Source organism: Acomys russatus, chromosome 6 (genome assembly GCF_903995435.1).
Source record: "Acomys russatus chromosome 6, mAcoRus1.1, whole genome shotgun sequence".
Classification (NCBI taxonomy): Eukaryota; Metazoa; Chordata; class Mammalia; order Rodentia; family Muridae; genus Acomys; species Acomys russatus.
The window spans coordinates 88704186-88765133 of NC_067142.1; the positions used below are offsets into that span (position 1 = coordinate 88704186).

Here is a 60948-nt window from a genome sequence, read left to right on the forward strand (position 1 = left end):
GAAGCTCTGCGTTAGTACCCTAAAGTAACTCCGGCCTGCCTCTGAAGCCTAAGTGGAACACTCTCTTCATAAGAGTTTCCAGGTATGTGGGCGTGCTAAACTATTGCTCAAGAATTGAGAGTTGGCCTGGTGGGTATTTGTCTTCCCTACCTGAGGGAAGAACCAGGCATTGACTACCTCAGGCCCAGGCGTGGCCTTCAGTCTTTGTCTTTTATGTTGTCAGAAGGTTCTTCTTGGGAACAAATGACTCAGCAACAAATCTCAGACTCTGTGGCCTACATGCCTTTTGAGAAATAACTTAGCATATGTATCTAGATCCTAAAAATTTGAACACTGAGTGAATAGAGTTATATTACTCTGGATTTCTTTGGGCTGCTGTGTGGTTTATTTTTTAAATACCTGACCTGATAGAAGGATTTCATTTGTGGTGAAAGCAGACGGTGTTTTAATTATGCTTTTATTTGTTTGTTTGCTTTTTGCTTTTTAAGACAGTGTTTCTCTGTGCAGCCCTGGCTGTCCTGGACTTGCTTTATAGACCAGGCTGGCCTCAAACGCACAGGGATCTGCCTGCCTCTGCCTCCCGAGTGCTGGGATTAAAAGCGTGCACCACCATGCTTGCTTTAATTATGCTTTTTATCCTTAGGAAATTCAAGATATAAAAAAGTCCTGATTCCATGCCCTCCCCCCCCCCCAAAAAAAAAGGAAGAAAGAAAAAGTAAAACACAAAAATAATGCCAGAAAACAGCCATGCTGTAATTTTGGACTTGTGTGTGGTAGAAAGAGTTAATGGGATGGTGGTCCCATGCTAAGGACTATTTTAGCCTATGGCTAGGAGAAACCCATATGGCTCAAGAAAAGATGATGCAACATTCAGTACAAGACAGCCCTGGCTGAGCCCTGGGGCTGCCACTCAAAGAGTTAAAGCTAGTCCTGTTGCTGTGAAACCCAAAGTGAGGAAGAGAAGCGACAGAGATAGGAACCTGTGTGTTCCAGAGCTGTTAGGTATGAAAAGGGGTGGGAGAGGCTGAAAAGTGTGGCCAAGAAAACAGAATGTAGGTCCAACTTTTTTTTTTTCCTTGTTTGACCAGCCTTGGCACTGCCCTCTGCCTCTCCAGGGGAAAAGCTGCAGTTCTGCCCCTGCAACACAAGGAGCAGACTGGAGAATTTAGATCTGCGTCACAGAGCTCAGAGAAGAGGAGAGAGAGAGAGAGGGAGAGAGAGAGAGGGAGAGAGAGAGGAGGAGGACAGAGGAGCGAGGGAGAGGGAGAGAGAGAGAGAGAGAGAGCCGGCCAGCATGAGCACACAGGCTGTCGATAGGTCTGCTAGCGGCAGCCGTGCTGCAGCAGAGAGAGAAATCAAGAAACAAGTCATAGCAACACCGGGCACCAGGTTCTGCCAAGCGTTCAGAATCTGTTGGGAGCCAGAGGCCTCTGGGTAGCCTAGGCTAAGATGTCACGCAAGGTGGCACAGGCAGTTCCCATGGGGAAGAGGTGAGAATGAGGGGGTGGGGGGGAACAGGAGTGGGTACAAGAGTTGGTGGGGTGACAATGGAAGGCTTGATCAGAGTGGATTCTGGAACGTTCAGGACTGCGGCACCTTGTATCTGGACAGGGATTTGGGTCTGCACAGGAGACGACTGGTGGTCCAGTGGGGCTTAAGGACTGGACGGCATAACCCACTTCTTCCCCACGTATGTATTTCCTATAATAAGGGCAATGTCTAGGGCATGTGGGTGTTCTGTTTTTTTTTTTTTTTTTTTTTTTTTCCTCACCTTCTTTTCTGCTTTTTGTTATTTTTTTCCTTTCAGGGCTTTTTTTTTTTCCTTCCCTACTTTAATTTTTTTCTCCCTTAGTGTCTGCCTAAGCCTGACCAGGGTAGAGGAGTAGTGAGCCATCCCCAGCTTTCCACTTAACCTCCCACCCTTTACCCTGTTTTCTTTGGGTGGACAGAAAGACTGGTTTTCCAGGTTGTTTGGTTGTCAGTGTCCATCTGTACAGGACTCGTAGGAAAGGAAGACAGTGAGAAGTGACGAAGCAGGCACGAAGGTCTGCTTTTCCGGGCACTCCCTTATTAACATGTCTAGTTTGGGCATCTGAGGTGGTGGGGAGCTTAAGCATAGGTAGGGTGTGGGCTGGGAGATGTGGGGTGAAACTGGTAGGCTGTCACTGCGTAGTTGAAAAAAGTGGGGAATGGTGACGCAGTCACTGTTGCGTCTTGTTAAGAGCTCTGTGGGGACAGGTAGTGAGGCTCCTGGGATCTGCGAGGCCAGAAGAAGGGTTAAGGATGAGCCTAGGTGGGAAGCTAACATTTAAAGATGAAATGTCATCCTTTTGGCGTTGGAAAGTTGTTTACCTTGTGTTCTCTGTGTCTCCATGTTGGCTCCCTTCCAGTTCACATGTGATGGCCTTCTCTGTATTGCTGCATCATTAACTAAGTGACTGAGCTGGCCTTCCATTGGCCAGGGGAGGGCTCTTACTTCAGACACTTCCTCTCATTGGTGGGAGGGCCAGTGGCAGGTGAAAAGCTCTTTTTGATTGGCTGAGGACAGGGTATCAAATCTGAATTTGCATTTCACTTGCTTAAAGGGGAGGGGGAGAAGCCCAGCAGCTTCTAAAATCTCGTAGGGGTATGCGTAGGTAGGTGCGTGTGTCTGTCTGCTTCAGACTGCCCAGTGGAAGCTTCTTCCCTTACCTTTTTTAAAATTTCGGGGACTATAAGGAAGAGCTTAATATACCCCAAACTTTTTTATTTTTTGAGGGAGGATACTGGGGAGACAGGTTTTAAGAAGATTGACCAAATTGGAAGAAAATACTTGTCCTCTGCTTTGGTGTCAGAAAAGAGAATTTTCCAATCTGCCACACCTCAGTCTTGCGGCAAAAAATAATTCTTGGCTCCCCTGGAAACCATCGGGCAAGGTAGGGCAGAGCTGCTGCTGCTTCTGTCGCCATCACCCTGGGCTTCCTACTGAGTGGGCTGCTCCCCGTGAGGGATCGGAACTGATGCTCGGGTTATCCAAAAGTCCTCAGATCAGCTCTGAGCTGAGCCCACTGTTGGAAGAACCTGACTTTTGGAAGTTGTGCTTGGAAAGGTGAGGAGTGGGGACTAACCTCCGGGTATTGCTTGGAGACTGGCTGTTGTCAGGTTCCTGAAAAAGTGGGTAGAGATTTGAAGGACTCCCATCAGAATGACTTGTCAGTCTAGGGAACCAAGTGATGGAGAATGAAACTGGGGCAGCGGCAGCTATCATGTATTGGGGGAGGGAAGCTGGAAAATTAGAGTTCTAGCACCCCATCTTGTCCTTCTGATAGGTCTCATATTTGTGGGAGGGGGTTTGCTAGGCCCTGCACCGTGCACAGTAGCCCCACCCATGACTGCGCATCCAAACCAAGAACGCAGTGCGCCCTGGGCCTCTGGCCTAGGACAAACACCTCCCTCCTTGTTATATAACTCAGGGGTAGCCTGTGCCTTCGCAAGCCTTCTTTGCAACTCTACCTCCCCAGGCCTCCGGGCTCACAGTAGAGGGTCTGCTAGGGAACATTGGGAGGTTCCCTCCCTGTACGAACTAGCCTTTATCCACTTAGTGACCAAATTTGAATACAGAAATGGTTTGCTGTCTCATCTGGGGACGTGGGCTCCAGGCTGTCCTTCTGAGTGCCCTGTGTCACCAAGATCCCTGGGGCTCGGAGGTGGCGACAGGGCCCTCCTTTCCCTTTTACTCTTCCTGCTCTGTGGGGAGGGGCTTCCTGAAGACTTGTTAGTATTGGTCTGAGGAAGGTGAGAAAGCCTGTTGAGAGGGGGTTGGCAGTTTCCCTCCCGTGTCTCTCTACCTTTCCTTTACCTGGCTAGGTTCACAGTCTTTCTGGATTTCTTTGAGGCTGCCATTTTGAAGGTGTCTCTGCTGACGTTCCACATGGTGGCTGGTAGTGTTGCTTTGGCTGGCCCTGCTGTGCTAATTCCAGGGAGTGGATTGGGGTCAGAAAGGGGTCTTTGATAGAGGGATGCAGACACTGTAGAGATAGATGTAGTTGTGATCGCTGCAGTGAAGGTGGTCTGGAGGCCGAACTACCTGGTTCCACCCTGGTTACAGCACTGGGCGGGGGTCTAAGTGGAAGCCTTCTGGCTCAGGGTTCCCCGGCTTGGGGCCCCATCTTTACCAGAGGGCACTTAGCTTCCCTGCCTTGTCAGCCTGAACCTCAGAGATGATCCATGCAGTGCCTACTGTTGGAAGAGAGTGAAGGCAGACACAGCAGCTCATCTCAAATGTGGCTGACCTATGGTTTGTGTTTTTCAAATAGGCTCTACCCTTCCCTGGCAGCCCCCCCATGGGGATAAGGAGTGAGGTCCACAGCAGGCAGCAGCATTTGGTCAGCCAACCCTGCCTTTCCTCCATGCCCCCTGCCAGGGCCACAGCTATCTGCTCTCTTTTAGTGAGGCTCCCTGATGGCCAACCCTTTCTAGGCCCCGTCTGCGCATAGCGGCCATCTTGTCTTCCTGCTCAAAGATTTAAAATGGTTTCCCATCACTGTCAGGGTGAAATTCCTCCCACTTAGTAGGGTACTCCGGGCTCTCTGCGAGTGCCCTTAGCTTTCCCAAGAAGCCTTCCTTGGGTAAAAACCACTCACATTTCTCTGCCTTTCTTTTCTCCCTGTTTTCAGTACTGGTGTTTTCTATGCCTGCTCTTTACTTGTTGCAGCCCACTGTCTCCATGGAGCTCTCCCTGAGCACTCTAAGGAGAAACCCCTGTAGCCACTATTTATATTACAGGTTTCTTTCTTTCGTGGTATTTTGTTATGTGTGGTTCCATGTGTTCTCTATCAGAGTTTGTGCTCCAACAAGAAGCCGAGGAAAGAGGGAAGGAGACATCCCTATTCAGAGCCTCTGTTGCCTGATGCCACGTCAGACACCTCATGAAATGCTTTTTTTTAAAAAAAATCATAATCCTTTAAGGAGAATCCCATGGCTGACTAGAACTCTAGCCTTCCAATATTTTTCCTCCATGTTTGCAATATGTTAGAAGACGAAACCCTCAAATGTCTCTAATGTGGTGTTAGGTCATTTAGCTGGTTACATACCTACTTTATGATAGTCTCCTTTTCCTTCATGGCCAGGCTCACTCAAGATGATATTTTTTGTAGCTGAAATGAACAAACCTCAGTTGTTTTGTCTGCCTTCCTCCTGGAAGAGCAGGCAGAGGAGGGTAGGTAGGGACCCCTGCAGAGGAGGGTAGGGTAAGCCTAGGCATTGAGGTAGGTATAGACATGGGATTAGCCATACCAGGTCTGTACCCCAATGTCAGTGGGATGATTTTAGACTGACTTTTGTGAAGTGAGCCCTACCAGCCTGTTCCATAGGATTGTCTACTGTGCTGTCCGCTCTGTAGATTGGGCTGAAGCTCTCTTTCCCTGCATGGAGACTTGTTAGGGATGTAAAATGAGAGAGTAGTAGGTGACTGGCAAATCAGGGAGAACCATATACTTCTATGCTATCACAGCAAGAACAAGGAGGGATAGCTCAGCTTTTGACCTTAAGCCTGCCAGGTAGTGTGTTCCCCCAGGGGTGACACCCCTTTGGTTCTGAGGAGCTGATGTGGTTGGTGAGGGCTGGTGGTGGCAGAATGGGGGTTAAGCAGGGAGTGTCCCTGAGAGTCTTCTGATGCTAGCTTTGTTTCTTTTCTATTCTTGCTGAATCTCAACAGTGGCTGCGTGCTTCCTGATGTTGTTTAAGTCCTGTGTGAGGGGAATCTGAGCATCGTGATGCCCCTCATCACCAATTCCGGGATATGGAGTTGAGAGTGACGAAAGCCAGTGAGTCCTTTGTCGACAGCGATCTGGGTCCTGGTGACTGCTGCTTTCTCTCTATCTCTCTCTCTCTCTCTCTCTCTCTCTCTCTCTCTCTCTCTCTCTCTCTCTCTCTCTCTCTCTCTCTCTCTCTCCCTCTAAGATGACTCAGTGCATCGGGAGCCAGGAGATGGAGCTCTCAGTCGAACAGCCAGAATGTTCTGACATGAAAACAGCAAAAACATCTCAGTGAGTCTCTTCCTGGATGCCATGTCAGACACCTCATGGTCTCAGCCTTCGTTGTTAGGGAAGGACAGTGAGGAGGCCATGCTGAGCTTCAGGGGTGAGGAGACACAGATACCTTACAAGGGCCCTGAGACCTTTGGATTTTAGATTCAGAGGAGAGAGAGCTGGTTGTGTTATTCAGTGAGCTTAGAAAACAGTGCCTTTTCCCTCTCTTTTTATCTCCCTCCCTCCCTCTCCTTCCTTCCTTTCTGCTCCCCTCCCTTCTGTTTTCTTCTTTAAACACAAAAATTCTCCCTGTCCCTGTCCCTATCGGCATATTTACAGAGCCTTTGAGATTTCTCAATGGGTCTGTCTGTGATGAGCTTGGTGGTCTTGTTGAGGATAGAAGGTGCCTCCTTCCCAATAGTGGGCAAGGAGACCCTCCATGATAGTGGCACTATAGTTCCCTGGAGTAGGTGCTCCTGTGGATGCATGATGCTTGGATACCCTTCATCTTCTAAGCTTTGTATGGATGGTGATCTGCCTCACTTGCCCTAACTTGATGGCAGCTCCTCTGTAGCATGTCAGCTTTCTCTTTCCTTGTGGTGGCATGTCAGAGTTTGCTTTTTTTCCTTTCATCTTCATTTCCTCTGAAATGAATCCCCACCCCCACCCCGTTTAGCACATCATCATGGAAGTCCAGGGTTCTGGGCTTTTCGTGCAGCATCATGCTAAAGACACATGATTCTACTGCTCTGCCCATCATATCTTCATTGCAATTATATCCTTGTCAAACTATTACCCTTTTCTTTCTGCTATCCTTGGCACAGTCTAGGGTGAAGAACAAATAATTTAAGTTTGGGCTTTGGGGACATCCTGCCCCTGAGCTCTGTCCAAACTTTTGCCATTTTTAATTCTTACATTTTCTAGCACTGATTTTTGTTTGCTTGTTTGTTTTGTTTTGTTTTTTGAGACAGGGTTTCTCTGTGTAGCTTTGGCTGTCCTGGATTCCCTTTATAGACCAGACTGGCCTTGAACTCATAGAGATACGCCTGTCTCAATCTTCCAAGTGCTAAGATTAAAGGCGTGTGCCACCACCCTGGCTCCTAGCACTGATTTTTATATAGACATTTGCCACCTGAGTACCTCCTCTCCCAAAAACCACCTAATATGACTCATTTGGGGTCTCTGGGGAGTGTGTCTCTTGGGCTGAGGGCCAAAGGGGGGCAGGGAAATATGACTGAGGTCACAACAGAGTGGAGAAGAGTAAGCTCAGGAAAGGTGTATGAAGCCCTGAGCCTATGTGTCTGCATCAAGAGCATCTGGGCTAGAAAGGCTGCATAAGTGTAGGGGCTGGGAACTTGGGGGGCATGCTTCCAGATTCTGAGGTACACGTATGATGAAAGCCTGACTGCCGTGCTTCAGAGAAGCTTGTTGTCTCGGGCCCACTTGTCAAAGGGGGGTAGATAGGTATTCCTGGGTCAGATGTGCCCACGGGTACTGCTGCTTCTCCACGTTGCTCTGCCCAGGGTTATCTTGCCTCTGTCACCTCAGAGGGCTATTGTCCCAGGTGCTACGTAGACCTCCAATTGCGGGCCCTCTGACCTACCTTCCTTTCTCATCCCAACAGAGAACTCAAGAGTACAGCTCCATCTGTAAGGAGGTGACAATCTCTTAGCGTCTCCGGTTCGGCTGAGGATGGTGTTTGTGTGTCTGAGCTGTCATACTAGAGCAGTTTGCGTGCGTTTTTGTGGAACAGAAAAGAGGAGCTGCTTGACCACTTGTTTTCTATGGGTAAGTGTTCATCTTCATTCTTACATGTTCTTTTCTGCTTTCAAATATGCCAAGTATTGAATAGGTATTTGTAATCGTGGGCTGCTGTACATTCTTTCTTTCTCTCCTATGTGCCCCACCCTTTGTCCTTCAGAAGGAAAGGCTGGAATTGAGTGTTCTGCCACCGTCTATCTTCTTTAGACTCACACTTGAGATTCCAATTCCAGTAGCCGTGTCTTTGGTGAGGAGTGCCGATAGCCTCATGACGGACCTTGGTGCAGTCACTGTGCCCAGTTTGTGCTGAGGCTCCCAGCTGGCCGGCTGCATGAGGATGGTCCTTGCCAGCATCTGGCATGGATCTGCCAAGTTCTAGCTCCAAATCTCTAGAGTGGTAGGAACCTCAACTATATATAGCCTTGAGCTAAGCAGTTCTTACCAGATGTGCCTACCCTTCCCTGTGAGAGAGGCACATCTCTGTCAGAACCACAGTGCGGAGAGTAACGTATCTCCAAGGGCTGGAGGCTGTATATATTCATATCATGCTTGGATCAGCCGTGCTTACTCTTCTTTTTTCCTGTTTCAGATGCTGATAGATGAAAAGCCATGCTGGATGAGGTTGCTGAGGTGGGATGAGGCCAGTAGGGTACTATGTTTAAAGAAGGAAAGACTTGGAGCACTCCATGTGGCCAAAGGTGGTTATGTTTTACATCAGAGACCAGCTTCCACTGTCTCCTGTTTCCCGCCTGACTTGCACTGCTCAAGAATATCTTTTGACTGTTCTACACTCTTCTTGACCTTTTTCTCTTTGTTCTTTCCTCTTCCTCTCCTTCCCTTTGATTTTTTTCTTTAGGATAAGTGAGAACATTCTCAGCTACTGGTCCATTTCTGTTCTTTCTCTTCTTTGTCTTCACCCCCATCGTCCTGGGAAGGTGGGTATGAATAAAGCCCTATGGTGTTGGGTTAGGACATGGTAGGTTAGAGAGTCTTTCCCTTCTCGCAGGCACTGTTGAGCCACCAATTGGTGTGGCTTGGCCTCAGGTGTAGTCTGATGTGACATGGACCCAGTCTTCTTAGTAGATAGATATCAGGCTGCTGATTAGAAACTAAAAGCAACAAAGGAAAGGTCTGATCTTGCCTCGAAGGTAGGTGAAGTGCACCTGCTCCCTCAAACTATACCATTCAGAGCCTCCAACAATTGTCCTTTTCTTTCCACTCTCCCATTCCTGGCTTTTCTGTGAATGGATGAGTAACCAGCAGAGTGGCAGCATAAGGGCAGCCTGCTCAACGAGCTGGGAGGTGAGGTATTGGGGAGATATCTAGGCAGCACCACAGACAAGGTGTGGCAGTAGCTGAGTACCCAGGCTTCCTTGGCTGCTGACATCTAACCTGAGATTATTCAGGGTGTAGTTCCCCATAACATCCCTGAAGTCCTGGGAGCTGCCCAGGGCACAGACATGCTCTTTCCTTTGCAGAATGGGTATCTGTCTTACTCTAGACACTGAGCCTTAAAGGGGCTTAGGCTAAGTCTAGGACCTAGAGTTTAGCCTGGGCTTAACAGTGACTGAATTCTGAATTTTTCCCTACTTGGGATTTTCTTTTGAATGAATAACTTTTTTCTTTAGGCCTTTAATTGTCTTCAAAGTATCTCTAGACACTTGACAGGGAAATGGTTTTCCTTTGCCTTACAATAACAGCAATGTTGAGTTAAAGTGATGATGTCCCTCAGAATTGGGGAGACAACCTGTTGTAGACACAAACCAGAAAGCAGACATCAGATGCTTGCTGTGACTTTCAGAAGTCTCTGTCCATCGTTACTGTCAGTGTTCTTAGCCACTAGGGCCAGTGGGAACTAACTAGCAGCCAAATGTCTAAGGTCTAAGGAGAAAAGGAATAGCCCTGGATAACTCTGCTAGGTACCTGTGGGATCTCAACCCCAGCCATCTCAGGCAGGTACTCTTCTGCCATTGTGTAGCTGTGTTTATCCTTTCCTGCTCCCTCCTACTACTGTCTAAGGAAGACTAATGAATTCCACCTCACATGCTTAATTGGCTGTCTCTCCCTTTGAGGCAAGCCTCTGAGACCCTTGCCAAGAAAGGTCAGTTTGGAGGAGTTGTCTGTTACTTCAAGGAACTGGACAAGTTTAGCCACTGATTCAGTGGTGTGGACAGCTGGGGTGGGAGGGGTCAGTGGTGTGTGCAGGACAGCTGGGGTGGGAGGGGTCAGTGGTGTGTGCAGGACAGCTGGGGTGGGAGGGGCTGAAGCTCGGACTAGGAGGTAAGTTCAGTCAGCTCTGCAGCTGGCAGGTGGATAGGAATAAATCTAGTTCTTCAAGATGAGCCCCACTGGAAGGCTGGAGCCAGATGTGCTTAAGGACCTTAGTTCCTGTGTGTAGCATATTCTTGGGCCTGGCTCTGGTGGCCTCTGCTACCATTCACAGGCCTGCCTTTCCCTGACCGGAAAAATGGGTAGAAAGCAAAGAAGAACTTAGTTTTGCCTCTTGTCACACAGCTGTCTCTGTGAATTGGGGCTCTACCACCCTGCCGTTCCCTCTTTCAGAGCTTCTCTAATACCTTGCCCCTAGTCACCAGCCTGGCTTCTGCTATGTGTGCTGACAGCCAAGCAGGCAGTTAGCGTGCCTTGAGTGGGATCTAGGCATGCCTGCTACTCTTTTCTTGGCCTCTGAGTTCTGGAAGACAGCTGTGGTACTAAAGCTGAGATATGGCTGTAGAGTGCGAGGTACCTCTGCCAGGCCCCTGATTGGTCCATACCATCTGGGTTCCACTGAGTCCTGTTCTTACCGAGGCTATGGATTGTTCGGTGCATATCTCAGCTCTATCCTCTGGCTGGGGTGTGTTCCCAACCCTGCAGCTTTAGAGGAGGATGTGAACTCTAAAAGGTCACGTGTTTATGCATATGCCCTGCCTCTGGGATAAGTAAGAGATACTGCCCTAAAAGTATCAGCCTGTTGTCTGTGAGAGGTCTGTGTTTTCCTTCATTTTTTTTTAGAGAAAAACACGCACTGGGTTTGGTTTCTTGCTGGCTCTTTCCAACTGAAAGATGGGTTGGTGAGCAAGAAAACACTCGAGGCCTCATAGTCTCTGTCAGTCTGATGCTGTGGAATTATGTCTGTTTGGGTAGAGTACAGGGATAGAAGGACGGCAACCACGTAGGGTCAGGGGTCTTTGCAGTTGGATAATAGGAACAAGTCAGGAGGGTGTGGGAAGACATATCCAAATGTCTAGACTCTAGGCAGGGTGGAGCCAAGAGGCAAGGAGATGCCATCAGATAATTGATGTCTGGGTGCCATGCATGGAAAAGGAAACTGCCCTGCCACCCGTGGTAACACAGACATTATTTCCCTTTTATTGTTAGCAAAAATATAATTATTAAATGACTTTAAGTGAAAGTCACACAATTGATGAGTGATTGTTGAGATTTGACTCTGCACTTCTGATTCCAAAACCCTTTATATATATTTCCCAGGGAGGAGAGACTTGCATAGCCTGACTCACCTCAGCCACCTCTTCCCAGGTAAACACGTTCTGAATCCTAAAGTTGAACATACGGAGCAGAGGCATTTGGGGCTTAGCACCACTGGCCTGCCTCGACCTCATAGAGCACACAGGGCACAAAGCATTCAACACCATGTGACTTCTCTCACCCTGGTCCTATCCATTCCCTGCAGAAACCATGGTCCCAGCAGAGACTACAGTTAGCTTCCCGCAGGCACATCCTCAGTGACTTAGCAAAGACCTGGCCTGGATGCTCCCCGTGATGCACAGATTAGAGCCCCCTATGGGGGCTGAAGGAAGATGGCAAAGGCTAAGGGCAGCCATGTGAAATGAAAACATTAAGCCAGTGGCTCATAGTTTGACCTCTCCTCCCACCTTGATTCCTAAACTTGCACTTGCTTCTGCGATCTCCAGAGAACTTGTAAGGATTTTTAATGCCTAGGGGAAAAAGGAGTTGGTATCTGTTCTAACTTTTTGGAAAATAGTCCAGCTACCATGGTTTCCCAGGGGACTGAGGCCCTTCAGGCCCTGACCTCAGAGGTAGGGCAGGGAAAAGGGGTTTCTGCTGTTCTGTGTTGGTGCCCATGTTCTCAGCTTGCTTGTCTAGGAAACAGGTTTTGAATAAGGATCCTATTGGAGGCTCTGATTCATCTTATCCCTGGGCCTGTCCTGGATGTTTGTGGGAGTTTTGTTTGCTAGAAACTCAGGGCCAAGAAAAAGATTCCAAGTTGCTGAGAGAGGAAGGAGGGATGTTGAAGGCCTAAGAGCTACCAAGTTTTGTTCCAAAGAGGCACTCTGGTGCTAGTGTGAATGATAGTTGGTGATGGGTTTCAAATAGGTAGTAGGAATGGGTGTTTGGATGGGTGGCAATGAAGAGAAAGGGTTAACTGAGTGAAAGTAGCTGGTAAGGACCTACTAGGTGACAGGATATGACATTGTTCCCTCTTACACTCAAGCTGGAGATGTGCATTACGGGATCTGGCTGTAGTGCAGTGCAGGGCTTGGATTGGAAGACCCTGTATGTTCAAGGAAGGTGTTCTGTTCTAGGCCTGCCCCTGTGCATTTATGTATCCTTCTTGTGTGGTTCTGACTCTAGCCTATCTGCAATATGACAAAAATTCTCCAAAGTTGCCTAGATGGGACCCCTGGGCCAAGCGGCATGTGGAGTAGTTTTAAGGATGTAAAGAAACTGAAAGTCACTGGACACTTAGATCTCTTCACGTTAGCTGGTTCACTGGGTCAGAGAGATAGCATTGGTCTTGTCATGAAGAGCCCTCCCAGGGCCGATTGCTTGTCCCTAGCTTTGGCTTTCTAACCCAGGTCCCTGCTCTGGCTGGACCAGGGGTGGAGTGGATTCCTGAGGTCCTTGGCAGTGCTTTGGGCCTGAGACCTTTATTTCCTACTCTGTACACCGGAGAGAAGGAAAGTTCAGAGTATTTCCTATTCTCCGACTTGCTGTTTCTCTGACGGCCTGGAGCGCTTGTGCTACCTGGTTTGTACGTCTTGGCCAGACCTTCCCCATGTTCCTGGAGACATTTCTTGGTAAGCCATTTTGACACCTTCACAGAGATTTGTCCTGCGAATTCAGGCATATTTCTGCTGATTCCTCACTGAGAGAAGTTTCAATGTGGCATCTTTGAGGTTTTTCCATCCTATTTGTAATGGATACCTGGAGCTCTCTCAGCATATGTGTTTACGTTACCTATTTGCTGGATCACATAAGTCACCCACTGGAAGCACTGGCTAACGTGCTCTGTGCTCCATGTACAGATCTGTTTCTGAATGGAAAGGTACATGGGAACAGTTTTGATGGACGATGGCTTTAACAGCCTTCTATGACTCTGTCCTATATTAAAGTTTTTTTCTATTCACCTGGATAATGGAAAAGAGGATGAATTCAACCTGAAGTAGTGAGGGAAATTCATGCAGATGTCATGAAAGGCCTGTTTGTAACTTTGTTGAGTTCCCAAAGGAGGCTAGAACCTCCAGAGGAGCTATTGGCTCCTCTTGTCAAGTCTGTCTAGTTCCGAGGCTCTGGGACTTTGAGATGATCTCTTAAGTGGTGTGTGGCCAAGGTACCAGGATATAAAGTAGCTCCTTGGTTCTACCTTATATCAATCCTGGCTGCCTTTGTGGTTAGTCCTTAAGGTGGGAGAGTGGAGGAGGCAGTGTAGGCACAGAACCTGGCACTGTAACCCATTTTCCTTTACAAAAAGAATTTCTGTCACTGAGCTTATGGGAATTGTTCTTAATTCTCATATAGAAGTAGAAAAGGTATATGCTGTCTCTGCTATCTTCCAGGGAAGATCTGTCCTATTCCTTTATTTGTATCAACACCACCCCTATCCTGGGACATTCCTCCCAGGGAAGGGGACTCTTGGCAAATATCGAGGATAGTAGAGGAAGCAAGATCAGATGTGACTTTCTAGGAAGAAGGTAGTTTCAGAGTAGACCCACAGCTCTGGGAATCATAGGCATCGTCTATGGTGCTAACGGTGGACATACCACTTAGAGGAGACCCAGAGTGTGGAATAATTAGTTAATGGCTCAATGAAAATTGTATTAAATATGAAAAATCATATGTCCTTTTGAGTTATCGCCAGCTGTAGATTTAGTATCAGAAGGCTAGTAATAGTTAAATGAGCTGTATTTTAAGTTCACATTTGTGTTGACTTTCTTTTCTGCTTCCTATTTTCTACATTCTGTAGCCATTTCTGAATACAGTCATTTCAGTCTGTGGAGGACTGGAGCCGTGGATGCTGAATTCCCCTCCACAGTGAGGCTGCTTCCATTTAATTTTCACGCCCTCTCACGGACACTTTAAACACCTTTTCTCCGAGACAGGACTTCTCTGTGTAGCCCTGGCTGTCCTGGACTCGCTTTGTAGACCAGGCTGGCTACTAACTCACAGCAATCCACCTCCCTCTGCCTCCCAAGTGCTGGGATTAAAGGCGTGCGCCACCACGCCCGGCTAAACATTTTAAACCATGCCCAGATTTCTTATAATATTTAATTCAAAGCAAATGCTGTCAAATAATTCTTCTAAGAATTCTTTAGAGGATAGTGACAAAAAAGTCTGTGTAAATAAGTAAACAGGTAGTTCATATTTATATGTGCATGTTCATGTACAGTGATTGGAGTGCAAGGATGCAGAACCTGGCGCTATGGAAAGTTGACTGTAGTTGTTTGTGCAATTATATTGCTGCACTCTTGAAGTGTAGTTCTTCTGGTATCAGTGAATGAGTGATTTTAATTTGGAGTGTACACAGACTGCCACTGCAGGGACCCTTCTGTCTCCAAGGGTTAGCTGCCTATAGACCCCAGCAGAGACCAGTTTGCCCTATATTATGTACCTAATTTTGGGTAGTGGTTGTTTAGGTATGTGAATCCTAAACCTAATTAGCTGTTATTTCTTTTCAGCTCAGATCCTAATGACTTTGCATGTCTAAGACCTTGGGCATTATTACTTTGCTTAGTGAGAAAGGCCAACATGAATCGCACGGAAAGGGAGGGGATACTGCCTCTGGCCAACTGGCTGCTCTCCAAAACAGGTGAACTTTGTGTTCAAAAGGAATGCATTTAATCTTTACTGTATTTTTTCTCCTTTTTTACCCATCTTTTCTCTTCTTTGCCCCACCCCCACCCTTGCTGCTTCCCCAGCCAGGAAAGAATTTAATATGCGAGACTACAAACAATACAGATAAAAAACTGTAAAAACAAGAGGGTGTGGTCTCCCTAACTAGGAAAAGGGCATGCTGGGTAATGGCCCCAGGGAGCATGCTGGGCTTATGATGGAGCCTGTGAGAGCCCAGTGGGCTGGGTACCTAGGTGCCTGTGCTGCCCAGCGCTAAGCTATCTGCAGTCTAGAGCAGAAGGGACGCAAATGAAAGAGGACAGAGTGGAGCTTGTAAAAGGGAAGTTGTGCACCCCTCTGATCGGATAGGAATGTCCTACACTGTGAAACTTCTTCCTCTCCTCTCCTCTCCCTAGGTTTCCATTTTCTCCCTCCTCCTCGTTGTCCCTGAGACTAGCAGACAGAAACTATGATAACAGAAAAGGGTTAGAATAGCAGGTTAGCTGCTGCTCCTTAGGCTGGGCCTGCCAAAGATGAAACAGGGTTTGGGGCTTGTGTTGCCTACAGGCTCAGACCTATCTCTGCTAAGCCCAGCCTCCTCCCCCGACGTGGAACAGTGGAACCACAAACACATCACAATGTGTGCCCCTGCCTATGTGTGTGCCCAGGTGTGTACCCCAGTACTGTGGGTCTACCCTGACTTCCTGGTGCCAGTCTAGGGCTGTGCTGAGGAAGATGGCGAACTGAAATGCTCTCTGATATGAGTGCTTTTGCCTTCCACAGGAGAAGCAAGGCTTGTGGCAGAGAACTTAGTTGTAGAGAGCTCCTGAGAACCCAGTGGTAGGCATGGTCCAATGAGTATGGCACCAGATGGGATGCTATGTCTGTTTCTTCCCTTGTTTCTTGGCAATACTAGGAGAACTGGCTAGTTCTGGCTGGATGACTTGACCTGATTAGGCTGGTATTCTCCTTACTAAATCTTCCTCTGAGCCATATAGACCATTTAGGAGCGTTAAGGGAATGGGATGTGTGGGTCTTAGTACAGGAACTCTGGCACCACAGACAGGCTTATCTTTCCTCTTGTGGCATGCTCCAGTTTCCTTGAAGGTGGTTCTTGACTGTTTCCCCTCCCTATGAAAGCAACGCCCTCTGCCACGGCCAGGCACACTGCACTCTAGCCTTCACTCTGAACAGCCCCTCTTTCTTTAACATGCCTACTCATCCCAGAAGGTAGCATGGTAACACCCTCTCTGGCCTGGATAGCGTGCCAGGACCTTAGTGCCCTGTATGGAATTGTTTTGAGTTTAGGAGCTTTTGAGACCCAAGACTTGTTCAGTAGCATTGAGGAAGGGCCAGAAAACCTAACATTTAGGAATGTGGTTGCCCAGTAACATAGGACACGGGACATAGGTGTCCATACCTCCGGTTCAGTGAAGCCAGGAGAGCCAGCTCTGGCCCCCATAGCCACCTGAAGCCTTTGCTTCTTCTTTGGTTACCCAGATACTTGAGGGGACGTGGTCACTGATGTTAGGCCAACAAGCTCCAAAGTCCCCTTTACTGATGGATCCTTAATATTTATCCCGCATTTTATCATTCTTCCTCTGATTCATTAACCACAGCTTGCTGGCAACATGCCCTACCTACTCTGAGAGCCTAAAGACAAAATGTCGTGGATGCTGGGCCTGGCCTACTGCTGAGAGTGACAAGAAGCCAGGCAGCCTCAGTGCATATATGCAGGTGATCTATTTTGGAGGTAAGATGTTCCCTTTTCTTTCAAAAAGACCTTCCCTAGCCTCTTTTCCCAAAGATGATTTCTTCTAACTGGTGAGAACTCCTAAGTCAGTCTTCAGAGGCAGGCGAGAAAATGGATGGCGAGCTGCTGGCACCTCCCCCACTCTGGCTGGAGCTCACAGCCTGCACATAGCTATGACTCAGCACCCAGTGCTGGGTCAAGAGGGAGAGACTGTTGCCGGGCTGGAACCTTCCCACATTCTGCACGTGAGCACACAGGACAGCACAGGCTGGGCCAGCAGGCCGAGGTTCCTGAGGCAAGTATTTTCCTCCAACCCATTTTCTTCCCACATTTTAGAGGTTTCTGTTGTGGCCCAGGATATTTAGTATTCTAAAAATCATAGCGTTGGTCATAGACTATAAGTAGTCTTTTTATTTTTATTTTTATTTTTTTTTACCAGTGGCCCATGAAGAGTGCTTAAACTTTAGTTGTGCTGTTAGCCTTCATGGGTTGGGTTTTCTGTGCGTTACTTTTGTTAGACAGAATATCACTTTTCCAGATTACTATGCCTCTCTTGTATGCTGTTTCTGCCTCATGCTGGGTGTGCGTGTGTTTTGACCAGTCTTCCCTAGCTTCCTCTTTACAGATGGAGACACTAAAGCCATTCAGGACTACGGCAGGGCCGTTTTCATCGTTAGGCACGCAGGAGTTCTAATTTACCAAGGAGTGACATTGCCTTCACCTCTCTGGCCCATGGCTTAGGAGTGTCCTGTCGTGGGGGGTGGGGTGGGGGTGGCGCAGAGTGGCCTCCAGAGAGAGACAGGGACAGGGACAGATGGAGGTTGTAGAGTGGCACCTCAGACTTCCTCCCTGTTCTGTGGCCTTTTCAGTACTGCTAAGTGAGGCAGGGCGGTTTCTTGTCTAGATCAAACCGTGCAGCTTGAACAGAACGTGAAGCCATTTAATTGAGGAGGGAGAGAGGTCCTATTATTCTCGCCGAGAACAGAGCCCGAGGTTTTCTTAGACATCTAGGTGGCTCTCACGTCTCCTAGACTTGACCAAGTCATCCAGCTATTCCAGACTAGTGAAGCACCAGCACCTTCTTTCAGAAAAGGGACATCGCTCAGCTGATTGTAAGAACCCTGTGTTTTCTGGGACACCGAAGCCTGCAGGGTCAGAGGTTTGAATGGTAGGACTACTTTTCTTTCCCTCTTCTGTAGTCTACTGCTTAAATCATCGTACATTGGTGATTGGTGATTCTTATCTGCCAGAAAACAAGGTTCGCACTTTACTTGCTGGGTAGGAAGAAAGGCATTAGCTTCCTGCCATGCTAAGGACCAAAAGAAACAGAGGTTTTCTAAACAACAGCAAACTGGGCTAGCCTTGGGGGAAGCTTTCCAGAGCTGAGATAGAAGTACCAGAGTGGCCGCTGAGGGGGTAGGTGGAGAGTTGCTAAAAGGAGGTAACAGTGCAGGCAAAGCCTTCTGGGAGGAAGGGAGTGGCCTGGGTCCCAGTTGTGTCTCCTTAGCATAGAGGAAGGGCACTGGAGATACGATCATAGGAAGTTGCTAAGAAAATTTGCCTGAAATTTTCTGGAAACCAGAAAAGCTGAGTATTCTATGCAAATCTCATCTGTCCCCTTCACTTACAGGATTTTGACCCTTTTTAATAACCACCATCTCATCTCTTTACAACCCAAAGCCCTCCCTATCACTGGGACGCCACTGTCACTCAGGAGCCTGCACTCCTCTGTCTGTAGCTGAGGCCCTGTAAGTCCCAGGGAATCTGCTGAGCCTCTCTGGCTCCTCGGGCTGGCCCAGTCTCTTAGAAGCTAAACCTACGCAGTGTCAGAATGGCTGGGCTTCGCTGCCATTACCTCCCCTGTTGCTGGAGAGAACAAAGAAGCGCAGACTCAGGTTCTCCTAAACTACCTGCTGGCCTCTTGCAGCACCAACACCAGGTGCTCTCATCTTCTCCCAGGTATGGCATGTTTACAGTGAGTCCTCCACCCCCATCCATATCGCCTGAACTAAGTCCCCCTCCCCAGTCTAGCTCAGAGTTCAGTTCAAGAGAAAGATCACAGTCAAGCTGTGGCCCAAGCAGCAGCAGTGGGCAGAGGGGCAGGAATGCAGACATTAGCCCACCTGACTCTGTGACTGCAGGTTCTTGTGCAGACATTGGAACAATACCTGTTTCCCTGGACCCTTGGAACAATTAAGTATTCTGACTCTGGGTGTTCACATTATATTTGCTGTTACCCTACAGCAGCCAGGAGCCATAAAAAGAGATCAGCTTGGATCTGGAGACTAGAAAGAGTTGCTGGGGAGCCTGCAACACACGGCTCTAACTTTCTGTCTCCTTTTTCTGGGTTGTGACATTGGAGGAAACACACAACAAGGGGATAGTCCAATTTGGAACATAGTTTGTGAGTCTTCAGATACATTTTAGATAAAGTTTTTAAAAATCTTGTTTTATGTTAGAGGCTCATCTATATAATACCAACTTCTAAAGTCATTCTGGGCTAAATCAGATTTCCAGGCCACGGGGTTATGGGATGGAGAGGAGGAACATTTGCTCCTTTTGAATAAGACTTGTAGAAGAGTCGTCTGGGCACAAGCGACACACCTGTGTTCAGTGGTTAACATCCCACAGGTCATTGTCCTGAAGGAGTGACATAACATACCTATAGACACTGTGCATCTTGGGAAATACTGCATAAATTCAAGACATTACAAATGTGCACATGTTGAGTGGATTTGGTTATTTTATTTCATTGTGTATAATAATTTATAATGACTAATGTGAAGGAAGTCATATGGGAAACAAACTTTGCATTGGTCTTGTCTGCTTCAAGTTTTGGCTGTGACTCTGGTGCTGCTCTGAGCACCACTGTGTGACTGGCGGACACGATGATTCTCAGGGCTGAGGCTGGATCTTCTGACTGCACGTCTCTGCTTTCTTCAGTGAGTTCCTCTTCTTCTGGAAGCTGGTTTCACATGGTGGCTTAGATTTTTCCATCTTTGTATCTAGCACCATTTGAAATCAGTGTTTTAGGAGTAAGAATTGCAGCACAGCAGAGAGTAGACTACAGAGGAGCAGCTGTACACAGGACTGGCTCTGTCCCTCAAGTCGTCAAGGAAAGACCTGAATAGTGGTATTGGGAAAGTAAATGTAAGGGTATGGTGAGGGCGGGGCCAGGAGTCACCCACTTCATCCATCACTCCATAGGTGGGGGAAGGTGGCTTGGGCCTGCACTGGTGATCGTCCAGCCAGGGAGGTTCTGGGTTTTCATTATAGCAGGGAAGGGGGTGAGGGCTCTGTAAGTGGAGGACTGCTTCATTCTCGTCAGCACTGCCTGCCTTGTACCTGGAAGATGCCTGGACCGCTCAGTCCTTGTTGCCTCACAGCTGAAATCAGACTTGCCATCTGCCTTGAGGTTGAGCCTGAAGAACACCACTGGCCCATCTCTTACACAGGCTGACCGATTTCTCCTGGTGTTCAGAGTCTGTTTCTGTCTAGCACCATTTGAAATCGGTTATGATGTAGGGGGAAAAGCACCAGCCTCAGAGCCTTGTGGTGTCTGGTCAGCAGCAGCCTGTCATTTCCTACATGGGCAAAGCAGAGAAGATCACAGTTCCCTGACTTCTTCATTGCATATGTACGTGGTTGCAGAAGTTAGAGATCATTAACGGCGTCTTTCAGTTAAATTGTTGTAATTTATCTGACATCCTCAGTTGCATTTTCTGACATGTAGTACTGTTGTGAATTATATAAGCTGGTTGCTGCTGAACCATCTTTCTGTTAAGAGTATGTTGATGCATCCTGGCTTTAATAAATAATTTGCTATATTCAATTTATCATGTCTGTGTTTGTATCTATTATTTTTCATTCATTATTCTATGGCAAATGAGAACTGGGCCCTAGAAAGTTAATTTGCTGTGCCAGTCATAAGGAATTGGAAGTAGGTTGCTGCAGACAGACATTAAAAATGAAGGTCATTAAGACAAGAACGAAATTCTAACGATGAAAGATTAGCAGAGAAAGAAGTTTGGAACTCTAGGCTGAGGGCTGTTGCTAAATGGGAGGACAGTTCTTGGTTCCAAGGGAACTGGGGACTCTGACCCTCCTGTCAGTGTTGCTGCAGGGAACTTACTTAACCATACTGTCATGTGGCCCTTAAAGGGGGGCAGGCTTATTTCACTTGCGTTTGTAGCAGATGGAGTTTCCACTTTCAGCTGATAGTTTGTTTCAACCCTTGAATAGGCGGTAAGATGGTTTCATAAAACTGCTCAGAGATTTTCCAGGTCTGACAGTTTTGAGGGCCCGGATTCATGCTTGGAGAACCTTCAGGAAGAAAGCACGTGGCCCCTTCCATAGGAGCTACATTGCTAACTATGAACTCTTGGCAGTACCACCATTTCAAGACAGTGGGTTTCAATAACTGATGCCCAGGAAGCTTTTTCTGAGCGTACATCCCAGCAGCCTTACCCCAGATGGCTGCCTTGCCCATTTTGCTAGAAGTGGGAGGCTACTGGAGCGTTTTCTGGAAAGACTGCCCAGTGACATGATACATCCTGCAGCTGCAGAGCTATTTCAAGCTTTTGATTGAAGAACCCATGTTCTAAGTCCCAGGATGCGGTGGTGGGAATGGCCAAGTCCCTCAGCTGAAACTATTAATTTGCTCTACTAAAGTAGGAGACTTCAGCTCCTCTAAGTATGATAGATTGGTTTTGTGGTATTAACTACAAATTAATCTTTTAAAAAAAACCACAAAAAATATAGCTACCCTGTCCAAAGCTCCCAATTAATTTGTATTTAAAACATAATTAATACACTCCCAGCTCATGACTAGTTCCTAAATGAGTTAAGTGCTAGGAGGTAGAATTTAGTATCAAAGCACAAAAACAGTGATCTAAGGTTTTTTCATAAAAAAATCTATATCATCATTACTGAATGCTTAAACTGTTCCATATCCTAAAGTTCTCAGAAGCAAAATCAAACCTGAACAAATACTGCTCAGTTATTTTTTAATCTGGATGTTTATAGCCCTGTACATATAATTGTCAGTCTGAGTAGTTTTTTATAATTGATATTTTTTTCCCAGCACCCTCCTGAGTCAGGCTTATAAAACCATGCTGTCAACCCAGGTAGAAAGTCTTTTGTTAAAACATTAACTTAGGCCTTACCAGACTTTCTAGAAGTGAATACAGTGTATTTTTGCTACCTGGGGGAAGAAAGATCTGCAGCCAGTTTAGTAGGTCAGATGAATTAAGTCTAGACCCTAGCATCTTTTAAGAAGTTGATCTAGGCCTTTAGTTTGAAAGCTGGCATATAGTCTCAGGAATAGCTTGCACACGTATGGACATACTTTTTAGGGCAGCCCTAGAAAGTTCTAATATGTTTTATCTCGGGCACAGTCTAACCCAGTAGCACATTGCTGTAGCTTTGGTCATCGAAAGAGTGATCCTCGGGTCCCATCCCTGCAAGCAAGTACCAGTTTAGGTGGTCTCAGAATGAGGTTCAGATGCATCTAGTGTAGAGCCAGGGTTGAGAGCCACTGCCATGTTTCTGAAAAGGCCTACTATAGTGGTTATTGTTCTATGCTGCCAGTTTTGGTGCATAAATTTCCTGTCAGTGCTGTAACAAACTAGCACAAATGTGACATCTTAACACACACAACATTTTTGTTTGTTTGTTTGTTTTTGAGATAGGGATTCTCTGGGTAGCCTTGGCTGTCCTGGACTCACTTTGTAGACCAGGCTGGCCTTGAACTCACAGCGATCCACCTGCCTCTGCCTCCCTGAGTGTTCGGATTAAAGGTGTGCATCACCATGCCCGGCCCACACTTAACATTCCTAACATTTCTGAATGGCAGAAACCTGACATCATTTTTACTGGACTGAAATCAAGGCACCATCAGACACAGACCCTTCAGGAAAATGAAGGAACATGTATTTTTCTTGCCTTTGTCTATAAACAGGCTGTGTTCTTTGTCTAGTCCTCTTCTCAAGCCTCAGGGGCCACCAGGGTCACCCTTGGCTCCTGTGATCAGTGTCCACCTTCTAACAAGACCACGATGTTGAGAGAAGCACAATGCTGTGAGAGCCTACAGAAGGAACTCTTCACGGCTGAAGCTCACCTCAAATACAGATTTACTATTATTTGATGAGCCATTGCAGGTGGAGGTAGGTAGCCAAATGACTTATTTTTTCCAAGACCATACTTGTTGTATTCACCTAAGCATTAGGTAGTCCCTGAATTCCCAGTGAAGCCACAAGCCCCAAATACCAGAGCTTCTGTCTCTCCTGGTCCAGCACAGGGTTTAGCATTGCAGTGTACAATAGTCTTCAGCGCTGTGCGTCACATCAGTCTTGCTACCTGTACTCAGGTTTTACTGAGTTTTGTGCAGTCATGTCAAGAATCAAAGTAGGTAGTTTTTCAACATTGTCTGTGTCCCCCGCCCCCCGTGTTATATTATACCTATATTCAAGAAATGAGGAACAAAGAAATTGTTACTTTCACAAAAGCAGAAGAGAGCTAAAATAAAATTAATGGCTCTGAAGTCCAAGCCATGATAACCTCACAGTGAATGGGTAGAGGACTGTCAAATACCCAAATCAGTCCACAAGAGGGCAGCAGAGCTATAGTCCCAACGGTTAACAGCTCAGCCGCCTAACCTGGATGAACATAGAGAACCAGTGAGCAATAGTTGTGCATCGAGTTCACTCAATTCTGAGTCACTTCTAGAAGTTAGTAGGCTAGTAAAGTCTTCTCTTAAGTAGGCAAATTGCTAAAATCCAGTCCTGTTATCACAAGCTTTAGAACACCATAAAATAATGAAAATTCAAATTCCTTTCACCCCCTAGGTCTTTCTAACATAATTTGGACAACTTATTGTTCGTTACTATAGAAGTTTCCCTGCATATTTTATGCCAATTTAAAAAAATATGTTAGAGTCTCAGGTTAATTGTCTAAAATGTTTTAGGTCAATGTAATTTTCATTCTGTGTTGATAGTATTCATAAATACTACTATCATATTTTAAGGTACAGTTTATCACTGTTTATTCTGACAGACAGTAAGGCAGTAAGGCTTCTAAGCAAGCAAGGCTATGTTAATCATACACACACACACACACTGCTAAGGATTGAATTCAGGGTCTTTTTTCCTGTGTAGCCTTGTCTGTCCTGCAGCTCACTCTGTAGTCCAGGCTGGCCTTGAACTCACAGAGATCCACCTGCCTCTGCCTCCCAAGTGCTGGGATTAAAGGTATGCACCACCACCGCTGCCTGGCAAATTCAGAGTCTTGTACATGCTGGGCAAGCATTCTGCTGAGCTACATCCCCAACCCATGAACAACAGGAAATTCAAGTTTTTGATATTTTGTTTTTTAATAGAGTTAAGCTATGATTTTCTTTAGGCTTTTACCCTCTTTCTAAGTTTATATGGAGAGTTGATTGTCAGGCCTGAAAGTTGCTAATGCAGGTTCTCGGCTTCAGCTGCAAATTAGAATCACCAGAGAAATTAAAACCTCCTGTGCTCAGGCCTATTGGGGTGGTACTCAGGTGTCAGCAAAGCTCCCTGGGGGAGGCTAGCAGACAGCCTCAAGTGAAAAACACTGGCCTGGCTTTACTTAGTCTGGCTTACTTCATATCTGCAAAGGCAGGAAGAATTATTTTCACATAAAGAAACCCATATCCTGTCCATTACACAGGTTACGTTGTTACTTTAATTGCCAGACTTCGTTTTCTTGAACCCTATGAATGCACTAAAGAGATATGAAAGTTACTTCCCCATCTAGACACATGCATATAGACTCTTACTTAAGGCAATAAAAGATCAAGACCCTGAGTGGGTACAGCTGCCCAGGACAGGCAGGGCGTGGATCTGGAGAGGGCAGTAAGCATCCGGTGACAGTAGCTTGAGAGTGTGCACAGCCATTATGTGCAGTGAAAGTGTGAGGCGTAAGGGTACGGTCTGGTGTTGTACTTGGAAATGTGGCCTCCTCCCTGCAGGTACCGTGTCGCTGCTCAGGGCACAGGCACTCAGGGTCGGGTGTTGAGCACTCCTGGGGAGCTGGAGGAGCTGAGATGTGAGGAGATGGTAGTTAGACAGACATTGCAGTTAGAAGCACAGATTTGGTTTTACACTTGAAACATATACACGTACATTACCACGAATGAACCTCCTGCAAATATAACTTTACTTTTGACAGACTTGAAAGGCCAGTCTTCACAGATGGAGCAGTGATGACTTCCACACATAGCCTTCTCACTTTGCTGCAGATACATTTCTGTAGGTAAAAGAACATTTCAAGTTCAAAATGCCTTTCTTGGTCATTTAGACTGTCTTAAAGAAAAAAAAAACCACTTTCACATATACTAATTTGAAGGTTTAATTTGAAGCAGAGCTTGCTATAAAGGTGAATTTATTTTAAAAAATAAAATATTTGAATGAAAACATTTTAAATTAAGTTTAGAAACAGTATAGCTGTTTCTTGTTTTTATGCAATTAGTAAATAATTTTCTTTGCTGTCTTTTTGTCAGTTTTTTTTGTTTTTTTTAGTTTTAAGGGTTTTTTATTAAGTTTGTTTATTTTTAATTTATTCACTTTACATCTCAACTGTAGCCCCCTCCCTCATCTCCTCCCACTTTCCCCTTTCCTCAGGAAAAGGGAGGCTCTCCTCCCCTACCATCTAACCCCAGCCTCTCAAGTCTCAGCACTGCCTGCATCCTCTTCCTCTGTGGCCTGGCATGGCCGCCCCGCCAGGGGGAAGCGATCAATGAGTGGGTAACAGGGTCCGTGTCAGAGGCAGCCCCTGCTCCCCATATTATGGGGCCCACAAGGAGACTGAGCTGCCTATCGACTCCACCTGGGCAGAGGGTCTAGGTCTTTGCCACGTGTGGTCCTTGGTTGGTGCATCAGTCTCTGCAGCCCCCCTGGGCCCAGGTTTGTTGGCTCTGTTGTTCTCCTGTGGAGCTCCTGTCCCCTACAGTCCTCCTATCCCCCAGCTCTTCCCTGGTTTGAAATGTTGTGACTTTAAGTATACACCAGGCTAGGGTACAATTACTACATTGTTTTAAAATATATGGAAATGAGTAGGGACTTTGATTTTTCTTAACCCAGAGTTTCTGGGTGATTTTTTTTTCTGTTCAAACATTATCTTCCCAAAGGATCTACTTGGGGGGGGGGGTGTCACTCAGAGTGACTGCAGGTGTTTATATTCAAAACAGGATTCACCTTCACCCAGTTTCTGTTTCTATTCACAGTCTTCTCAAGATGATGTCTCCTTGGCCCTTCTGTGCTACTAATTGAAAAGTTAAGAGCACGCCTTGGAAAGGGCCGGAAGTCAGGAGTGGCAGTTTGGTCTCTCAGCACTAATTCCTCAGAGCCTGGCCGGTTTGGGGCCTGGTGGTGGCCAAGCCGGTTCTCCCTGAGTGCGACCTGCCTCCGAGCTCCTTCAGGACAACGGACGTCAGGAGCTCCTTCCGGAGAAGACTTTTGAAAAAGGCTTCCCCTGGCAAAGGTAATGTGCAGTGTCTGTTTCTGCATTCTTCAAGTTATTTGGTGAATCTATTCCTTTCAAACAACTTAGCTGAGGTGGTTTGTTTAATAAAGAAAGTCGCGAATTAGCCAGAACTTCAGAGTGCGTGACTCAACATCTGGAATGTTGCTTAGGAAAAGGGCTACAGTGTTCACTCTGCAGAAGCTATGAAATGGTGGTAGTGTTTCTTTGGCAAGTTTATTGATGTTCAAAAAAGAACAAATGCCAGACATCAAATTTGTAATTTATTTAAATCACTAAGGTTGTTAGGAAAAATAATTTTACTAACATTTACATAGTTTTGCTATTAATATTCATAGAGCTGTCTAGATTTTTTTTTATAGTCCCAATTTTCAGTGTTCTAGTTTTATTGGGTGTGTATGTATGTGAAGGCTTCTTATAATGAACCATATAAAAATACATTTTATAACTGTTGAAAAGAAAAATCTTAAGAATTAATATCTCAAAATTGACAAATAAAATGTAATATTTGTAAGACAGCACTTTGCTACATAGCCAGACTGACTTGAGACTCACCTTCTCCTAGCACTGGGCTGTAGCTGTTGCACCTGTTTGGTTGGAAGCCCTGCTCTGTCCTGCACAAGCTGGGAGACCCAGTCTCTTCTCCTTCTCCCAACCCCAGGCTAACACATCATCACCCCTCACCTACCCAAGACTGCCTGCCCAAGGGCTCAGCTTTTGACCATCTATGGGCACAAGCCCAGCTCCTAGCTGATACGGCATTACCCACATCAGATCTATAAAACCCTCTTGCCTTAGCCTAGGTTACTGATTTCCTTGTCCTGCCACGCACACACCCGCCGCCCCCGTTTGCTTAGGACCAGCCAACCCACCTGGGAGTAGCATCTAATAAACCTGCATTTATCTACCTTAACTGACATGATAGATTGAAATGTAATTTTATTATAAATCATATTTCTCTGAGTTACACATTGGTATGAAATTAAACATTTCCCAACTTCAAGTGGGTTAGGATATGGTACTGACTTGATTTTAAATATGTGAAAGTTAAAGGAAACTAGATATATTTTTATACAAAATTCATACACATTTTAAAGATGTGTCACTGGCAGGCAGCTACATTCAAGCCACCGTGAGCACTGTGACCCAACAGTTGCGTGCATAACAGTGGAAATGGTGACTTACACGGTAGAGGCAAAAGATACATTGCTTCTCTTGGCTCGTGGCAACGATGCAGTTTTCTTTGCTGGTGAGGCTGAGCTTGACTTTTTCTGGAGAATGGTATACTGAGCTTTGAACTCTGTTTTTCTACAAGACAGACATAAGAGCAGCATCACATAACCATGCAGAGATTAAACTCCAGAGATCTACTTTGAAAACAGGCGTTTTCCTGTGGTGACGGGAGTGGAACCCAGTTCTTCACACAGCACTCTATCACTGCCCCAGAGAAGACAATTAAACTTAAAAACAAAAATTTGTTTTATCGAGTCTGTAAACTGGAAAAGATTTCAAATGTTCATATCTAAGTAAAAAAAAAAAAACCTCTTCTATCCTTGTATTCCCCCCTAAAAGAGGAAGTAAATCTGGCATATACACAGTACTTAGTAAACGTTTCCTTTGTTTTGAGTTAGGACCAATGGGAAAGGCTAGGGAGGCACACAGGCTTCTTTAGTCTCAGAGCTTTGCACCTGATGCTGTCTGACAGAAATAGTGATTCTAACAGTCCACACTGTAGCCATTCGCTTTTGGGTAGAGATAGGTGCCCTGTAGGCCCTGCAACGGTTTAACCCAAAACAGAGCAGCCAGTTATTTACCAGTGTGCGTGCGTTCTTCAGGGATGCAGCCAGTGCAAAAGCCAGCAAAGATGACCTGTTGGTAGCTGTCATTAAGATCCTGTCACTAAGCCCATAACAGAGCAATTTCTTAAGGCTGCAGTGGTGGTTTCATAGTTTACCTTACCACTGAATTCTCTTAAGAACACTATTTTTTTTTATAGCCAGTTTTATATAGTGGAATGTACTGAAATCTTTTTTCTTAATTCAAAATTAAAAAGAAATCTACCATTCAGGAAAGTGAAAAGCAGTGGTCTTGCAGAGGCCCTAGCCTGCATACCAGGTCTGAGTCCTAACCACCTGTACCCCAGCTCCAGCGGCTCCAAGTCCTCTGGCTTTCACAGCACCTGTGTTCACACGCACACACCCTGGTCCCCAGACACATACAACTCTCTTAAAAGCAGTAAGTTTGGAGTTGTATTTTATTTTGTAATATTTTTTAAAATTTTAACTTATGTGCATTGGTATGAGGGTGTCAGATCTTGACGAAAAGTTGTGAGCTGCCATGTGGGTGCTAGGAATTGAACCTGGGTCCTTTGGAAAAACAGGCAGTGCTCTTAACCACTGAGCCATGTTTCCAGCCCCTGCTTTTTATTTTTAAAAAGCTATTTTAGTGAGAAAGATTAAAACTGAATTTCTAACTAATTTTTAAAATTAACTTTAGCAATCACTGAATTATCTCTCAATGTTTACACATTCCAAAGCTCAGTTCCAAACACTTCTTTCTTAGTTAGCTTTAGTCTGGGACTTTTTAGTCCCAGGACACTAGAAAGTAGCTACAACTGGACAGACTAGCAGCCTCTCCTAGTTGGCATGTTTTGTCTTTTCTCTGTGATCAGAGATACCAGCTTTGTTCAAGAAACCATCCTTCCCATGGGTCCTGTGGCTTTCCCCCCAAGATTCTGTAGACTAAGGAACACTCTCATAGGACCTGCCCTGGCTCCTTGCCATGTAGATATATATTGTAGCACAAATGAAGCAACACTTTTTTTCTTTTGTTTTTAGACACCCTTACTAGGTGACTCTGGCTCAGTTCCGTCTCAGGGTTCTTCTGCCTCAGCCTCCTGTATATTGAGGTGTGCACCACCATAACTGGCACTTAAAAGAACACTTAATTCATTTTATCCAAAGATAGACTAATGGATGGAACCAGAAACAACTATAATTTTTCAAAAGCTGAGGCTATATTGTTTTTTTTTATAATATACCAAATATATTTTGATTCAGAGAATCAGGTAAATGCTTTTACGGGATTAGTTTTAAATTGGAGTTAAGTACATTTGTAACATGTAAACTATTCTTTTGTTTCTATAAAGGACGATTTTCTTCCCCTGCTTTCACTTGAAATGAACTGCTTCTGATGGCTGCTTCCCTTCAGAATCAAAACCACCTTCGTGTTTAGGTTTGTAGCTGTTTCATCAGTAGACGCAATTGGACTGTTGGGAGGGCACTGGGTAATAACTGCTGATGACAACATCGCAGCAGAGTCCTGGCCATGCACATTGTGTTAAACTCGGAAAAAGAATATAAGACAACATAAATAATTGGGTGAAGACAACAGGGATCTAAGCTGCTTCTTTTATTTTTCCTGCCAATATATTTGAGCTCACGTGACTTGTATCTAATGCCCATCCTCTGCTTTTGAGAGCAACATTTTGCATTAAAGATAAAACTCAGCCTCTCATCTCTCCTTCTCTGTAGCTCTCCTCAGTTGGTGTGTGCAGGACAGAGGGAGGGGGAGGGGCTGAGTGAAGTCACTCCAGAAGGAAGAGTAGGTGAGTTCCAGGCTTGTCAACTGAGGTTTTGGGATTCTAACTCCAGTACATAACTTTAACTCTGAAATTACATACTACCCAGCAGGTAAACACATTTGACAGTGCTGTTCAGTGTTTACCTCTGAATCATCTGTTCAAAAAAAAAAAAATACTATAAAAACTCAAAGAACAACATTTTGTAAGAAAAAAAGATAAGGCTTATGTAATTTTTTTGGCATTAGAAGAGAACAGTATATATTAAGTCTCTTATAATGTTGAGAATCAACTTTAGGACAAATCAGGTATTTTTGATACATTTTAACTTTGCATTGAGTGTCTTTTCTTTCTATGGTATACATTTTTTTTTCTTTTCCAGACAGTTTTTCTTCCTTCCTTCCCTCCCTCCCTCCCTCCTTCCCTCCCTCCCTCCCTCTCCTCTCTCTCTTTAGGGAGGGTCTCATGTAGCTTTGGCTGGAACTCACTATGTAGATCAGGCTGGCCTTGAACTTAGATCTGCCTGTCTCTGCCTGTTGAGTGCTGGGATTAAAGGCAAATACAGGATGATCCTTATGTAACTAACAACATGGCCTCTAACTCTTTGGGTTAGTTGTAATTTTGTTATATCCTTTCTGAACAATTACATGATATTGTAGAACAGTCTGCTGAATACTCAGAAGTTTGAGTCAAGTAGAAAAAAATGCTGAACTTAATTGGATTCTTGACTTTTCTGCACCGTGTGTTGGTACTCCTCAGCTCAACAGTTTTTAAGCTGTCTCATTTAAGCCTAAACAATTTACAGATGACAAAATAATTAAATCAGTCAATGTTAATTTAAGTTAAACCAAGTAGTAAAGCTCATTAATGGAAAAACAATAAAAATTACTATTATGGATAATAAAACACAAGAATTATACAAATAATGCTCATTTATAGAATAACTTTTACCTCTCCAGGGATGTAACTAAAGCAAATCTTAACTGGAGAAAAGAAAATCATGCATATATGAAAAAACGTCCACAAATTAAAATATTTAAACATAAAGCAGCTGTTCAGAAGCACACAGACAGCCGGGCGCAATGGTGCACACCTGTAATCCCAGCACATGAGAAGGCAGAGGCAGGTGGGTCTCTGTGGGCTTGAAGCCAGCCTGGTCTACAAAGCGAGTCCAGGACAGCCAGGGCTACACAGGGAAACCCTGTCTCAAAAACACAAACAAACAAACAAGCCAGAGGCACCCAGACTTGTAAGATGAAAGTTGAGCAGTGTGTTGCTTCCAAGAGGAGCTAATTAGCGAAGAAAGGAAACTGGAGAGGAAAACAGAAGTGTGTGGTCTGGGCTTATTTGAGACCCATGTTGATGATCCAAACTTACTCTTTTGTGTATGTGGTAGAGCAGGCGGACTGAAAGCAAGCCCCTGGAACCTGTCTATCTCTGTATCCCCAGTGCTGGGATTACAACCTTGTGCTAGCACACCTGGCTTTTTATGTAGGTCTTGGGGATTAAACTCAGGTCTTCAAGCTTGTGTGGCAAATAGTTTACTGATAAGCTACCACCCCAGTCCACATTATGTCCTTTTCTTATACCTGAGCATCAAGAACCAAAACTATAGAATACTTTTAACCTTTTGGCTATTTTTCACAACTTGAATGATGCTAATGCCCTGAAAGGTATTACCTGTACAATGTTTGTACTTTGCGATGAGGGCTGGAGAAAGGTCATTACGCTCCCAAGTCCTCACAAACATCTGTTTACACCAAAGCCAGTTTTTAAAACCATACGTTAACAGCAACTTGACAACTTGACAACATCTTTGCCTTCTACCAGTTATCCCCTAACAACAGAAAAGTAGCCATACATTTTATAGTCTTGTATAGAAAGTTATGGCAGCAATGTGATATTGAAAAATACATTCTGTATTTCTGTAGCCAACAACTCTTAATATCCTTAGACTCTTCAAAATGATGGTTTTGTGTGTGTGTGTGTGTGTGTGTGTGTGTGTGTGTGTGTGTGTGCACTAATGAACTAACTCATAAGTGGAACCTCTCGGAAGCTTTAAAAATGACCTAGACAGTTCTTGAGGGTTAAAACTTAGCCCTACTGCCCAGCCTCTCAAGAAGAAGGGCTGAAGCCTAGATGATCTAATTAATCATGATTATTAAAAAAGAAAAAAAGGCAGAATGGATTGGGATTGGAGACTCAAGACAGGTGGACAAAAGGAGGTTTCTGGGGTTAGTCCCCTGAAGGCATGGAGCCTCCCTGCACCTTCCCTGACATACATCTTTCCCTCTGCAGTTCAAACCAGTTTGAGTTCTGTGAGTCACTCTACTAAATAAGTAAGAAGTGTGGGGACCTTAATTTATAGCTGGTGGGTCAGAAACCCAGGCAAAAAACTGAGCTTGGGACTGACATCTAACAGGGAGCGTTGTGGAGACCTACCGAAGAGATCTGAGTTGAAGTGAATGAAGGGCACCAAGTGGTACCTGCTGCAGATCCGACTGATTTATAACTGTGTATGGAAAATGAAAGCTACATTGTGGGGAAGTAGTATGGACATTAAAGACTTAAAATAGCACAAAATATTTAAATAAACTAAAGACCACTGTTAACCCACTCTTGAGTAAGTTACACAGAGATGAGGTTTTGAGGGGCTGGAAAGATGGCTGACTGGTAAAAAGTGCTTGTTCTTGTAAGCCCAGTTCCTAAAGCCACATGGTAGCTTACAATTGGTTGTAAGTCTAGATCCAGGGGGACCTGGTGCCCTACTCTGGTCTCCTTGGGCAGCATGCACATATGTTTACATACATGTAGACAAAACACTTCTACACGTTAAAAAAACAATCCTTTAAAAAATATATAATGGCTGAGTGTAGTGGTGCAGGCCTTTAATCCCAGCATTTGGAAGACAGAGGCTGGTGGGTTTCTGTGAGTTTTGAGGCCAGCCTGGTCTACAAAGCAAGTTTGAAGATAGACAGAGCTACATAGTGAGACCCTGTCTCAGAAAAAAGAAAGAAGGAAAGGAGAGAGAGATAGAGAGATAGAGAGAGAGAGAGAGAAGAGAAGAAAGGAAAAAAGGAATAAAGAAAAAGACTTAATAACCTTAAATATCAGAAGAGAAAAAGGCAGTAAGCTTGACAGTGTTTTTTTAAATTTTCAACAACATGGGACAATGAAGAATTTTATATGGTGGGCCATACAGCACCCTAGGAGTGCATTGAAAAGTAGGTCTTGGACCTAAGCCAGACTAAGGGATCAGGAAATGTCCAGGTGGTTCATGGACCGACCTACAGAGAAGTGTTGCTCAAAATGTTAAAGGAGTGGGCTCACTCCTTGAGATTCAGGTACATGGCCACTAGGGGGCAAGTCAGGAGGATCGGATCGTCACAAGCTTGAGGCTGGCCAGGGTTCCAGAGGGAGCTATTCCCTGAAACAAACAACAGAAATCCCCCGACATCCATATATGGACTTCAGTGTTCAGAAGCCAAGCATTCTGAAAATTAAATTACGTGTGTGTGTGTGTTGACCCAGTGCCTTGTGTATGTCAAGCATGGGGGAAACGTACTTTTAATTTAACCATTATATGTTATATTGACCTGTCATTTAAAGGGCAAATTATATCCTAAAGGACTACCAATACAATATATATTTTAGCTCAGTGGCAATTAATAGGCAATTAACTACCTCCCACACCATCCTTGGAAACTTTTTCTAAAGTTTACTACTCTGTACTGTGACTACATTGCCTGTTTGAAGACAAATTATCTTCCAAATATTTTTAGATATTAATTTTATGTTAGACCACTGTGGTGTTACATAGGAGCAAGAAGAATTACAGAACAAATTGCTTTTATATTTTCAAGTTGCTGTTGGGCCTTTAGTTTGTGAGGACAATGACTAGATTATTGTTCAGCTTTAAAATACCCATTAGCTGGTGTCTACAAGTCTGTAACGTATATTAGTATTTTTAGGGGTCCATCATGAATTTTCATGGAGTGATATTACAAACAACAACAAAAAGGGCAATGAAAAGTTATTTGTTTTCCTTCCTTTGGAAGTTATTTCTGCACCATTGATTCGTATTCCCTACTGACATCTTTTTATCCACGTAGTTTAAAACCATATAACCAATAGAGAAATCAAATGTTATTAGATGTCATACAAATACAAGATTTGGGACTCAAATAAAGGAATTACAGGTACTTAAAACATAATAAAGTAATATTTTAAAGCTTCAAATTTGATTTACTTCATCTAGTTTAGTCCTCTCCCCTACTTTTTTGGTGGTGGATGAGTGAATAAAAATGTGATTGACAGAGAAGATGTCAAGCTCTGTTGCCTCAGGACGGCCACACTAATGGTACAGAGGATCATGAAAGTGTATAGGGCTTGGACAGGTCACGTGTTTGATGGCCACACTAATGGTACAGAGGATCATGAAAGTGTATAGGGCTTGGACAGGTCATCTGGTTGAGTGGCTTCCTCAACCTAGCTATATGGTGTTTTATTTAAGCAAACTAGTTTATTTTTTAAAAATTAAAAAGTTTGAGCTTTTTAAGTAAAGAATATACTTCTATTGTATAGCCCAAACCCAGTGATTAATTTAAAAGGAAACATGAAACTAGGGATGATTTCAGAGCTATTTTAAAGTGACAAGAAAAAAAAAATTAAATTACCTAAATCCTATCAGAAAATTCAAAGCACAAATCTGATCTGTGTTCTAAGATTTATTCCAAATCTTCCATTATACCAACATTTTCCACATTTAATTTTGATGGCTATTTTACCTATGGACATCCTACCTGAACATCCCTGCCTCCTCTAAATCCCAGTCTCTTTTGAACTATTCATACTTTTAATCTTTCCTGTTTTATTCCCCTTTATAGAGGTAGAACAGAGATAAAATATAGCAGAGTACCCTGTGAATTGTAGCCTTTCAGCTACTTCTAATTCATTAAAGAACAAGTTAGTAGTTTAAAAAAAAATTAGAGGGCTGGAGAGATGGCTCAGAGGTTAAGAACACTGGCTGCTCTTCCAGAGGTCCTGAGTTCAATTCCCAGCAGCTATATGGTGGCTCACAGCCATCTATAATGAGATCTGGTGCCCTCTTCTGGTGTGCAGGTGTACATGCAGGCAGGACATTATATACATAATAAATAAATCATTAAAAAATATTTAGAAGAACCGAAGAGAGAAATCAAATGGAGATGTTCTTACTCACCCTGGTTAACACTAATAATTCTAAATTATAAAAAAAGTCAGACTCCTACATAGCTTCTTACCACTAGCCAAAGTAGACAAGTGTACATGTTTGTCATAAAAATTCCAGTAACTATAAAGTGAAACATTTCCAATTTAATTCTTGCCACTTTTGAATCTAGAGAATAGGGCAGGGAAAATTTCATAATGAACTTGCTTCACTCTAAGCAGCTTAAACTTTAGTTACCATAGAAACCGTCCTGGTAGTGATAATGCTGTGTTAAAACAGGCAACTTCATACAGATCCTTATGCTGCAGATGTTAAAGGTCGCTGACCGTGCTTTAGCAAAGAAACCCAGTTAGCAGCGCACATGACTCCAGGCACACTGTAAGGAGGAGGGTTGCTCAGGTCGCTGACCGTGTTTTAGCAGTTAGTAGCGCACATGACTCCGGGCACACTGTAAAGAGGAGGGTTGCTCAGGTCGCTGACCGTGTTTTAGCAGTTAGCAGCGCACATGACTCCAGGCACACTGTAAAGAGGAGGGTTGCTCAGGTCGCTGACCGTGTTTTAGCAGTTAGTAGCGCACATGACTCCGGGCACACTGTAAAGAGGAGGGTTGCTCAGTGTGAAGGACAAATCAGGTGCGTGATTCACAACTTACAATACTTACCTTTTCTTCCTGTACTGAAGACACCGCAGTATGATGAGAAAAATCACAGCAACGCCAACAACTAGAGTAAAAGGAAAATAAATAGCCTGGAACTCTGAGAAAGATTGCCCAGACTCAAAATCTAAGCAGAAGAAATACACGTTATATTTCATTGGTAAGCAGTTATGTATTTTGGTTCCATCTGCACTCCTTTTTGTTTTATTTTGTTTTGTATTTGTCTGAGACAAGGTCTCTCTGTGTAACCCAGAACTTTGTAGACCAGGCTGACCTCGAACTCACAGAGATCTGCCTGCCTCTGCCTCCCGAGTGCTGGGATTAAAGGCATGCACCACCCCACCCAGTTCTTCATCTGCACTCTTATTTTCTCTAAATCTAATTCCCTAGAATTATAGACGATAGTAAGAAAGAAGATATCCCTGGCTTAATTTTAAAAAATTATAAAAAGCATTTTTAGAATGAACATTCATAGTAGGTCATCTTAGGAAAGCATGCATTACTTGCAGACTACTTCTAAATAGACATAAAGAATATAAAATAATATAAGTTAAGAAAGGGTAATATATAAAACACCAGGTTTTTATAAGTTAGATAATTTCAAGTTTAAAAACTATACAAGCCAAGAAACTTTTAAAATATATATATATATATACTGCTTTACAGTAGCAAATTTAAGCAGTGAAAAATTTGGGATACTTACTTGAAGTAATAATAATCAGAGCAATAATCCATGCATCTAAGAAAAAAGCCAAGTGTTTAGAAGTCCCTAGATTAGTTCAGATAATCCATATATAAGAGAATAATAGAAGTTCATTTATCTAGTTTGAACACAGTCACTAATATGCCCGAGTCATTCTGATCACAGAGGACTAATAAGACCATTTTTAGGTTTGGTGTCCAACTTGTGAAATTCAATTTTCAGTGTTATTTTTTTCTTACCCCATCAGTTTATTTAGTAAAAGTTATTACAGAACAATTAGAATTCACCAAATAGAGGAAAATCATTACACAATATACAATCCTATATTTGGTTTAGTTCAGTATGCATTCTATAATTTTTTATAATTTAAAAAAATTCATTTCTCCCAAGAAGTGGACCTTTGCCTGGGTTAGCAATATGACATGAGGCTAAATCTTAGACCTTAGGCAGCAGGGGCCAGCCACGTTTCCTTCAGCAGCAGCAGCAGCACTCGAGTAACTCTATGTCACCGTCTCTGATACTCTTCAGACAGATATGCTAAGTGTATTTCAACTTAGGGTATTCAGCTTACCACAGGGTTATCAGACCCAATCTCCCATGCATATTGAGATGCAGTTATATAAATGAATGAGCCAAAAGAGATTTTTAAAAAGAGTAATCATTAATCTAGTCTAGTAAATAAAATATAGCAGATTTTGTCTTACTCATCATAAGCCTTTAAATTTCACTGAAATTTAACTATTCTTGGTTTTGTTTAAAGTACACTGTATAAACTGAGGCCTACATAAATTTATGTTAAACCAATCATTCACACACACACACACACACACACACACACACACACACACACACACACACAAGCTTTAAGGTCAGTGTACTCAGATACAAGTAGGAAGAGACTCACATGGAAGGCGAGCTTTATGAACTTTACCCTCAGCCTACTACATGTCCTGTGTTAAGGCCCTTCTGTGAAACTGTACTTACCTCCACAGCACTCTGCGTAGTAGTACTTACATCTGTCATGGTGTCAGCCCAGAATAAGTAATCCTAAATGTCAACTATCACTACTGACAAAGTATGCTGCTTCTTTAACTGCCAATAACTGAAATGTATGATATTAACATGTAAACTGGTAAGATCTCATACTTCACAGGTATAAATAACTGAAATAATAACCTAATTCTTGGCCATATATTCCTCCACGAGGATCAGAATAGCCTGGGGGGGGGGAGAAAGGAAAATGGGTTAATTAAAATAAAACAAAAAGATAAATAAGAATAAAAATCCTTTAAATTCCCAAGTTTATTTTTCACCCATGTATAAAAATTCCCAAATTTTAATTTTCCTCATATATCTATTAATATATCTTATTTTGAGTAGCATCATAAAATCCAACAGTTTCATGTTTTCACTATTTGCTTTCTTTCTAATATTCTGTATAGTAATATTTAGTAACATAAACATTCCCTTTTTAGTATAGTCTCAAAATTAATCTGTAAACTTCATGAGATCCTAATTAAAATTAAAGATACTGAATGGATTCAATAAGTACTTCAGTTATCAACCTGAAATGGAAGGAAACTTTCTCAACAAAATAATCCCATATCAAAATAACCCACAATTAATGTTAGACTGAAAACTTTCCCTCTAAGATCAAGAACAAAATTGGGTACCAGTGTTTGCCACTTACAGTCAACATGGTATTGGACTCTAACCAAAGCAATTAGGTTAAAACAAACAAACAAACAAACAAACAAACAAATACAAGTAGAAAGGAAGACATAAAAATATATGTGTGAAAATAATGTAATTTTGTTTTCTTGTGCTGTTGGGGTTGTATCCAGGCCTTAACATGCTAGGCTGTCACTCTGAGTTTGCTGCAGCACAGACGACATGTGCATTTGTGTAGACAGTCTTCCACAAAAGCCTATTCGAACTAATGAGTTCAGCACAGTTGCAGGATACAAAGTCAACACACAGAGAACCATCAATACTTATAAAAAAAGAAATTATGACAACCCTATTTAAAATAGCACTTAAAGGTAAAATATTAAAAATAACCACAAGGCAGTAAAGACTTGTACACACTAAACTTTGCTGTTAAAGAGTGAAAGGATACATGGCTGTGGTTTGCATACAAAGCATCCCCCATGAGCGTATGTGTTGAATGAAGACTTGATGCTCATCTGATCGAGCCAGGCCCTGATTAAAGTGATAGAATCCATTGGTCGACAGAACGCGATGGCAGCGTTGGTAAGTAGTAGCAGCTGGGAAGCAGGCCTGCCGGAGGACTTGGGCCTGCCTCCGAGGGTTAGACGTGGCCTGTTTCTCTCTGATCTCCAGCTGTCAGAAGATGAGCAGACTCCTGTGCCACCTGCTCCCACCTCTGTGATGTGATGCTCTGCCTCACCCTAGGTCTACAGCAGTAGTGTTAGCAGAATATAGACCAAACTTTGAAACAGTGAAAATGTATCTTTTTAAAAATTGTTTCTCTCCATCTTCTGACATCTTCTTCAGTTTCTTTCTTCAGAGACTTGAGGTTCGTTTCATACAGGTCTTTTACTTCTTGGTCAGAGTTACACCAAAATATTTTATATTATTTGTGGCTGTTGTGAAGGGCGTTGTTTCCCTAATTTCTTTCTCATCCTGTTTATCATTTGTATATAGGGGCCACTGATTTTTTTTTTTTTGAGTCTGTTTTGTATCCAGCCACTTTGCTGAAGGTGCTTATTATCTGTAGGAGTTCCCTGGTGGAATCTTTGGAGACACATGTGTATACTACCATCTGCACATAGAGATGCTCTGACTTCCTCGGTTGCAGTTTGTGTCCCTTGATCTCCCTGAGTTGTCTTGCTGCTCTAGCAAGGACTTCCAGTACTATACTGAATAGATGTGGAAACAGTGAACATCCATGCCTTGTCCCTGATTTTAGTGGAATTACTCTAAGTTTCTCTCTGTTTAATTTGACATTGGCTATAGGCTTGCTGTATATCACCTTTATTGTTTTTAGGTATGCTCCTTGTATCCCTGATCTCTCCCAAGACTTAACCTGAAGGGGTGTTGGATTTTTGTCAAAGGCTTTTTCAGCATTTAAGGAGATGATCATGTGTTTTTGTGTTTGTTTGTTTATTTGTTTTGTTTGCTTTCAGTTTGTTTATATGTGTATTACATTGATACATTTTCATATATTGCATGGTTTTGGCATAGAAACATACAGGTTGATCAATGGAATCATATTGAAGACCCAGAAATAAACTGACACACTTGACAGAGAAGCCAAAACCATACAATGGAAAAAAGAAAGTATCTTCAACAAATTGTGCTGGTCTAACTGGATGTTGGAATACAGAAGAATGCAAATAGATCCATATTTATTACCCTGACTAAAGTCCAAATTGATCAAAGACTTCAACATAAAAATTAGAAACACTAAATCTGTTAAAAGAGAAAGTGGGAAAGAGCCTTGAATTCATTGGCACAGGAGACAACTTCCTAAACAAAATACCAACAACTCAGGCTTTAAGATCAACAATAAATGGGATCTCATGAAATTGAAAAGCTTCTGTAAGGCAAAGGACACTGTCAATAGGGTAAAACAACAACCAACAGATTGGAGAAAGATTTTCATCAATTGTACATCTGATCGAAGGCTAATATCCAAAAATATATAAAGAACTCAAGAAATTAGACACTAACAAATCAAATAACTCAGTAAAAAAAGGGGGGGGGGTACAGAGCTAAACAGAATTCTCAACAGAGGAATCTCTAATGGCCAAGAAGCACTCAAAGAAACGTTCAACAACCTTAATCATCAGGGAAATGCAAATAAAAATGACAGGGATTCCATCTTAAACCCCTCTGGATAGCTAAGATCAAGAACTCAAATGACAGCACATGCTGGGGAGGATGTGGAGGAAAGGAAACACTCCTCCATTGTCGGTGGGAGTGCAAACTTGTCCAACCACTTTGGAAATCAATCTGGTGGTTTCTCAAAAAATTGGGAATAGCTCTACCTCAAGACCCAGGTATGCCAGTCCTGGGCATATACCCAAAAGATGCTCCACCATACCACAAGGACACTTGCTCAACTATGTTCATAGCAGCTTTATTCATAATAGCCAGAAACTGGGAAACTACCTAGATGTCCTTTAACCAAAGAATGGATAAAGAAAATGTACATTTACACAGTGGAATACTACTCAGCTATTAAAAACGAGGGCACGTTGAAATTTGTAGGAAAGTGGATGGAACTAGAAAATATCATCCTGAGTGACACGTCTTGGATCGTTTTAGTTGGGTATAGGTCCTAGGGGTTGGGAGTTTTTGAAGTGTCGGTGGGCAAAGGATAGGCGGGTGACTAACAGACCAACTTAAGGGAAGTTTGAGTCTGTCACCCATCTATCTTCTGCCCACCAACGCTTCAAAAACTCCAACCCCAAGGACCTATACCCAACTAAAATGGTCCACAACAGTGAGGTAACCCAATCCCAAAAAGACATGCATGACATGTACTTACTTGTTAGTGAATACTAGCCATACATGCTACAATTCACAGACACAAAGAAGCTAAGTTACGAGGAGGGCCTAAGGGAGGAAGCTTGAATCTCACTCAGAAGAGGAAATAGAATAGGCATTGGAGGTGGATGGAGGGAGGGAACTGGGAGGGAGAGGGGATGCGGAGGGGAGCAGGAGTGGGGATTAGGAGTAAGGAGAGCAGGGGAGAGAGGGCTGGGTGAGAGGATGGAAATCAGAGATGGGAGGGGCATCTCTGGGACTTGCCAGAGACCTGGGATAGAAGAGGTCCAGGAAGTCTATGAGGGTCATCCTAGGTGAGACTCCTAGCAGCAGGGGATATGGAGCCTGAAGTGGCCACCTCCTGTAGCCAGGCAGGACTTCCAGTGGAAGGATAAAGACATCAACCCACCCACAAAACCTATGACAAAAAAAAATTTGTCCAAAGATGGAGCAAAGATTGGTGGAATGGATAACCAAAGACTGGTCCTATCTGAGACCCATCGCATGGGAGAGAACCAATCCCTGATACTATCAATGTTACTCTGCATAACTCCTCTGAGAGGCTTCACCCAGCAGCTGATAGAAATAGATTCAAAGACCCACAGCTAAACATTAGGCAGAGCTTGGGGAGTCCTATGGAAGAGCTGGGGGAACTATTGAGGGAGCAGGAGGGGTCAAGGATTCCACAAGAAGACATAGAGAGCCAACTAACCTTGGCCCATGGGCCTCACAGAGACTGAACTACCAACCAAAGAGCATGCATGGACTGGTCCTAGGCCCCCTCCACATACATAGCAGATGTCTTTGTGTGGATCCCCCAACAACTGGAGTGGGGGCTCTCTGACCCTGATGACTCCCTTTGAATTTTTTTCCCCTATCTGGGCTCCCTTGTCTGGCCTCAATGCGTGAGGATGCACCTAGTTCTGCAGCAACTTAATGTGCCAGGGCAGGTTGGTACCCATGGAAGACCTTCTTCTCTGAGGAGGAGAGGGAAGAATAGGGAGAGGAGTGGGGGCACTGAGAGAAGAGGGGGTACAATTGGATGTAAATCAAATAAATAAAATTTATTTAAAAATAAAATAGTTTCTCAGTGTTGTCATAACAACAACAAAAACCTAATACAGACATCCTGTGTTTGCTAGATTTAAAAAGTACATAAGCTGTTAATAATAATCAAAGCAATTTACAGACTCAATCTAACCCCTATTAAAATGATGATGTTTTCTTTCTGCATTAGTAGAAAAACTATCCTAAGTCAGTATGAAATCTGAAGAACACAAAGTTGAGAGAACGCATACTTCTCGATTTCAAGATGTACTAGGATATATTAATTAAAACAGTGGTATTTATATAAAGATGGGCATACAGATCTATGGAGTGGATGGAACTGAGGAGTAACACACACACACACACACACACACACACACACACACACACACACACACACACACACGTGAAGGAGAATTTTAGCAAGGACGTGCAGGAGTAGTCCTTAGGAAAGGGTGGTCTCTTTACCAGTTAGTGTTGGAAAATTAGATATTTTCAGTCAAAAGAATGAGGTTAAAGCTTAAAATTTAAAAAATCCTAGATGGATCAAATTATTGAAGATATCTAAAACTATACAACTTTTGGAAGAAAATATGGGGAAATACGTAATGATGTTGGATCTGGCAATGATTTCTTGAGTGTGACACAAAGTATAGGCAACAATAACTGCAAAGTAGATTGAATTTCATCAAACACAAAGTTGTGTGCACTAAAGGACAAGAGCAGAGTGGGAAAGCAATGCCCGGAGTGAGAGGAAATGTGTGGAAAGTGCAGATTTGGTAAGCTACTTATAGAATAGCTAACTTTTTTTTTTTTTCGAGACAGGGTTTCTCTGTGTAGACTTGGCTGTCCTGGACTCACTTTGTGGACCAGGGTGGCCTCGAACTCACAGCAGTCTGCCTGCCTCTGCCTCCCTAGTGCTGGGATTAAAGGTGTGTGCCACAACCACCCAGCTAGAATAGCTAACTCTTAAGACTCAGTAGCAACACACCCAATGTGAAAAGTCCAAGGATTTGAAGAGATATTTCTCACAAGCAAATACATAGATGAACAACAAGCTTATGAAATGATGCTCAACACCTCATAATATTAGGGCAAAGGAAGTAAAACCTGATGATACACCTACTAACTTGGAACTATGACTTAGATGTTTGTTTTCTTCAAAACTTGTGCAGAAATTCTTGTCAACATAAGGACACTGAAATGATGCGGGCACAAGGGTGCCAGGCCATCATCATCTGGGGCCTGGGCTCTTTGTTTCAGGAGAGAGTCTGCCCACGTTGCATACTTTTCCTTACCTCTCTTTTCGCTTCTGTTATGATGTAGCAAAAAGGCATTTGCCAAGTAGCAGAACCTTGATATCACATACCTCCCTGAATCAGAACCAGGAGAGCTAAGTTTCCATTCATTATATGTCATCTCATCTGTGGTATTCTGCTATAGCAACACAAAAACACACGGGTGGCTCTCGTTACAAAAATGAAGCAAAAGACCAGTCAACCAACGGTGAAGATGTAGGGTTCTGGAGCTCTTGTTCACTGCTAGTAAAAGTATAAAGTCATGTCGCTGCTGTGGAAGACAGTACATGTCCCAAAAAAGTGAAAATGAATCATCTTATGCATTCTGCTCCTAGATGTACACCAGACGAATTAAAAGTGGAAACTTTGAACACGTGTCTAAGTCTATGTTCAAAACAGGACCGTACAGAATAGCTAAGACACAGCCCAACCTTAGTTTAACAGATGAAACAATAGGTGAAATGTGACAATATGAATAGTGGTTCTAGCACAAGACTAAAGTTACATGGGTCCTGAAAAGGGTTACTTTAAAAAGGATTTAAGCTATATGAAGTAAGCCAGCCATAAAAGACAAACTCTGCATGGTCTAGTTGTAGGAAGTACTTAGAACAGACAAGGTTATTAGGGGAACCAAGGAAAGTGCTCAGCAGATGGTGGGACAGGAAGGGAGGGAAGTCATCGTTTCACAGTGGAAATTCCAGTCAGTTATACAAGAAGGTCAGTGTGTGCAGTGCCAAAGAATTGACTGGGTAAATTGCAAGATTAACATGAGAGTGTTCTAGAAATTTAAAAAACACATGTTAAACATTAAAAACAAACAGTACTGCAGTTAAAAACAACAAATCTGACAAAGGAATGGATAGACTTTAAAGCAGAAAGGGGGCTGCAATACCTGTGACTTTATGTACAATAGAAAGATGAGCAAGGTGTCTTCTCACCAGCTGAAGAAGCTCTGTTTATGGCTCAGCTAACCATTAGCCCTTCTTAGCCCCTATCGGGGATGAGGGAAAGGGGAACCCTGTTACCCCTCCCTGAAAACACCATCATGTGTTTCAAATGCACCTACTCAGATATATGACTGAAGTTATGTAATTCCCACCAGGGGAACACGAGAAGTCTCTTTTTATTTAAAGATTTATTTCTTAATTTCTTTTAAATTCATGTGTTTCTATGTGTGTGTGTACATGTGTGTGCCACGTGTTTTCAGGTACCCACAGGGCCAGAAGAGAGTATCAGATCCACTGAAATTGGAATTACAGGTGGTTGTTAGCCACTTCACATGGGTGATGAGAATCAAACTGGGATCCTATACGAGAACAGGACTTGTGAGGGGTCAGTGGCGCACACCTGTAAGCCCAGCACTGAGGGAGGCAGAAGCAGGCAGATTACTGTGAGTTCAAGGCCAGCTCGGTCTACAAAGCAAGTCCAAGATTGCCAGGGATACACAGAGAAACTCTGTCTCAAAAGCAAAAACAAACAAAAAACCCAAAACAAAGAGGAAATGTTCTTAACCACTGAATTATCTCTCCATCCCCATCCTTACATGTGTGTGTGTTTATGTATATACATACGTGTGTGTGTGTTTATGTATATACATATATGTATACATGTGCCTTTTCTATAACATACAACTCACAGCCATTGGTGGAATAACTAATATAGCTAAGCACCCAGTCATGTAAAACCTCTGGACACCCATGTCCACTAGAGGCGAATAGTAAAGTACGGCATCTATTATGAAAATAAATCTAAATAAACCCCAATCTAAGATGTTAAGCGGGAGGAGCAAATCAATGGAAAATATGTGGTTTGATATAATTTTTGCTTGAAAAAAAAAGGAAAATATGGGCTGAGGATATAGTTCAGAGGGTAAGCACTTGATACATAAAAGCGATGGTCTGAGTTTGGATTCCCAGAAACCTACATAAACATAGGCAGTCTGCCTACATTTCTAGCCTTGGGAGGTGGAGAAGGATTTCCTAGAGATGAGGGAGACTGGCTGTATTTGTGAGCTCTGAGTTGGACTGAAGCACCCTGCCACAGTGAATACGGTGAGAAGAGGACTGAGGATGATTCCCAGTATCAACTCAGACTTCCACAGCACAGGCACACGCCAACACATGTGCGTCACATGCATGAAAAAACAAAGACGGACATCACAGCACATAATATGGTGAGGAAAAGGGGAAAGAAGAGAAGGTTTATGTACAAAAATAAATAAAAAGCAGCCCTGAAATATTACTAGCAATTAACTGTGGCAACATTATATAACTTAAATCTATTAAAATAAATCTATATCCAGCAGTATAGGAAACTTAAAACTTATTATTACAAGAAAAACATTCATTTCACATTATTTTACTTTTAAAACTTACATTTAAATCAACAAAACACTTTAGAATAATGGGAAAAGGATTTGAATAAATGACCATTGGGCCCTGCAGAAAGAGCCAGCGGCAAAGGTCATCTGAGATGAGGATTTGAAGAGAGTCTGAGCTTTATAATGACACCCTCTCAAAAATTGTTTTTTAAATGTAATTTTTAAAAAGTTCAGCCTTATATTTTAAAAAGTGAAATGGCAATTAAAACAAGACACAACTTTCACCCATATCTTCAGTAGGACAAAACACTGTCAAACCTGGGTACTTGTAAACTGGAGGCTTGGTGGGGTGAGTAGGCACAGGACCTAGAAAGAGAAATTGAATCTATCAATTCATTTGACTTATTAATATAAAAATATGGGTTGAATTTCAATATTGAAAATTTCAAAAAGATTACCTATAAAAATCAAACATACACCTACTTTCTGTTCTTTAAAATTCTACTCTAGGGCTTTAGTCTGTGAGTGTTTGATCTACACATATAATCGCACAGGCATGTGCGCAAGAACGTTCATCACAGCTTTGCATTTCACAGATACAAATCCTGTAAGGTAACTAAAAATAAATTATAAAGAGAATGTGTTCAAGGTGAACCTATGCATCCTAACAAGTCAGATACCACACAAACTGCATCAGAGCGTGTCCACTGTTCACACACCATTGGACCTACCATAACACCAGCACAGGATAACACCGGCACAGGATAACACCGGCACAGGATAACACCAACACAGGATAACACCGGCACAGGATGACACCGGCACAGGATGACACCGGCACAGGATGACACCGGCACAGGATGACACCGACACAGGATGACACCAACACAGGATGACACCAGCACAAGATAACACCAGCACAGGATAACACTGACACAGGATGACACCAACACAGGATGACACCAGCACAGGATAACACTAGTACAGGCTGCTGCTTTCCAATGCATGTCTCTCCCTAATGGACAATTAAGAGTGACTGACAATTCTAACAAAAATTTTTAAATTTTATTTTACAGAAGGATTCCTCTAGTTGCTCTTTTTAAAATTTTTTTCTCATATATCTCATCTTTCAAATAAGAAACTAGGAACCAGTAGCAGTGGCTCACACGTGTGATCCCAGCATTCAGGAGGCAGAGTCAGGTGGATCTCCGAGTTCCAGTCCAGCCTAATCTACGAAGTGAGTCCAGGAAAGCCAAGGCTACACAGAGAAACCCTATCTCAAAAACAAAACAACAACAAAAACCAAAACCAAACAAAAAACCCAAAACAACAAAGGAAAAGAAACTAGATTAGTGTTTTATAAACCTTTTATCAAGTGCTGTTTACTCTTTCAAAAATTCCTTTCAACAGATGCTCATCTAAGATACAAAAGGAAGCTACTAGGAGCTATCAGGTTCTTGTAGGAATTATAAAAATGTGTTCCAGGGGCTGGGCATGGTATTACATATATGCTTCTAATCCCAGGATTTTGAAAGGCAGGAAGATCTCTGTGAGTTCCCAGTCTCCAGAGCTTGTTCTAGTGAAACTTTTGTCTAAAAAAAAAAAGAAAGAAAGAAAGAAAAAAGAAAAGAAAGAAAAAGAAAAAAAATTTCCCATTATTGTGTGAGCATGTACAATTCTAAATTCTCTTCATCCTTTAAAATGTTAGGGAGATAGGCTATATTTCAGATTCACTTGAGTTCAATGCCTTCATTAAAGCAACGGTATCCAAAACTCATAGAAATGAAGTCAGTTTGGCTAGGCAGAGTCAAGCTAGGATCCGCCTTGCCTAGTGCTCTTCTTCCACCACCCTGTGTGGCTGCTGGTGCCTCACAGTGGACACATAGCTGCAGTGGGATTCTGGCTCCTTCTAGTGTAGCAGCTTCTCCCTGCTTAGCAGCAGCTGATTAAGAGTCTAAAAAACCAAACCAAACCAAACCAAAACAACAACAAAAAAAACCCTTCTATCTCTTTTCAGTAGTAGAAACTTCCTAGCCCTCAGTTGCTAAGAAATCTAGTTTCTCTTGTCAAAGCTTCCTGTCAAGACAAAAATAACAAGCACTTTAAGTAGCTAAGGGGAGTGAGAAGGTTATAGAAAATACAGGTCTTATTCTGTAGAATAAGTAGAAAGTTCTACCTATCCGCACTACTTAAAAAGAACTGAAAATCTGGGAGTAGTGCGCAGCTGTAATTCCAGCACTGCAGAGACTGACGCAAGAGTATTGTGACTTTGAGGCCAGCTTGAGCTACATACCAGAATAAACAAAACTGACTAGCAAGACTCCCACCCCAGTACGGACTACGGTGAAACTTACACGATGAGGAGTAAAAGTGCAAGCAAATCACTTGGGGAAAAGAAGAATATAATAGCAAAGCTTAGTACAGAAAACACATCAACAAACAGAAGCCAAGGACTTCCCCTTTCACTAATATTGATTCAAATAGAGGAGACGTACTAGCTAACTTTAAGAGCGTCCCACATACCAGCCACTGTGTTAATTCCTTTAAAGGCATCCCACTTAAGTCTTGAACCCATCTAAGAAAGGTGCTAGGTTCTTTTACACATGGAAATGCACATTTAAAGTTGACATAACTTTTCTAAGTTGCATTCCTATTCATGTGTGGAGCTATAGCAAATAAAACAGCTACTACACCTAACAAACGAAATGACTGCAAATATATTCTTTCTCTCTGTGCTACTAAATGTACTAAAAATGGTAAGTAGACACTGCAGGAATCTAAAGGGTATCTGAAAAAAATAACCAGGAATTTAAGGTTCTAAAAAATACATAAGCAGGAAATTATTAAATATGAGATTGAAATTACATATTTTATAGTGGGAGGAATTGGCACTAGAAAACAAAATAACAATGTAGATTAGGTAAGACACAAGTTATCACTGGCACTTTTGCGAAGAACTTAAAAGATTTTTAGGAAAATGTAAGGAGAGCTTTACTAACCCTGACTAATTCAAAAGTTGGAGGTTTTATACTGGGGTAGAACACTTAGATAATGCCACTTAGACCAACTTTTCACTACCACAAGCCTTACCTTTCATTCTTGACTTGATTATATAGCAATAAGCAGGCTTCAATTTACTCTGAAAATTGTTGCAATCTACTTCCTATATAGAAATATTTTTAAGAGAACTCACTGCTATACTTTATCTAACAAATTAAAGTCCACAGAAAAACAACAAAAATCACAATACCAGAATCTATGGCACAGGAGTAAATATAAGCCTGAGATAGTTACCAAATCACTGCTTTTCAGGTATCATAATATTTAACACAAAAGAAATAAATTTTAAAACAGGTAAGCAGGGCTGGAAATGGCTCAGAGGTTAAGCACACTGACTGCTCTTCAGGAGGCCTGGAGTTCAATTCCCAACAACCACATAGTGGCTCACAACCATCTATAATGTGATCGGATGCCCTCTCATGCAAGCAGAGAACTGTATACATAATAAATAAGTAAATCTTAAAAACACAAAACAAAACAAAACAAACAACAACAACAACAAAAAAAAAAAAAACAAGAAGCAGTCAAAAACCACCAGAAAAATAAAGAAGGGAAATCAGACAACTTTGTACCTTTAAGACATAGTGGGATGGAGGGCTCCCAAGTGCTATTAGCACTGCAGACCACTGTGCTGCTGCCCAGCATGTAAAACCCCTCCACACACTCAAACGTCACTGTTGCTTGGTAGGAAAAGTTTTCTGCAAATCCTGCTTTCTGTCTTCCATTTTGTAGCACTGGAAATGGACATTTTACCACTGAAAGGAGGGAAATTGCACAAAATTTAATAAAAATCTTGTTTTTCATATCAGTTTTCTGAAACTTTTAAAACTACAACCGAGGGTTAAGGAAACATATTTTGTGTTCCAAATATATGAGCACACAACTCTATCAAAAGTTCACATTAAAACTAGGTGCAGTGGCGCATGCCTTTAATCCCAGCCCTTGGGAGGCAGAGGCAGGTGGATCGCTGTGAGTTCAAGGCCAGCCTGGTCTACAAAGCAAGTCCACCCCCGTCATGTCTCTCTCTCCTCTCTCTCTCTCTCTCTCTCTCTCTCTCTCTCTCTCTCTCTCTCTCTCTCTCTCTCTCACACACACACACACACACACACACACACACACACACACACACCATTCTGGTTATAGGCTTATCTACTTTATCCATATTCTCCCAAACCCAGATGTTGGTTTTTATTTTTCCTGCTATCTGGAAGTTGCTACTCAGGTTTAACTCTTTAGCTATTACAGTGGAAGGCTAGGGATAGGTCCCTAGGTTCCTGGTTTACACTTTTTCTTTTTGTAAAGCAAACATTTTGTGCTATGAAGTAGTACTTCAGGTGAATCCTGACAGATTCTGACCTTCTGAGCAGTTGTTTTCGTTTTTACACATTTCACATTTTCCCCAGTTTTCCTTCTGACTTCTTTACCAATAGATTATTTAGAAGTATGCTGAAATTTTTGTGGATTTCTTTACTGCTTTCTACTTTCAGTTTTTGGGATTAGGTGATATACTTTCAATTACTAGGTGTTTATATTTCTTAAAAGTTATATTAGTCACCAGACATGGCGACATACACCTTTAATTCCAGCATGTTAGAGGCAGAAGCAGGAGGATCTCTATAAGTTCTAGGCTAGTGAGAATTTATGTCAAAACAACAACAAAAATATAAAACAAAGCAAAAATATCTCAGCACTTATACTGGTTTTTTACCTTGCAGGTATGGATAAACATTTGCTGTGATTCAGTGGTATATCTCTTTCAAGAGAAAAACCCTTCAAGTGTCTCCATGTTTTTGGTAACTCTTCAGAGCCTTAAACATTCTGAATTAAAACAAAACATTACAATACGAAACCCTAACATTTTTGTCCAGATTTTACTATTCTTCCAGTGAGAGGGCAGCTAATCATAGCCCACTCTGCCGTTCCCTGAGGCTAGACTGTTCCATTTTCCTATGATACAAGATAACACTTCCTTATTTTCTAGCCAGTATGTGTTGAGTTTTTTGTTCTTTCAAACAAACTATCCTACCTTATGGCTATGGTAGTAAGAAGCTCACACACTCATAAATGAGGAAACTCCATAACTAGAAATACTTTTATTTAACTTAACAGCTATGAAATTAAATTAGAAAACAGTTTCATAGGAGGAGGAAGGACATGTGCTCACAATGTTTACTGTTAGGGCAACTGTTTACAAGCGAAGAAAAGAGGTCACCTTTGCATTCTGGGGGCTTGCTGCTCCAGGTGTTCTGGCCAGAACAGAAAAGCATGGGCATCCCGACCAGGGAGAACTTGTCTGGCCCTGGGCTCGGGTCACAGCTGTAAATCACTGCCTCCTGGTATTTGAATACATCTATGTCAGTAAAGGTGTGGGTTCCGTGTTCTATTTTTGGAGGTGGTAAACAATAGATCTCTTTATAAAAAGGAAAAAAAAGGGAGAAATCAAGGTAAAAGGCAAAGTGGTGTCTTTGCGCAAGACAGTGTTAGATACTTCTAGAAATCATTGTCAGCAAATTCGTCAATACAGGATTTCTCTAAGTTATTTGTGACCTCAATTTTCATCTAGAAGAGGGTTCCTATGACAAAATCCAACACCCCAAATCTAAACCACTAACATAGAAATGACCTTTGAGGACAGTACTCATTTCTTAAGGGAAAGAATGCCTGTTTATTTGTGAGATGATGCTAAATTTTGTCCTGCTCAATAGAAGATACTGATCAACTAATGAAAAACTGTGATGAAAAAAATTAAACTGGGGCTGGAGAGATGGCTCAGTGGTTAAGAGCACTGTCTGCTCTTTCAGAGGTCCTGAGTTGAATTCCCAGCAACCACATGGTAGCTCACAACCATCTATAATGTGATCTGCTGCCCCCTTCTGGACTGTAGTTGTACATGCAGGCAGAGCACTGTATATGTAATAATAAATAAATATTTTTTAAAAAATTAAACTGAATACTCATTGAGAACTGTGTTTTAAGGCACAGGTACATTCACTCAGTAGTGGTGGCTTACAAGCATGGTATGATAAATTTTTGCAGAAGCTACAAGTTTTGATAATCAAACAGATTAACTCCCAATGTCTTTCTCTAAGCCAAATATTTAAAAAAATAATTTATTTAATTTTAGTCTATGTGCATGGGCATGAAAGTGTCAGAACCCCTGGAACTGGAGTTACAGACAGTTGTGAGCTGCCATGTGGGTACTGGGAATTGAACCTCAGTCCTTTGGAAAAGCAGACAGTGCTCTTAATTGCTGAGCCATCTCTCCAGCCCTCTAAGACAAATACTAAAGAGATTGCAAAACCATGAAGCAGTTTTCCCCAGTCTCACTTTTTGAAATTTCAATAAAACATGTGCGATATAGTAATACATATATATATATATATATATATTGACTTTATTCTCCTTAAAAATAAATAATTATTTTTTAAAATCTCCATTCTAACCCTAACATGATTAATATCAATAGATATAACCACAGAGAAATGTTTTTTGGATACTTATTAATCTAAAATCATAATAGAGTCCTGAAGCCAAAATGGTTGAGAACTGATAGCCTAAATTTTAAAAAGAGAATTTACTCACTTTCACAACGCGGGGGAGGACCATTCCAATATGCATGAGATTCATTTTTAAGCACACAGTGTAGAACTGACGTACCAACTAAGTAATAACTAAATGAGCAAAGGAAAAGTTAGTTTTCTTTGGCAGCTGTTAAGATACACACAATAATGAAGGACAATTTTAGATAGTTTTTTTTTTTCTTAATATAGTAGTTTCTTAAATAAGGTATAATGAAAGTCCTAGACAAATCTAAACTTTAGTCAGATGAAGAGGTTGTCTGTGAACACACACTATCCAAGGGTGATGATGTAGACACATCTGATGTGGCCTGGCATATTTTCTGTCTTCTACAATCACATCACCTGGCATCTGTGTCTTTGCTCCTTTGCTCGTCCATTCTTCTCACGGAGGACGAAGCAGGGGAGAAACGGTTCCTTAGGAAGGACTGCCTGGGCTCCCATCTTGTCTCCATGACTACAGGCTACTTAACCTTGGGCAAACATCTTAAAGTTTCTTTTGTTCCTCAATTAAAAAACCATACAAACAGCTAGGTGAGATGGAACACAACCTTAAGCCCAGAACCCGGCAGGTAGAGGAATACATGTTTCTGTGAGTTCAAGGCCAGTTTAATCTGCACAGCAAGCTCTAGGCCTATACACTGAGACCCAGTCATAGACAAACAGTAAATAAATAATGAAACATTTCATCAGCTTGCTCAAGATAATTATATAAACTAGAGTCTGGCACACAGCAGGTAGAAATCATATCTTTATCTCTTACTAATGTTGTGATCCTAATGCCTTTCTGGGACCAGCTCAGGGTTAACGCTATCAAGTCCCCCATGGTTTAAATCCACATCACAATGGGACCAGCTCAGGGTTAATCAAGTCTCCCATGATTTAAATCCACAGATTATTATTTACAGCTCTCACGTCATCAACATGAAATATTTTTATCGGGTATTTATTCTTTCTTGTTTGCTCTGATCCCTTCTGTATCTACTGGGTTTCTCAACAAGATTATAATGTCTTCGGGAAGGATTTATGGCCTGAACTTTTGGATCCCTAAATGTACCTAGAGAATGTCCTTCATATAGTTTTAATTGAATGTGCTTTCACTTAATAAAGTTTAAAAATCACCAGCGAAGCTGTTTACAGCCACAGCCTGTGCTCCCCAAGCCTACCAGTTACTTCTGAGAGAGCCCTAGAGAGAGAACCGCTGCTGCTCGGGTGGCTAGCGCCTGAGTACACACACTTCCTGTACGGAGGAGTCTAACAAATAACATTTCCAGCTGAAATATCCTGTCGCCTGGTGGTGAGGAGGAGCCCAGTTACTTTTTGACTTGTTAATACCTTCCAGAATTCTCCTTTGATTAACAGTTCTACCTCAATTTCATGAAAGCCCCACTTTGGCCCTGATTGGCAGTAGGTCCATTAGACTGTGAAGGATGAGGTCGCCATGATCACCCCAACTAGACTGTGAAAGATGCGGTTGCTATGATCACCTCCCACTAGACTGTGAAGGATGAGGTCGCCATGATCACCCAAACTAGACTGTGAAGGATGCGGTCGCCATGATCACCTCCCAATAGACTGTGAAGGATGAGGTTGCCATGATCACCTCCCACTAGACTGTGAAGGATGAGGTCGCCATGATCACCTCCCCCTTTGAATACATAGCTCATCCCGGTCTGAACTCACTGTGTATCCCAGACTGCCCTCAAACTCATGGCGATCTCCCTGCCTCATCCTCCTGAGTGCTGGAATTACAAGTATGAGCCATCACTCCTGGCAGATTATTCCTTCCTTAATGTTTATCATAGAATTATTAGATACGGTAAGTATTATACAGATTTGTTTTCCTTCAATTTCTTTACTTCTCTCCCCTATTTCCATAAAGTTCCCAAATATTGTCTGGCTAGAAGCATAACTTGTCGTATAGTAAGCAAAGTTAAAATAAATTTACTTGAATGATTAAAAGAGCAAAGTAAAACAGTGGAATCGGGAACATGTACCTTATTCCCATAAGGAGCAACTTACCCGTCCACACACATGAAGTGAGCTCGAGCACCCCACGAAACCCTGCCGTCTATGTAGTGTACATTCCCAAATGAGGGGTTCGCAAGTGTGCTACATTTCACTTCTAGAAGAAAGTAACAATAACAATTTTACTCCAGCTCCAAAGCCAGTCGCACTCGAATCAAAGTCAAAATCATACATGGTTCTTTTGAGTTCGTAGGTTATTTAGTGATCACACTGTTCGGGTGTGGTGGTATGAATAAGGTGCCCTCCATGAGGGCATTTGAATAGTGGGTCCTCAGCTGTGGCTGTTTGGGAAAGACTGGAAAGTGTGGCCTTGGAGGAAGAATGTCACTGGGGTGGGATGTGCTCTGTCTGAGGTTCCCAGTATCGTCTCTGATCCCACTGGCCATTCTGAGGTGTGAGCGCTCAGCTCTTTCTGCCAACGTGCCATTGATCCACTAGGATAGACTTGAACTCCATGAGACCATAAGCCAAATTAAACTCTCTTTTAAAAGTTGCCCCGGCCACGGTGTTTTATTTCCACATCAGAAAAGTAACTAACATAAAGGGCAAGCACAAGATGAGCAACTGTGCAATCAACTCAATGCCAAGAAAACAAAACAAAACAAGGATTTCCTATAAACTTTTCAAAGCCTGAAAAAAAAGTTACATTTAAACCAAAGCTTTGTTTCACACAGGAAAAAATCATCCTGCAATAGGGGTATGTGCACCCCATCCTAAATTGTCTGAAAATCAAACAAACAAGAAACTTGAATCTACTTACTAACACAGCCGTCGTCTGAAATAGGGACCCATGTGTGATTTGGCTCACAGGTAGCCACCATGAGGAACGGGAACTGATACAGGTAACCCTTTTTACATGTGTATTCTATTTTCTCTCCAACCTCATAATAAGGCTTCGGTGTACCCTTGAGTTCCATAGCTTCAAATGGTGGTGGGAGTTCACAAGCATCTAGGAACAAGGGCAAGAGCATGAAGGTGAAGGGTGAGCACCATTTTTTTTTTATCAACTACAAAATGTTGTTTTATAGCAGAAAGGGCAGAAAAAAGTAGAAATGTTCTCAGCAAGATTCTAAATGATTAGGGCATGCCTTTCTCAAGCAGTGGCAGCAGGACAAGGTCACCACCAACTTGCTTAAAATAACATCTTCTTAGCTTTTGGTTTATTTCAGAAGCAGCTGAACTTTTACTCAGAAGTAAAACAAGAGGATATGATTAATGGTTTGCATTTCTGTATTTGTTTTTTTATATGAGACCATCATGTTCTCACGACTGTCACAGTAAGAAGTGCTACCGAGACTGTTAAGGACCATGTCTCATTAGTTAGCACTTCTCTAGTGCCCAGTACCAAAGCTGAGTGAGTGCCCTGACTGTTTCTTCACTCCTTTTAAAATCAAAATTCAAAGTCTTTACTTTTCAAAAATTTTGCTTTTATGATATCTGAAAATCATGTGTCCCTTGCTGTTTTCAGCCATTCTTTAAAATAAATTTTTATTAGCTTAGCTATAAACATTTTCCAGTGTAATGTTTCGTCCATATCAAGATATTTACTTTACTAGTTCATTGTGGATTCATTCTGCATCGCCACTGTAATTAGAAGGTGAATTCCAAACACTGAGGGTTGTGTTTCCCTGTAAGTACGGTAATAACAGATATCAGAACTGCTTTCTTCTTTGTTTTTTTAAATATTTATTCGTTTATTATGTATACACTGTTCTTCTTGCACGTATGCCTTCATGCCAGAAGAGGGCACCACATGGTTGTGAGCCACCATGTGCTTACTGGGAATTGAACTCAGGACCTTTGGAAGAGCAGCCAGTGCTCTTAACCTCTGAGCCGTCTTTGCAGCCCTCAGAACTTATTTCTTATAACAACAGTGATAAGGACTTTTAAAAACTAGAAATGGTGAACACTCAGTACTGTGCTAAACGTACGGTGGTTTAACTGCCTTATCTTCACACTCGTCATCTAAGACAGTTTCCCCCTCAGTAAGATGAGGAACGGCCTGGTTAGGAATGCATTCCACGTGGGTAGCAGAGTCGCTGCCAGGCTGGCAGCCCGTGTCCAGGCCACACTGGCCACCACACCAAGGCTGCGGCCCCTTTTTAATCCTCGTCTGGAACTCCCCAAAGCAGACGCCACTGTATCCTGTGTTTAGTTCTCAAGAAATTGCCTTTTACAGTGCTTGGGGACATTACAGCAAGTCCAGTTTAGACTCGATCAAAGGAGTCAAGGGTCAAGTTGTTCCACACATCAGGTAAAAACATCACAGCCTGAACTGCTCCAAACCAGCCCCTCTCTTCTGAGGATTCTTCTGCCTTCTACCGATCTCTTATCTCCTTTGTGTCAAACTAAGCAATGGTTCTATTCCTCGGTGTTAAGCTTTGGTTAATATTTGCCACTTATAATAAATATTAACAAATATTTATAGATCATCTACTATGTATCTGTTACTAGAGATTTATAAACATACTAAAGTGCCTGCTTATAGTGGAAGAAGATCGCAAAAGCAAGACTGGTTTGTCATTGCTTCCCAACACATCCATCCTTAGGACCAGTACAGAGTCTGGGACATGGAAGACAAAAGTTCGTGAATGGACGCTGATAAGGAGAAATACAGAAATACATACAGACTACATGTACAGGATTATGTATGTATCAGGGTCATAGACACAGAGTGCTGAAAAACAGAAGAAAGCAGAAGCACTGTCCTTTGTGTAAAATTTACACAATAAACATGTATAGTGTTTATTTCCATGTGTAACAGAACACAGTCCAAATGTGGTGGCATAAACCTTGAGCTAAGGTGAAAACCAGAAAGTTACTTAGACTTCTTGTTTCAGGAGCGATGTTTGGATTGCTCTTCTCTACTATGACTTTGTCTGTAAACAAAAATAAACAATGTCTCAAAGCCATTTGGTAAAACAATCAGACACTGGCTATATTGACTAAGAATGGACAATAACTCCATGCCGGGGGGTGGGGGTGTAAGGAATATGATTAACCACACTGTATGGGGGTGGGAGGGAGGCATCTAATAAAATTGCAAAGCCAAACAAAACAGCCACTTGTAAACCAAGCCCATACTGCCTCAGGCAACAAGGAAACTTGACTCAAGATGAAACAGGCCAAGCATGACTTTCCCTCCCTTCCAGCCCTAGAGACTTCCTTACCCACAGCTTAAGCAAGGCAACCTGCTACTGACACAGCCAGGCTCTAGGTGATCGTCTACCCTTCTCCCCACTCAGGTTGCCCACCCCTTAAGCGGTGCCTACGAAGCCAGTCTGCACTTTGGGGATGGGGACTACATGGTCTCCACAACCAAAGCAAAACTCACACATTTGCACAACCCTAGGAGAACTCTACTAGGACCTCCATCTAGAGCTCAGATGAGCTCCTCCCAGCATCTCGCGACGCCGCCTCTCTCCTGGATCCTACCAGATAAAGCTGACAGCAGGAACAAAAGGGCCTCTGCGCAGATGCCCAGGAAGCACCACCAGAAAGTGTAGATCTTCCTTCTGCGGTGGGGAGGCGCCGCCGTCATGTTACCAGAAGGAAGAGAAAACTGAACGCCTGGCAGCCAGAGAGCAGCTTTGAGCTAGAAGAAAGGACGCAACAATCCTGAAACTAAAGCCAGCGCAGCGACACAACCGGTGGGCGTGGCCAGGCCGCTCCCGGCCCGCTAGTGACTCAAGGTGATGCTTCCTAGGCAAATCCGCTGGCAGTGAGGCGGGGCCTCAGTTCAAAGCTGGACCAATGAGGCTGCGCTTCTGCCCAGGAATTTTGAGATGCTCTACCTGTCCTCCTAGCCGTGCTCCTTCCCAACCACCTTTAACCCCTCCCATATGTAGCTGCACTCCTCCCGAGTCCTTCGCTGCCGCTAAGCTCACGCCTCAGTTTGGGTGGCACTCTTCGCAGGCCGTGTCCCCAGTGGAGCAGAGCTCCTCCCTGGCCTGTGTCCTTGCTCATGCTGCTCTAGACTCCAGCAAAAGCGGCTCCTCAACTGCTCTAGGGTGTACCTACCAGCTGGAGCTGGCCCTGCCTCTCATAAACAAAGGCTACTCTACTCAGGAAGGGTGTAAAGACTAGTTGGCTCTGAGGTCATTGCTGGGATAAACTTGTAACATAAAGCCCAGGGAACTAAAAACAGACCTGAAGCATGGCGGTGGGTCATCAGCCGGCCAGCACCCCTGGTGCCCGTCTTACCCAGGCTGTTTCAGACTGTCCTCTGGGTTCTTTGTTGTATTTGCCGTTAGTCGCATCTGACTAGGAAAAATACATTTTCCTCATTTGAATTCTCTTATGGCCTCCTGTCACAATCCTCAGAGCTTAAAGGTTTGCCTGCTGGATTCCCAGCCTCTGAAGTCATTTACGCCCTGGCGATGTTGCTGTAAATTATTACACAGAAAACTTCCCTGGGGCAAGGCAAGCACTGCAAGCCCACTCGTGAAGTGGAGCTACAGTCTGTCCCATCTCTGTGTTGTAGCGCTTTCAGTGGCAGTGTTGAGAGTGAGTGTCTCAGGGTCCTGACAGCTGCCCTGTCTGTGGATGGAGAGGATTCAAAAGAGGTGCTTTCCATGAACTCTGGTGCCCCATATTTGACCACGTTCCCTGGATGGGGAGGCCCGGTGGCACTCAGGGGAAGGACAGCAGGCTGCCAAGAAGAGACTTTATAACCTATGATCAAATACAGGGGAAGGAGGTCCCCCTCAGTCACAGTCATAGGGGAGGGGAATAGGGTGAAAGTAGGAGGGAGGAATGGGAGGATAGAAGGGATGGGATAACAATTGAGATGCAATATGAATGAATTAATAAATAAATAAATTTTTTAAAAGGTGCTTTCTCCAGTTCACGGGAAATATCTTGTTAAACGGTTGAAGGGAAGCAAGGACAGAGGGCACAAGGCTTGTGACTAGGACATTTAATTTCCTATGAACTTTTTGAATGGTGGTAGTACAGTGGAGCAGAGGGACATTCATCAAGCGGTAGAGAAATCAGCTGTTAGGTGTTTTGTGTGTGTCTCAGGAATTCCCATGTTGACATTATGGTTTGCAGAGGGTGGGTCTGGTAGTTTGGATAGGAATGGCCCCATAGACTTGTGTGTTTGAATACTGGGTCCATAAGGAGAGGGTGCTATTAGGGGGTGTGGCCTTGTTGGAGTAGCTATGACTTTGTTGGAGGAAGTGGACCAGGGGCTGGGCTTTGGGGTCTTAGAAGCTCGAGCCAGCTCTCTCCCTGATGCCTGTGGAGCCAGATGTAGAACTCGCAGCTCCTTCCTTCTACTCCCGCCATAATAATAATGGACTGAACCTCTGAAAATGTAAGCCAGCCCCAATTAAATGTTTTCTTTTTTATAAGCGTTGCCTTGGTTACGGTGTCCCCTCGGCAATAGAACCCTAACTAAGGCAGTGGGGTAACACCTACAGGCCAGCTGACCTTTCTACACAGTGGAACAAGATCAAAGTTCATCTCCAGGAGTCCAGGATAACACCAAGTACAGAGACAAGAACTGTTCTCACAAGGACACTTACTTTGTCCATTTTTGGCTTTGCATCTGTCTCTGTGCTTCTGTACGTATAGTGTTTTGTGAATGTACATGTCAGTATGGCCGTGTGCACCTGTGTATGCAGGTAAGCATACATGCATGGGTGTGCATGTGGTTGTGGAGGCCAGGGGTCTTTTCCAGGTAGTCATGAACAATGTAACATAATATTTAAATCAGTGTAAAGATATCAAAGAATTTATCATTTCTTTATGGGGAAAAGTCTGTGAATCAATTCTTCTAGTTTTTGTTTCTACAGTGTCACAGGTTCCCCATAGCTGCCCTGTTTGGAGTCCAGTTCAACACTACCTCTCCCACCTGGCTCCAACTTAGCATGTGTTGACTGACGCTTCTTTTTTTTTTTCAATTTTATTAATTTATTCATATTACATCTCGATTGTTAGCCCTTCTCCTGTTTCCTCTCATTCTTCCCTCCCTCCCACTTCCCCCTTCTCCCCTCCCCTATATCTGTGATTGAGGGAGACCTCCTCCCCCTATCTATGCTCTTAGAATATCGAGTCTCTTCTTGGTAACTTGCTATCCTTCCTCTGAGTGCCGCCAGGTCTCCCCATCCAGGGGACGTGGGACTGACGCTTCTTAAAAGTTGTACTTTTGATCTGGGCACAGTGGCACACACCTGTAATCCCAGGACTCAGGAGGCAGAGGCAGGTGGATCTCTGTGAGTTCAAGGACAGCCTGGTCTAGAAAGTGAGTCTAGGACAGCCAAGGCTACACAGAGAAACCCTGTCTCAAAATGCAAAAAGGAAAACAAAACAAAAACACAAAGACAAAAGTTATACTGTTTTAGTTAATATAATTTATTCAAAGATAAGTTATTTTATGGCAACTGTTCTTTTATTACATTTTCAAAAATAAAGAACATGGTACAAAGAACTTTTAAAGTAGAAGAAACCCAGAGTTTAGTTTTTTCAGACAGTTATCTTGAGTAGTCTTGGTCACTCTCCCCATCACTATTTAAAGTATTTTTAAATAAGCCGGGCATGGTGGCGCATACCTTTAATCCCAGCATTTTCGAGGCAGAGGCAAAGACAGGAGGATCACTGTGAGTCTGAGGCCAGCCTGGTCTAAATAACGAGTCCAGGACAACCAGGGTGATAGAGAGAAATGTTGTCTCAAAAGACCAAGAAAAAAAAATTATTTAAATAAACAAAATTTACTTCTATTCCCTAGAAGGTGATAACTGATATTACATATACTTTCCTTCAATCTGTTTTTAGAGTGAGTTCTATTTTTTAAATGTAGGAACAATTTGAGAAAATGTACATGTATAGAGAGAT

General features: G+C 43.0%; 1 protein-coding gene and 2 long non-coding RNA genes across 3 annotated transcripts; all 3 read right to left on the bottom strand.

Moving 5' to 3' along the window:
* Positions 1-24337: 24337 nt before the first annotated feature.
* On the bottom strand, positions 24338-24924 carry LOC127191051 (uncharacterized). The gene is made up of 2 exons (XR_007830817.1): positions 24762-24924; positions 24338-24677 (listed from the first exon to the last, which is right to left on the bottom strand). It is a non-coding gene; the product is annotated as an uncharacterized LOC127191051 (long non-coding RNA).
* Positions 24925-35568: 10644 nt separating this feature from the next.
* On the bottom strand, positions 35569-45822 carry LOC127190877 (uncharacterized). The gene is made up of 4 exons (XR_007830806.1): positions 45764-45822; positions 37442-37483; positions 36266-36301; positions 35569-35629 (listed from the first exon to the last, which is right to left on the bottom strand). It is a non-coding gene; the product is annotated as an uncharacterized LOC127190877 (long non-coding RNA).
* A 157-nt stretch (positions 45823-45979) lies between these two features.
* Positions 45980-57763, bottom strand: Cd46 (CD46 molecule). Its single transcript, XM_051148383.1, has 8 exons — positions 57547-57763; positions 54872-55060; positions 54106-54208; positions 52088-52176; positions 50718-50915; positions 49078-49260; positions 46177-46375; positions 45980-46061 (listed from the first exon to the last, which is right to left on the bottom strand). The coding sequence occupies exons 1-8, from the start codon at positions 57650-57652 to the stop codon at positions 45980-45982; spliced, it is 1149 nt and encodes a 382-aa protein (XP_051004340.1). The 5' UTR covers positions 57653-57763.
* Between the last annotated feature and the right edge of the window lie 3185 nt (positions 57764-60948).

Coding starts and splice junctions, on each gene's coding strand:
- Cd46 (XM_051148383.1), bottom strand. CDS start 57,652: ATGACGGCGGCGCCTCCCCACCGCAGAAGGAAGATCTACACTTTCTGG. Junction 54,209..54,871: donor TTCAGACGACGGCTGTGTTA/GTAAGTAGATTC, acceptor ACTTTCTTCTAG/AAGTGAAATGTAGCACACTT. Junction 49,261..50,717: donor CAAGCCCCCAGAATGCAAAG/GTGACCTCTTTT, acceptor CCCTCCTTTCAG/TGGTAAAATGTCCATTTCCA.